General features: G+C 43.9%; 1 protein-coding gene across 1 annotated transcript; it reads left to right on the top strand.

Annotated features, from left to right (window-relative positions):
- The first annotated feature begins 9,141 nt into the window (after positions 1-9,141).
- Positions 9,142-60,275, top strand: LOC142074954 (terminal uridylyltransferase 7-like). The gene is given in 20 exon segments (XM_075135966.1): positions 9,142-9,315; positions 11,266-11,304; positions 12,338-12,389; positions 29,605-29,674; positions 30,470-30,596; positions 31,340-31,459; positions 41,012-41,192; positions 41,532-41,762; positions 41,765-42,260; positions 42,262-42,631; positions 42,762-42,912; positions 44,058-44,161; positions 51,790-51,967; positions 52,660-52,707; positions 52,810-52,901; positions 53,375-53,487; positions 57,596-57,647; positions 57,649-57,925; positions 59,860-59,936; positions 60,114-60,275. Coding segments are annotated over 20 exon segments (3,114 nt in total).
- Positions 60,276-67,859: the final 7,584 nt, after the last annotated feature.

Genomic DNA, 67,859 nt, shown 5'->3' with positions numbered 1-67,859 from the left:
TAGCTCAAACAACCTAGCAATCGGAAACCCTGATGTACATATAACTAGTGCATAAGCAAGAACATAGTTATTTATCTTCTCTTACAGCTAAATTAAATGCTGCATCTATCTGTCTCATAGGGCTGCTAGGAGTCCAGATGTTTTAATTGTTTTGAGGTTTTTTTAGAAGGAAAGGTCGATAAAGCACAAAGCCATGTTATATTCCCATTACTGGCATACAAAGAAAGGAATGTTATTTTAAGAGAGTATTAACGTGGTAGCTCTGTTTTTACCTAATGCATTTTCATTAAAAAATGCTATTACCACACTGTAAGTTATATTTAAGCCATAATCTACATAAAGGTGCAAACATCCAAAACCACATAGACATGTAATAAAATGATCTTACTTACGTTGGCAGGAACTCGATATCTATGTTTATGTCTGAAGTTTTGAAACAAAAGGGGTTTTTTTGAAACAAAAGTTTTGAAGGTCAAAGGGGTCCGGGAAGGCTGGACGTTCTTCAAGAAGGAAGTCTTAAAGGCGCAGGAGCGGGCTGTCCCCATGTGTCCTAAGAAGAACGGGCGGGGAAGACGACCGGCCTGGCTGAACAGGGAGCTCTGGCTGGGACGCAGGAAAAAAAGGAGAGTTTTACCACCTTTGGAAGAAGGGGCAGGCAACTCGAGAAGAGTACAGGGATCTCGTTAGGTCGTGCAGAGAGGAAATTAGAAAGGCAAAAGCCCAGCTAGAAACTCAACCTGGCCACTGTCGTGAGAGACAACAAAAAATGTTTTTACAAATATATTAATGACAAAAGAGAGCCAAGGAGAATCCCATCCTTTATTGGATGCGGGGGGGAATGTTGCCACCAAGGATGAGGGTAAGGCTGAGGTACTTAACGCCTTCTTTGCCTCAGTCTTTAATAGTCAGAGCAGTTATCCTCAGGGTACTCAGCCCCTGAGCGGGAAGACAGGGACAGGGAGCAGGATAAATCCCCATAATCCGAGAGGAAGCAGTTAACGACCTGCTACGCCACCTGGACGCGCACAAGTCTATGGGGCCGGACGGGATCCACCCGAGGGTACTGAGGGAGCTGGCGGAGGAGCTTGCCAAGCCACTCTCCATCATTTACCAGCAGTCCTGGTTAACTGGGGAGGTCCCGGACGACTGGAGGCTTGCCAATGTGACGCCCATCTACAAGAAGGGCCAGAAGGAGGATCCGGGGAACTACAGGCCAGTCAGCCTGACCTCGGTGCCGGGGAAGATTATGGAGCGGTTCGTCTTGAGGGCGCTCACAATGCATGTGCGGGACAACCAGGGGATCAGGCCCAGCCAGCACGGGTTCATGGAAGGCAGGTCCTGCTTGACCAACCTGATCTCCTGCTGTGACCAGGTGACCCGCCTAGTGGATGAGGGAAAGGCTGTGGATGTGGTCTACCTGGACTTCAGTAAAGCCTTTGACACTGTCTCCCACAGCATTCTCCTAGAGAAGCTGGCGGCTCACGGCTTAGACAGGTACACTCTTTGCTGGGTAAAAAGCTGGCTGGACGGCCGAGCCCAGAGAGTTGTGGTGAACGGAGTTAAATCCAGTTGGCGGCCGGTCACGAGCGGTGTTCCCCAGGGCTCAGTTTTGGGGCCGGTCTTGTTCAATATCTTTATCAACGATCTGGATGAGGGGATCGAGTGCACCCTCAGTAAGTTTGCAGACGACACCAAGTTGGGCGGGAGTGTTGATCTGCTCGAGGGTAGGAAGGCTCTGCAGAGGGACCTGGACAGGCTGGATCGATGGGCTGAGGCCAACTGTATGAGGTTCAACAAGGCCAAGTGCCGGGTCCTGCACTTGGGTCACAACAACCCCATGCAACACTACAGGCTTGGGGAAGAGTGGCTGGAAAGCTGCCCAGAGGAAAAGGACCTGGGGGTGCTGGTTGACAGCCGGCTGAACATGAGCCGACAGTGGGCCCAGGTGGCCAAGAAGGCCAACGGCATCCTGGCCTGTATCAGAAACAGTGTGGCCAGCAGGAGTAAGGAGGTGAGCGTGCCCCTGTACTCGGCACTGGTGAGGCCCCAGCCTCTAACATTCTGACATTACATTTGTGAACTATGAGAGCAGCCTATTTTATGCTTAACCTGCTTCGATAAATTTGTGTATTTGATTTTTTTTTTTTAAAAAACACTTAAAACTCATATGAAAAGGATTTAGACTAAGATTTAATATGGGGGGGGAAGATAATTTGCCTTCTCTTGGCAATTCATTAACAGCACCAATTTTGTTAGTTACCTCAATTATATAACTACACTTTTTAGCTATAGTCAGAAAAATTGCTCAATGTATCCTCTAGATCATATTTACAGATTAAAAAATAGGGGAGGACTATGTAGGTAAAGACAGTAGTACCTTCTTCAGTCTATAAACGCAGTCTCGCTTCAATCGTTCTTCAGCTTGCTGCAACCCTAGAAGTTCCTTTGTAGATAGCACAGATTCATTTGCAACAGGACCAACCACTTCATCCTGATCATACTCATCTTTTCTAGTTCTTCTTGATCTCCTTGGTTTTCCATGCTTCTTCATTTCTTATAAAGAGTTAGTTATGAGAGCAAACATGTCAAGTAACTTCAGAGTACCACACAGTGTTTTGTTTGTTTGTTTTTTTTCCTTAGTTTCCATTCTGCTTATGTGCTAACCAAAGAAGATACAAATCACCTACCCTGTATGGTTTCCTTGCCTGTTCTGTGCAAGTCTGATAATAGCAAGAGTGTATATTTGTCATAACCTACAGTATCTTTGTTTTGACTCTCACTAACTACTAAGAAACAACAGTTTGTCTAATTAAAAAAAACAAAAAGTCATCAACCTTATTTAGATAGCTTTGTTAAAACTGACAAAAAAATAAAACTAAATGCAATATATTTCACTGCATACCCGAGGCATACCTGTATATCATTAGAATGAAAAGAAATTAAACATGTCCAAAGATTTCAGGATGCTTGGTGAGGCTTAGAGAAAGAAGTAGAAAAATCAGCTGACCCACAGACTACTAATATCACAGAATTACTGGTTATAGGCAAATTTGAATGATTTGGTTTTTATTTGTAAGAGCTAAGAGCACTAAGATATAGCACTGCAGCAGGTTGGCTGATATACAACGAATTATTACTGGCAGTAACAACTGCCTGTTAATGTGTACTTGCCTTTCAGTTAAAGCAGCACATGGATCAGTATTGCCTTCACATTCTTAAATAGACAACTGGAAAAAAAAAATAGCAGCCCCTTTTGGCTACACATGTCAATAATTAACTAACTTGCTAAGTATCCACACACTTTGGTTAATAAATCTACATATCTTGCATAATAAACATGCTTGGAAAGCTTGTTATGTTTACAGCAAAAGTTCTGGAACAAACTTCTATTTTAAATATGCTTTGTCATCATTTTTGAAAAAAGGAATTGTTACTGGTCCAAAGAATACATGTAAAAATGATCTCGGGAATGAATATATGCAGGACAGATTTTTCATGCACAGGATAAGTGAAAGGTAAAATGTAATCTAAAGTATCTATACAGGATGTCCAGATGTATGGAATTTCTCAAGTTCTGAGTGCTTCTGAGAAAGTTTATGCAACTTTCTTAAACTCTGAAACCCTTATCATAGCATAAGGTTTTCATTTGTAATAATTTAAAAAATAAAGATAAAGCAGAACCCCCTACCAAATACGTTTACAAAGATTTTTTTTTTTCCCCTGCAACTGCAATTTTTGTCTTTAATAATTGGCAAAAGGGAAACAACCTGGTTGTAAGTTTTCAACCACTTCTTTTATTCAGTTCACTGCACAGCATGCACGTGCTAGTGTTGTCAACAGGAACAGAGTAAGAATGGTAATACAATTCCTTTCAGCAGCAGTACGAGTTTATGCTGGAATAAACAGAACCCAAAAGCAGAAAGAAGTTGAACTAAACCTTTTAACTTTACATGTCCCTTCCATTTTCCATAATGACTTTCCTGTTAAAATTCCATAGACCTACAGCAGCTGTTTGGTTAGACTTTTACTAATCAGTGTAGACAGAACTTGGAGAAAGACGTGTATTTAATACATTTCTTTGCAGGAAAGTCTGTGACACATACCTACTTATCACTTATTTCTGTGAGCACTAAGTAACTTAAAAAAATTATGAAGTAAATAAATACTTTCATATTATTTGGCAGTTACAGTAGTGGCAATATAATTATAGGCTAATGACTAAATAAAGTATTAAAGGCAAGTTAAACGTCACGCAGAAGAATCAGCACCTCGGATTTGTTAGACTCCCTCATTATGAGTTGCAATCAGATCAGTAAAAAGGTAAAAGAAAGAGACAAGTGCATAAAAGATTTCAAGTAAAAGGGAATTCCAAAAGAAACATTTTTAGTATTTGTTTGTTACTTGCCATAGAATTAGAGCTTTTGAAGGGAACTCAAGAGGTGAGCTATTCCATGCCTCTGCTTCCCAGCAGGATGAAGTGAACTTTGTCAATCCTGAGTGACGTTTGCCTAACCTGTTCTTAAAGGCCTTCAGGTACAGACTCCATGAGCTCCCCAGACAACCTTCCCAGTACTTCACTTGTTCATGGAGTCTGTTACCATTAGAAACTTTCCTTTTATTCCTCACCTGAATCTTTCTTGCTGAACTTTAGGCCCATTGCTTTGTGTCCCATCCATTAGAAGCATCCAAAAACAATTATTACATTATCTTCTCAATACCTTTTAGATAGCTGAAGACTGTTATCACACCCCCCCCTTTCCTTCTGTAGAAAGATTGGGGATTGTTAAATTTTATGTAGTTTCTGCTTTCTATGTGTCCTTCTTGCTCTTTCCTCCTCTGAGGTTGAGCTTAAGTGTACAACTTACTTCTAACAATGAGAGACACCAGGCACCTGCTCACAGTTTATCTTTTTAGTGACAGCTGATACCAAGGGAAAGGACAGTTAACTCTTGGTCTACTTGCACTTCTTTCCAGTACTCAAGTTCAATGAAGAGCTGATGATATTGATGACTTCATCTTCCTCCGTCTCCTTCCCCACCCCCCAGTTCTCCTCTGCATTTCACTATTTAGGGTTTGTACTCTCATTATTAGTATCAATTGCCCCTTGGGAAGTTCAACATGCACAGAAAATTAGTGGGAGTTTTCTATTTATTTATTTATTACTGCTATATTACTGCCTCTTACTAGTATTAAGTCCTCACAATACTCACGATGCGTTGGTTTTAATCTTCATTAAGATATAGTTAGGGACCTGATTATTAACTCCATAATCTCATTCTGTACCGACTTAACTGAAACACCCCTTATGAGCCTTGACAGATTCAGTCAAATTGTACCTAGAAAACTGCAGACAGGGACATTACACAGATGTTGCAATCTACTTGTTCCTACCACTTATAAACCAATTTACCAAGTCAACACAATTTATAAAACAAGTTCTGTATCATATGCTGCAACAATTTGTTTAAAGTGCTGGAGTATAGTACAGTCAATAGTTTGCAAAGTGATACAGAACAAAAGTAATTTACTGCTTTAACAATGAATCTTGAAATTATAGTTTTCGGTAATATACACAGAAAGCTACTTCACTGAATAGCTAAGTAAAAAATAAACAAGCATGTTGATTACCAGAGCTTCCTTTCTGCATGTCTGACATGTCTTCACTTAAGTTTTTCTGAAGCTGTCTTCTTACATTTCTGTTCCCTGCACCTTCAACCTCATGAAGAGAGTCCTTTCTTGTCCTATTAAGCATGGGAATCCAGACTGCAGATCTATACTCTCTCCAGCTGTCAGAACAACCACGGGTAGCTGTCAGAATAACCAGGGGTATTTAACCCCTATGGTTACGTGATTTGGCACGAACACTAGGTGGAGCGATCACTCGCAATCAAGGGTCAAAGTTAAATGATACCCCAAAAGACCAAATTAAGAAGTGGATCTGATGACCATCGTGGTTGTTCTGAGGTTGTTCATGAGGTTGAAGGTGCAGGGAACAGAAATGTAAGAAGACAGCTTCAGAAAAACTTAAGTGAAGACATGTCAGACATGCAGAAAGGAAGCTCTGGTAATCAACATGCTTGTTTATTTTTTACTTAGCTATTCAGTGAAGTAGCTTTCTGTGTATATTACCGAAAACTATAATTTCAAGATTCATTGTTAAAGCAGTAAATTACTTTTGTTCTGTATCACTTTGCAAACTATTGACTGTACTATACTCCAGCACTTTAAACAAATTGTTGCAGCATATGATACAGAACTTGTTTTATAAATTGTGTTGACTTGGTAAATTGGTTTATAAGTGGTAGGAACAAGTAGATTGCAACATCTGTGTAATGTCCCTGTCTGCAGTTTTCTAGGTATAATTTGACTGAATCTGTCAAGGCTCATAAGGGGTGTTTCAGTTAAGTCGGTACAGAATGAGATTATGGAGTTAATAATCAGGTCCCTAACTATATCTTAATGAAGATTAAAACCAACGCATCGTGAGTATTGTGAGGACTTAATACTAGTAAGAGGCAGTAATATAGCAGTAATAAATAAATAAATAGAAAACTCCCACTAATTTTCTGTGCATGTTGAACTTCCCAAGGGGCAATTGATACTAATAATGAGAGTACAAACCCTAAATAGTGAAATGCAGAGGAGAACTGGGGGGTGGGGAAGGAGACGGAGGAAGATGAAGTCATCAATATCATCAGCTCTTCATTGAACTTGAGTACTGGAAAGAAGTGCAAGTAGACCAAGAGTTAACTGTCCTTTCCCTTGGTATCAGCTGTCACTAAAAAGATAAACTGTGAGCAGGTGCCTGGTGTCTCTCATTGTTAGAAGTAAGTTGTACACTTAAGCTCAACCTCAGAGGAGGAAAGAGCAAGAAGGACACATAGAAAGCAGAAACTACATAAAATTTAACAATCCCCAATCTTTCTACAGAAGGAAAGGGGGGGGTGTGATAACAGTCTTCAGCTATCTAAAAGGTATTGAGAAGATAATGTAATAATTGTTTTTGGATGCTTCTAATGGATGGGACACAAAGCAATGGGCCTAAAGTTCAGCAAGAAAGATTCAGGTGAGGAATAAAAGGAAAGTTTCTAATGGTAACAGACTCCATGAACAAGTGAAGTACTGGGAAGGTTGTCTGGGGAGCTCATGGAGTCTGTACCTGAAGGCCTTTAAGAACAGGTTAGGCAAACGTCACTCAGGATTGACAAAGTTCACTTCATCCTGCTGGGAAGCAGAGGCATGGAATAGCTCACCTCTTGAGTTCCCTTCAAAAGCTCTAATTCTATGGCAAGTAACAAACAAATACTAAAAATGTTTCTTTTGGAATTCCCTTTTACTTGAAATCTTTTATGCACTTGTCTCTTTCTTTTACCTTTTTACTGATCTGATTGCAACTCATAATGAGGGAGTCTAACAAATCCGAGGTGCTGATTCTTCTGCGTGACGTTTAACTTGCCTTTAATACTTTATTTAGTCATTAGCCTATAATTATATTGCCACTACTGTAACTGCCAAATAATATGAAAGTATTTATTTACTTCATAATTTTTTTAAGTTACTTAGTGCTCACAGAAATAAGTGATAAGTAGGTATGTGTCACAGACTTTCCTGCAAAGAAATGTATTAAATACACGTCTTTCTCCAAGTTCTGTCTACACTGATTAGTAAAAGTCTAACCAAACAGCTGCTGTAGGTCTATGGAATTTTAACAGGAAAGTCATTATGGAAAATGGAAGGGACATGTAAAGTTAAAAGGTTTAGTTCAACTTCTTTCTGCTTTTGGGTTCTGTTTATTCCAGCATAAACTCGTACTGCTGCTGAAAGGAATTGTATTACCATTCTTACTCTGTTCCTGTTGACAACACTAGCACGTGCATGCTGTGCAGTGAACTGAATAAAAGAAGTGGTTGAAAACTTACAACCAGGTTGTTTCCCTTTTGCCAATTATTAAAGACAAAAATTGCAGTTGCAGGGGAAAAAAAAAAATCTTTGTAAACGTATTTGGTAGGGGGTTCTGCTTTATCTTTATTTTTTAAATTATTACAAATGAAAACCTTATGCTATGATAAGGGTTTCAGAGTTTAAGAAAGTTGCATAAACTTTCTCAGAAGCACTCAGAACTTGAGAAATTCCATACATCTGGACATCCTGTATAGATACTTTAGATTACATTTTACCTTTCACTTATCCTGTGCATGAAAAATCTGTCCTGCATATATTCATTCCCGAGATCATTTTTACATGTATTCTTTGGACCAGTAACAATTCCTTTTTTCAAAAATGATGACAAAGCATATTTAAAATAGAAGTTTGTTCCAGAACTTTTGCTGTAAACATAACAAGCTTTCCAAGCATGTTTATTATGCAAGATATGTAGATTTATTAACCAAAGTGTGTGGATACTTAGCAAGTTAGTTAATTATTGACATGTGTAGCCAAAAGGGGCTGCTATTTTTTTTTTCCAGTTGTCTATTTAAGAATGTGAAGGCAATACTGATCCATGTGCTGCTTTAACTGAAAGGCAAGTACACATTAACAGGCAGTTGTTACTGCCAGTAATAATTCGTTGTATATCAGCCAACCTGCTGCAGTGCTATATCTTAGTGCTCTTAGCTCTTACAAATAAAAACCAAATCATTCAAATTTGCCTATAACCAGTAATTCTGTGATATTAGTAGTCTGTGGGTCAGCTGATTTTTCTACTTCTTTCTCTAAGCCTCACCAAGCATCCTGAAATCTTTGGACATGTTTAATTTCTTTTCATTCTAATGATATACAGGTATGCCTCGGGTATGCAGTGAAATATATTGCATTTAGTTTTATTTTTTTGTCAGTTTTAACAAAGCTATCTAAATAAGGTTGATGACTTTTTGTTTTTTTTAATTAGACAAACTGTTGTTTCTTAGTAGTTAGTGAGAGTCAAAACAAAGATACTGTAGGTTATGACAAATATACACTCTTGCTATTATCAGACTTGCACAGAACAGGCAAGGAAACCATACAGGGTAGGTGATTTGTATCTTCTTTGGTTAGCACATAAGCAGAATGGAAACTAAGGAAAAAAAACAAACAAACAAAACACTGTGTGGTACTCTGAAGTTACTTGACATGTTTGCTCTCATAACTAACTCTTTATAAGAAATGAAGAAGCATGGAAAACCAAGGAGATCAAGAAGAACTAGAAAAGATGAGTATGATCAGGATGAAGTGGTTGGTCCTGTTGCAAATGAATCTGTGCTATCTACAAAGGAACTTCTAGGGTTGCAGCAAGCTGAAGAACGATTGAAGCGAGACTGCGTTTATAGACTGAAGAAGGTACTACTGTCTTTACCTACATAGTCCTCCCCTATTTTTTAATCTGTAAATATGATCTAGAGGATACATTGAGCAATTTTTCTGACTATAGCTAAAAAGTGTAGTTATATAATTGAGGTAACTAACAAAATTGGTGCTGTTAATGAATTGCCAAGAGAAGGCAAATTATCTTCCCCCCCCATATTAAATCTTAGTCTAAATCCTTTTCATATGAGTTTTAAGTGTTTTTTAAAAAAAAAAAATCAAATACACAAATTTATCGAAGCAGGTTAAGCATAAAATAGGCTGCTCTCATAGTTCACAAATGTAATGTCAGAATGTTAGAGGCTGGGGCCTCACCAGTGCCGAGTACAGGGGCACGCTCACCTCCTTACTCCTGCTGGCCACACTGTTTCTGATACAGGCCAGGATGCCGTTGGCCTTCTTGGCCACCTGGGCCCACTGTCGGCTCATGTTCAGCCGGCTGTCAACCAGCACCCCCAGGTCCTTTTCCTCTGGGCAGCTTTCCAGCCACTCTTCCCCAAGCCTGTAGTGTTGCATGGGGTTGTTGTGACCCAAGTGCAGGACCCGGCACTTGGCCTTGTTGAACCTCATACAGTTGGCCTCAGCCCATCGATCCAGCCTGTCCAGGTCCCTCTGCAGAGCCTTCCTACCCTCGAGCAGATCAACACTCCCGCCCAACTTGGTGTCGTCTGCAAACTTACTGAGGGTGCACTCGATCCCCTCATCCAGATCGTTGATAAAGATATTGAACAAGACCGGCCCCAAAACTGAGCCCTGGGGAACACCGCTCGTGACCGGCCGCCAACTGGATTTAACTCCGTTCACCACAACTCTCTGGGCTCGGCCGTCCAGCCAGCTTTTTACCCAGCAAAGAGTGTACCTGTCTAAGCCGTGAGCCGCCAGCTTCTCTAGGAGAATGCTGTGGGAGACAGTGTCAAAGGCTTTACTGAAGTCCAGGTAGACCACATCCACAGCCTTTCCCTCATCCACTAGGCGGGTCACCTGGTCACAGCAGGAGATCAGGTTGGTCAAGCAGGACCTGCCTTCCATGAACCCGTGCTGGCTGGGCCTGATCCCCTGGTTGTCCCGCACATGCATTGTGAGCGCCCTCAAGACGAACCGCTCCATAATCTTCCCCGGCACCGAGGTCAGGCTGACTGGCCTGTAGTTCCCCGGATCCTCCTTCTGGCCCTTCTTGTAGATGGGCGTCACATTGGCAAGCCTCCAGTCGTCCGGGACCTCCCCAGTTAACCAGGACTGCTGGTAAATGATGGAGAGTGGCTTGGCAAGCTCCTCCGCCAGCTCCCTCAGTACCCTCGGGTGGATCCCGTCCGGCCCCATAGACTTGTGCGCGTCCAGGTGGCGTAGCAGGTCGTTAACTGCTTCCTCTCGGATTATGGGGGATTTATCCTGCTCCCTGTCCCTGTCTTCCCGCTCAGGGGGCTGAGTACCCTGAGGATAACTGCTCTGACTATTAAAGACTGAGGCAAAGAAGGCGTTAAGTACCTCAGCCTTACCCTCATCCTTGGTGGCAACATTCCCCCCCGCATCCAATAAAGGATGGAGATTCTCCTTGGCTCTCTTTTTGTCATTAATATATTTGTAAAAACATTTTTTGTTGTCTCTCACGACAGTGGCCAGGTTGAGTTCTAGCTGGGCTTTTGCCTTTCTAATTTCCTCTCTGCACGACCTAACGAGATCCCTGTACTCTTCTCGAGTTGCCTGCCCCTTCTTCCAAAGGTGGTAAACTCTCCTTTTTTTCCTGCGTCCCAGCCAGAGCTCCCTGTTCAGCCAGGCCGGTCGTCTTCCCCGCCCGTTCTTCTTAGGACACATGGGGACAGCCCGCTCCTGCGCCTTTAAGACTTCCTTCTTGAAGAACGTCCAGCCTTCCCGGACCCCTTTGACCTTCAAAACTTTTGTTTCAAAAAAAACCCCTTTTGTTTCAAAACTTCAGACATAAACATAGATATCGAGTTTCCTGCCAACGTAAGTAAGATCATTTTATTACATGTCTATGTGGTTTTGGATGTTTGCACCTTTATGTAGATTATGGCTTAAATATAACTTACAGTGTGGTAATAGCATTTTTTAATGAAAATGCATTAGGTAAAACAGAGCTACCACGTTAATACTCTCTTAAAATAACATTCCTTTCTTTGTATGCCAGTAATGGGAATATAACATGGCTTTGTGCTTTATCGACCTTTCCTTCTAAAAAAAACCTCAAAACAATTAAAACATCTGGACTCCTAGCAGCCCTATGAGACAGATAGATGCAGCATTTAATTTAGCTGTAAGAGAAGATAAATAACTATGTTCTTGCTTATGCACTAGTTATATGTACATCAGGGTTTCCGATTGCTAGGTTGTTTGAGCTATGAAACAATCTTATGTCATTTATCTGTAAAGTAATTTAAAGTCTTGATTTGCCATGCTTGAACACTGAAAAGAATTTAAAGATTGTGAAAAGGTTTTGATTCTGTGCTTAAACTTATTCCTGCTGTAGTTGATTTGACAGTCTCATAGCTAAAATTTAGCATATCCTTAGGGAAACAAGGATGGGAATGGATCCTTTTTTTCCCTTATTACAAGTTCATAAAATATATGTAATAAAAAATGCTGTGATTCCAAACTTGGACATGAGGTAGAGCCGCTGTGTCAGAAGGCAATCCAGGCAATCATATTTGAACACTGAAACAGTATTTCTTTAGATGTTTTTTTCCATAACCAAGTCTTTGACAGAGAGAAAAATAGCTTTATTTACAATGACTACAGGATTTTTTTTTTTGTCTTGAAAATAAGCAGAGTTTGTGTTCCTTGTGATATAATCTAGCACTAAACAAGGATGAAAAGTTTTTGGGTTTTGTTGTTTTTTTTTTTCTCCTCTCAGTTGCTGTTATTTTGTTTCTTTCTTGTTGTATACTCTGGGGGGATAAGAGAAGTGGTTTTAAAATTTTTGAGTTGTGGGAAAACACCATTTTGACAGCAGTGAAAACAGCTTTATTACTTATATTCACAGATGGCTCAACCAGATGTTCTCTTACTTGTGCAAGAAAATCTGCAGAACAGCGGTAAGAAAAAATTGTTTCCTTGTTGTTTGCTTTATCTTAATTCCATTAAACTGTTATTGTTTAATAATGTTGAATTTCATTTCTGTTGAACAGGTGAATCATATGCTATTTTTTTAGAATGATGCAGAGTGAAAAATATTGTAGGAAATAATACATTGACAGAACTTACTTTTGTTTCTGTGTTTGGTTTTATGACTACTGAAGTCCCATTATTTTTGTTGCCATGAGAAATTTCTAGTGGGGTGTTTTCTTCTACATTATAAGCAAAGATGCAATTAAAATTAAAGTAGACTGTGCTGCCCTTCTTTCCCCAGACTGCTCTATTAAACCTTATTGTATAGTATAGAAAGTAGCCCAGGCTCTTCTAACTTGTGAGCAAAAACTTAGGGACTTTTTTTACATTGTGGTCTCTTTTCTTAAAATTATGTTGTTTTGCACCAGGTGGTGCTAGTTCGTTATGATCCCAGTAAGGAAGGCATTCAGACTCTGTAAGGTATCATTTAAAATGCTATTTATTAGGGCTAACACTATAGAGGAGGAGAGGATAGTATAGATAATCTTATGTCCCTTCAGATGCTGTTACAGCATTGAACAGGTTTCCGACGAGAGTGCAGCACGCCATGCAGATCCCGCCCATGGAAGGGTTATCCCATTTTGGTCATTTGAGCTATTATAGAGTTTTCTTACAAGGAAACAAATCTTTTTATCATTTCTACTGTCAAACAAAAAGGATGTTCACACGAGAACTTCTTGCTGCGCTTCTAGATGAAGGCAAGGCCACACAGGTGGTGTAATTGCTAGTACCGAGTGGGAACTGCCTGCAGGCTCCTCTCTTACAATCAACAGGCTAAGTTTATCCTGTGGCCGAGGGATATGTGCGGCACAATGCAGGCCTGAAAGCCAAGCTGTACGTGCAGCACAGCACAGGCTTGGGCCTACTCAGGTTAACTGTTATATGGATCACTAACTCCTCGATATCTTCTGGTCAGGATCACTAACGTGCACGTGCCTGTTAGTGCACTGATGCCATGCACAAATGATTGCATGCAGACACATGTATTTTCAGGTAATGAATGCAACTCTGTGTACTAGTAAAGACAAGTAAAGTTTAAGATCTTAAAAATTGCACTCAAACCAAACAGAGCATATGCAAGCAAAATAAAAGTGAAATAAAAAAAAAAATGGGGAAGATGCTCTGTCCTTTTAAATGTGAATTTCAAAAAGTAATTTTTTTGCCTGTTTTTCTTTGCTTTGCTTTATTTCAATAGCAGGGGAAGTAGACTGTATAGTTCTAAACATATATATTAAGCACGTATATATTTACTGAACTAGGTTTTCTGCCTTTTTTTTGTCATCCCCACCCCCCTCCCTTTCTTGATGTATGTGCATCTTCTTGTCTGGTCAAAATGACCAGTACAGTCTTTGAGAAGGGGGTTGTTTACTGCTGAACCAGAGTGGAGAAATGAAGGCCCAGATCCCAAAAGAACTTAGGATCCCTAATGTGTTTTAAAAGCAAGCAACGGTTTCTTTAACATCTTGTGCAAAGCTTTTTCCTATGAGTCAGGAGATACGACTGCGGGAACAGTGGTTTTCCATTTGTGGACACCTAGCAAAAAAAAAAAAAAGCTGTTTCCTCTGCTTCTCCTGAGCTTCTAGCACCCGGTAGAACCAATGCAGCCACACAGACGGAGCTCCTGTCAGAGCATGTGACTACACAGGCTTCAGACTGCGGGGTGTGTGCGAGGATATTCCTGGCGATGGAGGGTGATAGCAATCACGCATGTGGGAGGTGTGACCAGGTAGATGAACTGCTCTGCCTAGTGGCTGAGCTTCAGGAGGAGGTGGGCAGACTGAGGAGCATCTGAGAGTCTGAGAAGGAGATAGATCAATGGAGCTGTGCTCTGCCACCTCTGGGACAGACAAGCCAACTCAGCGTGGCCAATATGGAGGTAGGTCCAGGTTCTGTTTTGTGCCAGGAGGAAGGCAGCGTTACAAGGGATAGGGAGGAGTGGAAGCAGGTTACTGCATGGAGCTGCAAGAGGAACCCCTCCTTACCCTCTCAGCTACCTTTACAGAATAGGTATGAGGCTCTGCGTATGGTAGACGAAGCGCATAATGAGATAGATGAGGAGGAACCTATGCAAGTACTCTCACCAAGGTCAGATCAACCAAACTTGCTGCATCCCTGGGGCCCGAATCAGGGATGTCACCAGATGACTGATGAGCTTAGTACAGCCTTTGGACTATTACCCACTCCTGCTCTTTTATGTGGGTACTAATGATGTTGCAACAAGAAGTCCAAGGTCGATCAAAAGAGATTTCAGGGCCCTGGGAAGAATGCTAAAAGATTCAGGAGCACAGGTAGTGTTTTCCTCAATCCTCCCAGTAATGGGGAGAGGCTTTGGAAGAAACAGGTGTGCTCAAGACATCAATACCTGGCTCCAGGACTGGTGCCTCCACCAGAACTTTGGTTTTTATAACCATGGAAGAGTCTTTGAGACACAAGGTATGCTGGGGCCTGACAGGATCCATCTGTCCCGATGGGGGAAACACTTCTTTGCTCATAAGCTGGCAGGACTGATTGAGAGGGCTTTAAACTAGAATCGATGGGGGAAGGGGATACCAACAGGAGAGCTGAAGGTAAGCCAAGGGTTGGCATGGCATTGCCTGGGTGTGGCAATGCTAATGGGAACTTTTATGCTGCTCCAGGGAGCACTGAGGGCTTAGGAGCACATCTGAAATGCTTGTACACCAACACATGCAGTATGAGAAACAAACAGGATGAACTGGAAGCGTTGATCAGTCCCCAGAGCTATGATGTCGTTGGTATTAGTGAGACTTGGTGGAATGAGTCCCACGACTGGAGTGCTGGGGTGGAGGGCTACAGGCTGTTCGGGAGGGATAGGCAGGGCAGGCGAGGTGGAGGAGTTGCACTGTATGTAAGGGAGAGGTGTGACTGTACAGCCCTTACAGTTAGGGATGATGTGGCTGAGAGCCTCTGGGTGAGGATTAGGGGGATGGAAAACAAAGCAGCTGTCATAGTGAGTGTCTACTACCGATCGCCCAGCCAGGATGTAGGCACTGATTGAGTGATGCTATAGGCAATTAGGAGAAATCTCTGGATCGGTAGCCCTTGCCCTTATGGGAGATTTCAACTTCCCAGGCATCAACTGGGAATACCATACTGCTGTGACAAGCAAGTCTGGGAAACTCCTGAAGTTTGTGGAAGATAACTTCTTGTCACAAGTACTCAGTGAGCCAACTAGGAAAGATGCCCTCCTAGACTTGTTGTTTGTGACTAGAGAAGGACTCGTGGGAGATGTGATGGTAGGTGGCTGTCTTGGCCACAGTGATCACGAAATGGTCGAGTTTAAAATTTTCGGGGTAATGAGAAAAAAGGTCAGCAGGGTTGCTACCCTGGATTTCAAGAGAGCAAACTTTAAGCTACTCAGGGAGCTAGTTAGCAGTGTCCCCTGGGAAACTGGTTTTGAGGGCTTAGGGGGTCCATGAGAGCTGGTCAGATTTTAAGAACCACCTTTTAAAAGCACAGGAGCAGGCCATCCCATGGTGCCACAAGTCAAGCAAGCGGGGCAGAAGACCAGCTCGTCTGAACAGGGAACCCCTCTTGGAACTCGGGAGGAAAAAGAAATGGTAGGATCTCTGGAAGCGAGGTCAGGCTTCGCAGGAAGATTACAGAGCCCTGGTTCGCATATGCAGGGAGAAGACATGAGAGGCCAAAGCTCAACTAGAGTTGAAACTGGCCAGTGTTGTGTCAGACAACAACAACAAAAAAAAGGCTTTTTTAAGTATGTTAATAGCAAGAGGAGGTCTAAAGAAAACATTGGACGGATACTTGTTGAAGATGGTCACCTGACAAATAGGGATGAAGAAAAAGCAGAGGCATTCAATGCTTTTTTTTGCCTCAGTCTTTAATGATACTGATCGACCTTGGGCTGCCCGGTCCTCTGAGTTGGAGGACCACGACTGCGGGAACAGTGCCTTTCCATTTGTGGACACTGAAAATGTAAGGGACCAGCTGTATCAGCTGAATGTTTACAAGTCCATGGGGCCTGAAGGGATTCATCCCAGAGTACTGAAGGAGCTAGTGGATGTTACAGCAGGACCCCTCTCGATCATCTTCCAAAGGCCTTGGGAGCCTGGGGAGGTCCCCGCTGACTGGAAGCTAGCCAACGTTATTCCAATTTACAAGAAGGGCGTGAGGGAAGACCCAGGAAACTACAGACCTGTTAGTCTAACCTCAGTTCCTGGGAAGATTATGGAGAAGGTCATACTGGGTGCTATTGAAAGGCATTTAAAGGACAATGCAATCATCAGGCACAGTCAGTGTGGGTTCACAAAGGGAAAGTCCTGTCTAAATAATCCGATATCCTTCTAAAATAAGGTCACCCGCCTAGTGGATGAAGGGAAGGTGGTGGATGTAGTTTTTCTGGGTTTCAGTAAGGCTTTTGATACCGTCCCTCACAGCATCCTTCTGGACAAGTTGTCCAACTGTGAAACGAGCAGGTACACGGTGCGCTGGGTGAAGAACTGGCTGAACGGCAGGGCTCAGAGGGTTGTAGTGAATGGGGCTCCATCTGGCTGGCGGCCAGTCACCAGCGGTGTTCCTCAGGGCTCAATCCTAGGGCCAGTTCTGTTCGATATATTTATCAACGATCTGGATGCAGGAGTTGAATGCACCCTTAGCAAGTTTGCTGAGGATACTAAACTGGGAGGTGCTGTTGACTCTCTTGAGGGACAAGATGCCTTGCAGAGGGATCTAGATAGATTGGAGCATTGGGCAATCATCAATGGCATGAAATTTAACAAGACCAAATGCCGGATTCTGCACCTGGGACGCAGTAACGGCAGGCACAAGTATAAATTGGGAGAGGAGTGGCTGGAGAGCAGCCCTGCAGAAAGGGATCCGGGGGTGCTGGTTGACAGCAGGCTCAATAGGAGTCAGCAGTGTGCCCTGGCAGCCAAGAGGGCAAACTGCATTCTGGGGTGCATTAAACACAGCATAACCAGCTGGTCAAAAGAGGTGATTATCCCTCTGTATTTAGCGTTGGTGCAGCCTCACCTTGAGTATTGTGTGCAGTTCGGGGCCCCACAATTTAAGAAGGATGTGAAGGTCCTTGAATGCGTCCAGAGGAGGGCAACAAAGCTGGTGAAAGGGCTGGAAGGCATGTCCTATGAGGAGCGGCTAAGGACTCTGGGTCTGTCTAGTTTGGAGAGGAGGAGTCTGAGGGGTGACCTCATTGCTCTCTACAGCTTCCTGAGGAGGGGAAGTGGAGAGGGAGGTGCTGATCTCTTCTCCCTGGGTTCCAGTGACAGGACGCGTGGGAATGGCTCAAAGCTGTGTCAGGGGAGGTTCAGACTTGACGTTGGGAAGCATTTCTTTACCGAGAGGGTGGTCAAACACTGGAACAGGCTTCCTGGAGAGGTGGTTGATGCCCCATGCCTGTCAGTGTTTAAGAGGCATTTGGACAATGCCCTTAATGATATGCTTTAACTTTTGGTCAGCCCTGAATTGGTCAGGCAGTTGGACTAGATGATCCTTGTAGGTCCCTTCCAACTGAACTATTCTGTTCTATTCTTTTCTATTTCATTAGCTTCTCAAACCTTTTTTTAACAGCTTGTAAGATATAAGTTGTCGTGGTTTAACCCCAGCCAGCGACTAAGCACCACACAGCCGCTCGCTCGCTCCCCCCCCGGTGGGATGGGGAAGACAATCGGAAGGGTAAAAGTGAGAAAACTCGTGGGTTGAGATAAAGACAGTTTAATAGGTAAAGCAAAAGCCGCGCACGCAAGCAAAGCAAAACAAGGAATTCATTCACTGCTTCCCATCGGCAGGCAGGTGCTCAGCCATCTCCAGGAAAGCAGGGCTCCATCACGCGTAACGGTTACTTGGGAAGACAAACGCCATCACTCCAAACATCCCCCCCTTCCTCCTTCTTCGCCCAGCCTTATATGCTGAGCATGACGTCATATGGTATGGAATACCCCGTTGGCCAGTTGGGTTAGCTGTCCTGGCTATGCTCCCTCCCAGCTTCTTGTGCACCTGGCAGAGCATGGGAAGCTGAAAAGTCCTTGACTAGGGAAAACACTACTTAGCAACAACTAAAGCATCAGTGTGTTATCAACATTCTTCTCATACTAAATCCAAAACACAGCACTATACCAGCTGCTAGGAAGAAAATTAACTCTATCCCAGCCGAAACCAGGACATAAGTGATGTGTATAGCAAGAGTATATTGTTATTTGTCCAAAACTCAGGGCATATATATCAAGAAATCAAAGAAGGTAATAGCCTCTTCTTGTTGCCCAGTAGTCCTCATGGGACTGTGCTGCCCCACCCCCCCACCTTCTAAATTGTGAATGACTCTACCACATTGCTCTTCTGTGATGGCTGTGGAAATTCTACTGAGAAAACCTTTGCTTAACAAAAAATGAGAAAGCAGTAATGAAAAGTGAAAAGGCCTCTAGATGCATCAGCTGCAACATGTACACCAGGCTGGATGCCTCTTTTAGGACATTAAGGGAGGGAGGCATTGTTCTACAGAACTTGAGAATGCAAACATCGTTGCCATCAGCAACTGCAGGGACAAGGTAATTGATGCTTTTTTCTCTTATCTTAACATGGGAACATTTTTGCCTGCTGTTGCTGAATGGTTGTGGGCACTTGCCTCCACAGAGCTTGCATGGAACAGTAGTAAAAGGTACTGAAAATATAATATGGTTCTGGACATTAACAGGCAAAAATTTGGAAAGAAGGTAGGGATGCCTGTTTACTATACTGCTGTTTCTGAAAGTAGAGCCAAATATTGTTGGGAAACTAGTCTGCCTGCAGAGTTTTGTGCAGGGCCTCTTGCGTTTGCAGGGCAGCATTCTGGGCAAAGAACAGAATCTCTCCGTTCATTTTAGGTTTCAAGTAGGAGAATGTATTTTAAGGCCATATTTCTTCATATTGATCTTTGCTGTGATGATATATTATGCCCTTCAATATGTCATGCCAATAAATTTTATGATAAATTTTTTATCCTGAGAAGGCTAAAAGTAAGTAGTAGGTAAAATGTGAAGGGCTCTAGGTACATGACTGTCTCTTTAACAGAGAACACCTGTGAAAGTGTGAACACAGCTCATTTTCAGCATGTTTTCAAGAAGTGATGAAACTACATATTTGCTGTCTATCTTGAGAGACCCTAGGCCATAGAACAGCCAACATCTGGGAAGTCGTAATGTAAGGCCTAACTCTGCCATCCACAAAATGAAATTCAGCTCCAAAATGATAATGAATTTTAGAATAGAATCATAGAATCATAGAATCATTAAGGTTGGAAAAGACCTCTAAGATCATCGAGTCCAACCGTCAACTCAACACCACCATGCCCACTACACCATGTCCCTAAGCGCCTCATCTACACGTCTTTTAAATACTTCCAGGGATGGTGACTCAACCACTTCCCTGGGCAGCCTGTTCCAAGGCCTGACCACTCTTTCAGTAAAGAAATTTCTCCTAATGTCCAGTCTAAACCTCCCTTGGCGCAACTTGAGGCCATTTCCTCTCGTTCTATCGCTAGTTACTTGGCAGAAGAGACCAACACCCACCTCGCTACAACCTCCTTCCAGGTAGTTGTAGAGCGCGATGAGGTCTCCCCCCTCAGCCTCCTCTTCTCCAGGCTAAACAACCCCAGTTCCCTCAGCCGCTCCTCATAAGGCTTGTGCTCCAGGCCCTTCACCAGCTTCGTTGCCCTTCTCGAGCATACAGGAGAGCTGTGAACTACAGGCTGTCTTCAGTCATCTGAAATTGGGGCAGGGGGGTTGACTCAGCAAGGACTGGGTAAAATCTAAAATAAGAAATTAGGAAAAACCTCATAAGGGTTTTTATATTAACCAGGTCTAGAAATCTCCTCCAACTCCATGTCAAGTAGAGCTTGATCCAGGAGACAAGTGTCCTTATAGAGTGGGAATAATAAAGAACGTTTTCTGTATATTTAAGTATCTCAACTTCTATATCTGCAATACTGATAGGCTTCAGGGGGAGTTTGTGGGTGCTCAGCTTTCAGACTTTTGCCTTGTGTGTTGAATTAAAAGCAGTGGAAGAGTTTTGTATATAGAAACATCATGTCACTTATATTAGAATAACTTAGAGCTAAAGATGCCTTAGTATAACTTACAGCTGGGACACAATAGCTCTATCTTGTGCAGCTGATGTGAAAAGCTTTGTTATTGAACAGCATCCTGACAGCAAACAAGGAAAAAGAAGAGAATTAGTTTGCCCCCAAATGGTGCAAACATCAAAATAAATGCAGTGCAAATAATAAGGAAATCTGGGAAATCTGACAATATTACGCTGGTCAAATTGGCTAGTAAGAACAGAGTTAATCTTTGGGATGCTCTTCAGTGCCCAGAATTAGTTTAGACCTATGAAGCCCTGAAATATTCATTGTTTCTGCTAAAGCTGCCTTATGGAACAATTACATAGAGTCCCTGTAGGATGTGAGAAGACTTTGTCACGGTAACCCGGGATAGTTCATTTCCCCCTATCTGCACATACCCTTGCACAGGTGCCAGATCTTGGAATTCGGACAACAGGACCTGCATTACATCAGCAAGTTTGCTAATGAGCAAAAGAAGACATTGCATATGTACGATATGTTAATTGGTGCGAGTTTTATTATCCACCCCTGCAGTGCTTTCCCTTGAGCTTCACTCCCGAGCAGGGCTCCGCTGCATCGGGTCCCCATTTTGATAGGGAGGGGGGGAAGAGAGAGGGGGGAAGGGGGGGAAGAGAGAGAGGGGGGAAGAGCGGGAGGGGGAGAGAGTGGGGGGGAAGATAGGGAGGGGGGGAAGGCGGGGAGAGAGGGGGGAAGAGAGAGGGGGAAGGGGGGAGAGAGGGGGGGAAGGGGGGGAGAGAGGGGGAAGAGAGATGGTGGGGGGGAAGAGAGTGGGGAAGGGAGGGGGGAGGCGGGAAAGAAAGGGGGGATGAGATTGGGGGAAGGGGGGGAAGAAAGGGGGAAGGGGGGAAGAGAGAGAGAGGGGGGAAGGGGGAAGAGAGATGGGGAGGGGGGATGAGAGTGGGGAAGGGAGGGGGAGGCAGGAAAGAGAGGGGGGAAGAGATTGGGGGAAGGGGGAAGAGAGAGGGGGAAGGAGGGAGAGAGGGGGAAGGGGGCAGAGAGGGGGAGGGGGGAGAGAGGGGGACGGGGAGGGGGGGGAGGGGGAGAGAGGGGGGGAGGGGGAGAGAGGGAGAAGGGGGGAGAGAGCGGGGGAGGGAGAAGAGAGAGGGGGAAGTGGGGGGGGAGAGAGATGGGGGTCGGCAGCGGCAGCAGGGCGGCGGGGGGGTGGATAGAGAGAGCGCGAGAGCGGGTGGCTGGCTGGCAGAGAGATTGAGGGGAGGGGGTGGAATGAGAGGGAGGGGCAGAGGGTAGGAGAGAGATGGAGGAAGATAAGGAGTGATGGAGGGACAGAGAGGGAGATTGAGAGAGAGAGATGGGGAGAGATAGGGAGAGGAGAGAAACAAAGCGAGAGAAAGAGATGGAGGTGGAGAGACTGAGGAAGAGGGAGCAAGTTGGAGAGGGAGAGACAGACAGAGATGGAGAGGGAGAGACAGACAGAGATGGAGGGAGAGAGGGGACCATAGGGAGGGAGACAGAGATGGGGAGGATGTGGACACAGAGAGAGAGAGAGGGGTGGTGGCGGAGAGCGCACCGCGGGTGGGGGGGAGATGGGGTAAAAGGGGAAAGAGATGGATGGAGAGAGGGAGGTGAAGTGAGAGAGAAATGGCAGTGGAGAGTGAGAGATGTAGGGGGTGAGAGGAAGAGGGGGGAAGGGAGAGATGGAGAGAAAGAGAGAGGCACAAAGGAGATATGAAGTAAGACACAGATGGAGGAAAAGAGAGGTGAAGGGAAAGAGAGAGATGGGGTGAGAGAGGGACAGAGGAAGAGAAAGATGGAGATGGAGCAAGAGAGATGGAGCAGTGTCATGGTTTAACCCTGGCCAGCAGCTAAGCCACATACACACACAGCCACTCGCTCACTCCCCCCACAGTGGCATGGGGGAGAGAATTGGAAGGGTAAAAGTGAGACAACCTGTGGTTTGAGATAAAGACAGTTTAATAGGGAAAGCAAAATAAGGAATTCATTCCCTACTTCCCATCAGCAGGCAGGTGTTCAGCCATCTCCAGGAAAGCAGGGCTCCATCATGTGTAACGGTTGCTTGGGAAGACTAATGCCATAACTCCGAACGTTTCCCCCCCTTCCTCCCTGCAGCTTTTATTGCTGAGCATGATGTCATATGGTATGGAATATCCCTTTGGTCAGTTGGGGTCAGCTGTCCCAGCTGTGTCCCCTCCCAGCTTCTTGTGCACCCCCAGCCTACTTGCTGGCAGAGCATTGTGAGAAGCAGAAAAGGCCTTGACACTGTGTAAGCCCTTATCAGCAATAACTAAAACATTGGTGTGTTATCAACACTGTTTCCAGCACAAATCCAAAACCTAGCACCATCAAGCTACTGTGAAGAAAATTAACTCTATCCCAGGGTCAAGCCATCACAGAATGAGAGAGAGAGAGAACTGTGAACTGAAATGAGCATGAGAGACAGATGGAGTGAGAGCTAGATGGTGTCAGAGAGATATGAAGTGAAAGAGGGAGAGATGTGGAGTGAAAGAGAATGATAGTGAGTGTGAGACAGAGCTAGAGATATGCAAACTGAAAGAGTGAGAGATCTGGAGTGAGAAAGAGAGGTGCAAATGCAAAGAGAATGAGAGAGGTGGAGCAGAGACAGAGAGAGCTTGAGTGAGCTTGAGAGAGAGACAGACAGAGTGGGCGTGAAAGAGAGATGGAATGAGATAGGAATTGAATGAACAAGAGAGACAAAGTAAAGGACAGAGCGGGATGGAGTGAGAGAGAGATGTAGTAAAACAGGGAGACAGTGAGAGAGAGACAGAGGGGGAGGGAGGGGGGATGTAGTAAGAGAGAGGGGGTGGAATGAAAGAGTGAGGGATGGAGTGAAGAGAGAGACACGGAGTGAAAGATGGAGTGAAAGATATGGACTGAAACAGAGATGTGAGTGTGAGAGTAAAAGAGAGGCAAATTTGAGTGAAAGAGTGGGAGAGAGAGTTTGAAAGAGAGAAAAAGATGGATGGGGGGAGAGAGACGGAATGGAACAGAGAGATGTAGCGAAAGAGAGTGGCAGACAATGTTCTACACTGGAGGTGGAGGGGGAGAGGTGAGAGAAAGAGACAGTGCAGGGTTCTTTCTGGATCTCAATAAGAAAGGCCCAACAACACCTGGCTTAATACAATAGAATCATAGAATAGTTTGGGTTGGAAGGGACCTTTAAAGGTCATCTAGTCCAAGCCCCCTGCTGTGGGCAGGGACATCTTCAACTAGATCAGGTTGCTCAGGTCTCCCGTTTCCTTCCGGAAAGGGCCCACATTTTCCCTAGTCTTCCTTTTATCCCCGACATACCTGTAGAAGCTTTTCTTGTTGCCCTTGATGTCCCTGGCTGTTGGAGAATGGATGAGGGAACGCGGTCATGGCTCCATGGAGGAGCCTTGTGATTCAATCTTGACATAAGTTAGCCAGACTAGGCCGCGGTGGTAAATTCCGAGTCATGCTGACAAGGGAGAAAAGAAGGTCGTACTGACCTTGCACTGTGCAGATAAACAACTTTGAGGAAGCACTGTACTTTGAGGAAGCACTGTATAAGAAAAACAGGATGGAACCCGGACCACGTAGCAGTAACCGCAAGTAGGAGGAATATGATAATGTAATTCTTAGAGCTAAGCCAATGATTTATAGACAAGTATGCATAAGGTAGAACTCAATGTATAAATATGTGTAGAGTTTTGCAATAAAGTGAAAGCTTGCCCTATCACTCACATTGAGTCGACTGCTTGCTTTCCCTCGCTCGTCGCAAGTGGCGCCCGAACAGGGACCCCCCATCCTTGTTTTTCACCGGACAGCGAGATCGGAGAGGCACTGGTAGCAGCGACCAGGGAGCAGAAGATCGGCGGACGCTGTCGCGGCGCGCCCGATCCGTGCTTGAACCCAGGACGATTAGAAGGGGTTCGCCGTCCGAAAGAAGGCTACCCGTGGGAAAAGGCTGCAAACGACCGGATAATTAAGAAGGTCAACATAGCGCGCAATGGAAACAGAGGTAGCGCTCGATATCTTAAAACGCTTTTTAGAAAAGCGGGGAGTAAGCCAATTGAAAGACCTGGCTGGGTTAATTGCGTTAGGGAAAGCGAAAGGGTTTTTTAAAGACCCTGAAAGTATGTTTGAAGTAGACGAGTGGCGTTCTTATGGAGATTGTTTGTGGGATCTAGTAATCGATGATGATAAATCAGCCAAAAAATTAATGAAATCTTGGAGAGATGTTATTAATTGCATAAAAAGATATAAAACTGAAAAGCGAATAGCTACAGCTGCCTCTGATCGGCTTGAGCAGTCCGATCCTGCCGCTGGACGTCTCACAGCGGGGGGTGACTATTTTTCACCTCCGCCTTCGGGAATTCCTGTTCCCGTCGTTCGCTGACCCTCTCATCCCCTTCCTGATCCACCGACAGAAAGGGCTTGTCCCTCCGCACCGCCGGGGGAGAGGGAGGAGGAGAGGGAGGGTCCAAGTGAAGATGAGAGGGTAGACGTAGCGGACAGGAGACTGCTCAAGCTGAAAGTCTTCTAAAGCCCACCCCCCCCCCACCTCCCCCCCCAAACCGTCCCAAGCTTATCAACAGCCGCGTTTAGTGCGGGTTGGTTGGGACAAAATAACACGAGAAGCTGTTGAACAAAAAGATTTTGATTTATTAGATCAAATTAGCCCTCAAGCCTTCCCGGTAATCTACCAGGTAGATAACGTGGGGGCTATGACTGGGGTGCATGAGGCCCTAGATTGGAAAATATTAAATCAATTGCGAAACACAGTTAATGAGTCGGGAGTGCATAGCGAGCCTGCAAGGCAAATGCTAAACTATATCTGGGGTAGCGGGATGCTATGTCCAGAAGATATTAAGAACATAATGAGGCTTATTTTGAAGCAATCACAACAATTACTTTGGCAAGCCCACTGGCAAAGACTTTGTGAAATATCTGCGCACTCACCCCGAGCCCCAAATGATCGTTTAGCTGGAGTATCTGTAGAACAACTAATGGGTATAGGTCCTTTTGCCTCTGTAGAAATGCAGATGCAAACTGGCCCAGACGTGTTGTTGGAATCTATGAAATTAGCATGAGAAGCCTTGCAGAAAGTTAAAACTACACCAGCTCCTCCCTCATATATGTCAATTAAACAAGGAAGAGAGGAGCCTTTTGCATCTTTTGTAGATAGAGTCACAGACGCTATTAACCGCGCAGATATGGCGGATTTTATGAAAGGACCTTTGCTGAGACAGTGTATATTAGAGAATTGTAATACTTATACGAAGGGCATCCTTGTCACCTTACCCTTAGACGCCACCATAGAAGTCATGTTAGAGCGAACGAGTAGAGTTCCTGTAGGAGCTCAAGCCATGTTAGTTGAAACAATCAAAGAACTAGGGGAAAATTTAGTCAAGGCGCAGGGACAGGCGTTTGCAGCTCTTGCCCCACTGAAGCCTCCGGATGCCCACCAAAGCAGGACGGCTGGCCCAGCTGGCCAATAGGCTATTCCATACCATATGACGTCATGCTCAGCATATAAGGCTGGGTGAAGAAGAAGGAGGAGGGGGACGTTCGGAGTGATGGCGTCTGTCTTCCCAAGTAACCGTTACGCGTGATGGAGCCCTGCTTTCCTGGAGATGGCTGAACACCTGCCTGCCCATGGGAAGTGGTGAATGAATTCCTTGTTTTGCTTTGCTTGTGTGCGCGGCTTTTGCTTTCCCTATTAAACTGTCTTTAATCTCAACCCACGAGTTTTCTCACTCTTACCCTTCCGATTCTCTCCCCGTCCCGCTGGGGGTGGGGGGAGTGAGTGAGCGGCTGCGTGGTATTTGGCTGCCTGCCAGGTTAAACCACGACAGTCCTTTTTGGCGCCCAACGTGGGGCTCGAAGGGTTCAAGATAACGACACGTTTGATTGGAATGTGCTAGATTGAATTTATAGCTGTTACTGCTGTTTAGCTATTAATTCGCAGGCTCTTGTGCTTGCCATGGGGCTTGCTTGCCTTAATGTGTATTAGAGTCTTGTGCTCGTTAGTGGCTGCTTTTTTGCTCTCGCTGCTTGCTGTACTGCTGCACTGCTTATCGTCCTACTGTGCTGTGCCTGGGAACATTCTGATAACAGCAATGGGGATGCGCCTGGGCCGGCAGATGGCCAGGGCATCGCTGCTGCTTCTGTGCTGCTGTGCTGGACAGGCTGGAACTGCAGCGTGAACTCGAATCGAAGGGACTGTGACCTGCGACTGAGTCCATGCGGGACAGGACACCCCGAGGCGTCTGTGACTGTGGATAAGCCCATGCCCAAGCAGCAGGAACCACCTGAACCAACGGAGGACAAACTTTACAAGAAGCAGCGCAAGTGCAGCAGTGACCCGACCTGAGCCGGCTTTGGTGCCCAGTAACTCCACGCAACACACCACCTCTGCTGACCTGAGTGACCACCATAACAGATGGAGCCCAAAGTCATGGACTAAATGAACGCAGTGGACACTTTGTGTACATTTATGGATATTTTATGGACATTTTACAGGGGTGGTCCATAGACTAAGGAAATGATATCTGTGTATTATATCAAAAGATGGGAAGGGGGATGGTGGGTAATGAGAATGTATTGGATAGTGTGGGACCTGAGCATGATGTAAATGGTATGGAATAAGGGGTGGATACTGTCCTGGTTTTGGCTGGGATGGAGTTGATTTTCTTCCTATTAACTGGTATAGTGCTGTGTTTTTGGATGTAGCGTGAGAATAATGTTGATGACACACTGATGTTTTGGTTGTTGCTAGGTAATGTTTACGCTAGTCAAGGACTTTTCATCTTCCCATGCCCTGCCAGATGTGCAGGGGGCTGGGAGGGAGCATGGCCTGGTATCCCAAAGAACGCCTTTGGAGGGCCTTGTTATGTAGGTAAATTAACTCTGCTCACAGTTAGCCGACAAAGTTGGCTCAATATAACTACAGTAGCGACAAATCGACACGAAAGGTCTATACATCAATTGCAGGCAGATTGTAACGACAATGTAGATTTATGGTCGACCACAGCCAATGTATTTGCTTCCCTAGTGCCTAACATAGGCACTGCGCAAGCGCTGGCTCAACTCAAGAAGTTAGCATGTTGGTCGGTGAAACAAGCTAACGTGACCACCAAAGTCTTGACAGAAATGGCTCAAGACATGGACAGCTTGCGCCATGCCATTTTACAAAATCGAGCAGCCATTGATTTTCTATTATTAGCTCAAGGACATGGCTGTGAAGATGTAGATGGTATGTGTTGTTTTAATCTCACAAATCACAGTTACTCTATTCAGAAGCAACTGCAGTGGCTGCGCGACCACACAAGAAGGGTTACCGAGAGCGACAGTCCTTTTGACGATTGGTTCAAGTCCATGTTTGGAGGATTGTCTCCTTGGCTCTTGTCATTGATTAAAGAAGGATTGCGCTGGCTTGGCGTTTTATTAACAATTATAGTTATAGTAAAAATAGCATATTACTGTATTTTACATAATGTTGCAAAAATGAACCACAATGTATTGGTGGTCCAAAAAGAAAAAGGGGGAATTGTTGGAGAATGGATGAGGGAACGCGGTCATGGCTCCATGGAGGAGCCTTGTGATTCAATCTTGACATAAGTTAGCCAGACTAGGCCGCGGTGGTAAATTCCGAGTCATGCTGACAAGGGAGAAAAGAAGGTCGTACTGACCTTGCACTGTGCAGATAAACAACTTTGAGGAAGCACTGTACTTTGAGGAAGCACTGTATAAGAATTGAGGAAGCACTGTACTTTGAGAAAGCACTGTATAAGAAAAACAGGATGGAACCCGGACCACGTAGCAGTAACCGCAAGTAGGAGGAATATGATAATGTAATTCTTAGAGCTAAGCCAATGATTTATAGACAAGTATGCATAAGGTAGAACTCAATGTATAAATATGTGTAGAGTTTTGCAATAAAGTGAAAGCTTGCCCTATCACTCACATTGAGTCGACTGCTTGCTTTCCCTCGCTCGTTGCACCTGGCCAGATTTAATTCTATCTCTGTAATGACTTTTCTCCCTCCTGATTATAAAATTGAAATGAGTTAGCAGTAAGTGTAGTAACTTTGAAGTCAGCTAACTTGTACAGTCATACTACAACAACAGTGTGTGTGGATGGGTAGTAGGTGGGAAAGAGTCCTCTGCTAAGGATCTCCCTCCGGCACAATGCAGTACAGAGATCTCCAACCTAACTTTAGGAGGGGCTCCCACTATGGTAACGCTATGCTTTCAGTAAAGCCAGAGCTTGCACTCGCTGAGTGTTGTGCCTTGTCCCTGAGGGATCTGCACCTGTGTCCCCTGGGATCTGGCCCAGTGAAACATCAAATATTAAGTCCAGTATGGATCGCAATACAGTTCATTTGGAAAAAGGAACGCAGTGGCATATGAACTTTTTTAGTGTTAAGATAAAAATGAAGCTGAATTGAATTTGGAAGCCTATATAAAGCATGAGAGGAAAAAATAAAAGGTGAAGTATAGAAACAAGGCATTATATCATGTCAGTAAGCCTGCTCTAATACTAACATTAAGCATTTCTAGATTACCAGGGAAAATAAACTTAGATACTTTCTTCTGTTCAGTACTGATGTAATGCTCTGCTTTTTTTTATCTTTCACTCTAGTGTTGTTTTACAAATGTCATTGGTCTGTCTGTATGCCTGAAATACTGAAGTTGTTTTAGAGTTTAATCTGTCTGCAGTAAAAACCAACACTTGAAAAAAAAAATCTGCTTAATTGTATTAAACCTACTGTCTATATGAATTTGGAAAAGTTTGTTTTTTTCTTAAGTATTTTTTTAAACACTGCTTGACAGAGTATAGATCACATTCTTCCCATCACATTTTAAAAACTTGCTTTATAAGAGTGACAGGATTGATCGGTCAGATCTGATGTACTGCATTCTTGGCTGAGTTAATTAAATTATTGATTTTGAGATAATTAAGAAATTGAGATTCAGAATCTAGCTGTACTCCTCTAGTTGCATAAACTTCCAGTTCAGCATTTATTTTATCATTACCATGCTTAACGTGGCTTTTTCTTTCCCCTCCCCTAGGATCTTTTATTGAAGTTGATGCAGATTTCCATGCTAGAATACCAGTGGTGGTGTGCAGAGAAAAGCAAAGGTCTCAGTTGTCACTTTGTTGTATGCTATTAGAACACACAATGTAAATTATATATACCAATAACTGAAAAATTATATTTCTGTACGAAATTATTACAGTTCCATGGATCTTGAAAAGCAAATTAACACTCATGGGCAAGTCATTTCTAGCCTAGAATAAGAGGGTAAAGTTTGTTCTGTCCTCAACTACCTGTTTCCCAATCCTCTAAACAGTTATGGCTTCTAGCATGTACCCTTACCCCTCCAGTTGGGATGATTGCTTAAGAAGAAATTTCCTTTCTTTCTTCTAGATAATATAGATACTATATTAAATTACGAATTTCTTTAAGGGCAAGAGCAGCTTGCTTAGCTTCAGTAATATGTTGAGAATGGGAGAAAGGCATTTTATTTTGCCCATTTAATTGATACCCCTTAAGGTTCATGAAATGTTCTATAAATGGCTACTGATGCAGAAATTTTACCAGTATTTGCTGCTACCTTGACCTTTCACTGTTTGAAAATTTTTCTTGTGCTCTAGAAACCGCATAGAAACTGTTTTATGATGGTGTGGTATGGGAAGATGTTCTTGATTCATGAAGGAAATTAATACTGTAAGATTTAGTTCAGTGAAATAATGTCATTAGAATTAGTAATTAGAAACAAGTACTTAAATTTTAATTGTATTTGGTGTCTTTGAGAGGCTGTTAAATCTTTCTTTACAGCCTCCAGCTGTAATGTTTTGTGAGATGTCATCTGACCTATCACTTTTCCTACAACACCTCCAAGATCTTTTACTTTGTTTCTTTTCGGTTTTTAGTGGCCTTATTTGTAAAGTAAGTGCAGGGAATGAGAATGCTTGTCTGACAACATACCATTTGGCTACACTTGGAAAACTAGAACCCATTGTTGTACCTTTAGTGATTGCCTTCAGGTACTGGGCAAAGGTAAGAGTTCTTTGTATTCCCTCATCTGTGAACATTAATGTTATGCTAGTGAGACTGTATGTATGGATTAGAAAACAGCTGTTGAAACTCTTTTTATGGAAATAGTTGGAAAAGGGATATTTAAAATATCTGTAAATTGTAAATTTTATAAATTATATAATTAGCATTTGTACATTATAGTGTTACGTAAAATTTCAAAAGTGGAATTTTCAGCTTCAGCCAATGACACAGACTGTAAATGTCCTGTTCTTCTACATTACCAAGCAAGTCAGAGGAATGTATATAAGATGGAATCACCGGTTTACCATAAACTTAATCCATCATGAAAAAATTGAAAGAAAAAACTGTTTGTTTCTATATGTAGATAAAAACATTTTCTTGTAAATTAAAATAACTTGTTCCAAAACTTTGTGTGCATGCAATTAAAGTACGACTTAAGAAAAACATGAGTTTGAACTTCTGTTATATCTATGTATAATTTTTTGCAAATGTACAGTATGCTCTCTGTTTTGCCATTCTGCATACTATGACTCTGCAGTATATTTGTATAGTAGGACTCACACTGAAAAGATTATAGTAGTAATATGACTCCAGTAAATATAAAGGCCTTCAGAACCAAGTCCATCTCATAAGAGGAGGTCAAAGATGTCTGAGTTTAATGTGACGCACTTATGAATAAAAATTATAAGAATATTTTTCAGTGTCACTTGAAGCTTTAATGACTGCACAATTTATTTTTACAGTTGTGCTGTGTTGATCATCCTGAAGAAGGAGGCTGGTCACCTTATGTATTTGCTTTAATGGTTATTTTCTTTCTGCAACAGAGGAAAGAGCCATTTCTACCTGTTTATTTGGGATCATGGGTATGTGTGTTAATACACTGAATATTATGAATGAGAGGATGATCCTTTTCTTCACTTGTGGTGTTGTAACGTGTCAGCTTCTTGCTCTACTGAGCACAAACCATAAGCCAGTCACTTCTGCTCAAATTCAGAAAGAATTCAACCAGGCTACACCTAACCTTTGTATGCTTGGCTCTAAGGATTCAATTCACAATTGTAATCACTGGATTAAGTGCTTCTGTTGAACTTTAGTGAATAGGGAGAGTTGGGCATTGAAGAATGTGATTCATAACACCACCACCTACTTCCTCATTTCTTCAGCCTTTCTTCCAAACTCTTGACAACTCTGAATTCATGTAGCTACCTCCCAAAACAATGTCTTGGACTTTGACATCTAATTCTTCATTTCTAGTGAAGAAGATTGGCTCACTGTTTAGAAATAGTAGTGATGGTACTCAGATTCTTATGTATAAGCCTAATGGTCAAAGCATGTGCCTAGTAAGTAGGAAATGTCTTTTATGCCCTCCTCAGCATGAAGGGATTCAGACCCATCTCTTAATGCTTTCCAAGAGAGTAGCCTAAGCACCCAGCTCTGAGGGTACTATCAACCCTTCTAGGTGAAATTATGCCGCTGTGTAGGCAAGAATGCAACACTCCTCAGGCCAGATAAAGATACCTAGTGGAAGGATTATTATAGGAGCTCTCTTGAGCTCCTGAGCTCTTTCTGTTCCTGATGCTGCTTATGTATTTTATTCGAAGACTAATGCGAAATGTCTAAGCAGTTCCTAGAACAGAGACCAAAAGTCAGTAATCTCCTTTTCCAATAAAAGTACCTTCAGGGTGAGAACTATAACTGTTTTTTTGGAAATAAAGCATGACTGCTACTGCCATTTCATTCCCCTGTCAATTTTAATGAAAGTAGTAGAGGTCACAGTCTTGTGTAGAGCTTGACCTTTTAAATTTGTTAAAGCCTTACAAAAAGTACACCTATCAGATCTAGTTAGCTGAGAACTTAAGCAAGGGAACACTTAGTCTGAGGACCATTGTGGGTACATGGCTTGACTTGGCAAAGGTGAGGTTAGTTGTCACTACATGTAGACCACAGTTAGGGAGGACACTGGTGCGATATCTGCCTTGAGGGATCAGACGAGGGGTTTAGAGGATGTTGTTTTTTTTTTTTTTTATTTAAAGCCTGAATTGCATTTTACTACTTTATATATCAGGAGATCTATTATGGACACAGATCCAGAATCTAATTCTTCAGGACACCATTCAGCTGTTCTATTTATGGTGCCCATTTTTGTTCTTAGAATCATAGAAGGGCTTCGGTTGGAAGGGACCTTTAAAGGTCATCTAGTCCAACCCCCCTGCTGTGGGTAGGTACATCTTTCACTAGATCAGGTTGTTCAAAGCCCCGTCCAACCTGACCTTGAACACTGCCAATGATGGGGCATCCACAACTTCTCTGGGCAACCTGTTTATGTGTCTCACCACCCTCATTGTAAAAAATTTCTTCCTTATGTCCAATCTAAACCTACCCTCTTTCAATTTAAAACCATTGCCCCTTGTCCTGTCACTACAGGCCTCTTTCCACCTTTCTTATAAGCCCCCTTTAAGTACTGAAAGGCTGCAATAAGGTCTCCCTGGAGCCTTCCCTTCTCCAGGCTGAACAACCCCAACTCTCTCAGCCTTTCTTCACAGGAGAGGTGTTCCAGCCCTCTGATCATTTTTGTGGCCCTCCTCTGGACCTGCTCCAACAGGTCCATGTCTTTCTCATCCTGTGGACCCCAGAGCTGGATGCAGTACCCCAGGTGGGGTCTCACGAGAGCAGAGTAGAGGGGGAGAATCACCTTCCTTGACCTGCTGGCCACGCTTCTTTTTATGTAGCCCAGGGTACGACTGGCTTTCTGGGCTGCAAGCGCACATTGCCGGCTCATGTCCAATTTTTCATCCACCAGTATATCCCCAAGTCATTCTCTGCAGGGCTGCTCTCAATCCATTCATCCCCCAGCCTGTATTGATACTGGGGATTGCCCTGACCCAGGAGCAGGACCTTGCACTTGGCCTTGTTGAACTTCATGAGGTTCACATGGGCCCACTCCTCAAGCCTGTCAAGGTCCCTCTGGATGGCATCCCTTCCCTCCAGCGATTCAACCGCACCACTCAGCTTGGTGTCATCTGCAAACTCGCTGAGGGTGCACTCGGTCCCACTGTGTCTGTCATTGATGAAGAGTGTTGTGCCTTGTCCCTGAGGGATCTGCACCTGCTTTTCGCTCGTTACAGTCCCCATAATTCATTAATTTATGTACTTGTTATATGCTTTTATTATACTCCCCTGCAGGTGTTGCTGTTTCCAATTAAAGATGTAACTCCTACCCCTGGCTGTTAATAACCGTTTTGCCTTCAGGCATATCTTATTTGGTAACTGAAAAAGGCAGGTTAATGGTCTCTGTACTATGGTATATTGTTAGAAGTGAATTTTTGAAGCAAACTCAGAGTGATGCTAATCTCGGGAACAGTGATTACTTCTGCGGTCAGTAATTGGGTATTTTGGAATTTACCATAGTAGCAGGCCTAAGCCTGTCTTCAGCCCCCTTTGAAATTCAGACCCTGAGGTCAGCAAAATATTTGGTTCATTTGAACAGAAAAATCAGAAAATTAAGGGTTTACTTTTCCTCTAGTGTCTAACTTCCAATTCACCAAACTGATTTTGAGATGTTGTTCTCTCTTTTAGGTAACGCAACAAAGTCAGTCCCCTTCTGATTTCATTTCCATAGAGCTCCTTGTCACTTTGTGCTCTCTGCCCAAAGCTCAAAAATCTTTGATTTCTCACAAATCTCAGAGAGCTCATGGGAGCAAGGCATGGAAACGCTTTTGTATTTGTGCTAAAACACTTTCTGCTTTTACAGTTTGACCATTACAGCACCACATGACCTATTCTAATCTTTCTTTTTTTTTTTTTTTCTTCAGTTTTCATTCAGTTTGGGAGTCAAAAGTTCTTCCTTTGCTCTCTAAGTGTAGCTTTGACTCTGTGTACTTGTTTTGGCTGGGATGGAGTTAATTTTCTTCATAGCAGCTGGTATGGTGCTATGTTTTGGATTTGTGACCAAAACGGTGTTGATAGCACACCTATGTTTTAGCTATAGCTGAGCAGTGCTTACACAGTGTCATGGCCTTTTCTGCTTCTCATGCTGCCCCCTGAGCGAGTAGGCTGGGGATGCACAAGAAGTTGGGAGGGGACACAGCCGGGACAGCTGACCCGAATGAAATGACCAAAGGTATATTCCATACCATATGACAATAAAAGCTGGGGGAAAAAAAGGAGGAAGGGGGGACGTTCGTAGTTATGGCATTTGTCTTCCCAAGTAACCGTTATGTGTGCTGAGGCCCTGCTTTCATGGAAAGTGGCTAGACATCTGCCTGCCAATGGGAAGTAGTGAATGAATTCCTTATATTGCTTTGCTTGCACATGCAGCTTTGCTTCACCTATTAAACTGTCTTTATCTCAACTCACAAGTTTTCTCGCTCTTGCCCTTCTGATTCTCTCCCCCTTCCCACTGGGTGGGAGTGAGCAAGTAGCTGTGTGGTGCTTAGCTGCTTATCAGGGCTAACCCAAAACACTCTGTCTCAAGGGCTTCATTTGAACCATCCAAAGGCCTTGGTCTTGAGATCTTTATTACGAAGTAAGTTGGTCACAATCACTGATTAGTACTCATCCTGTTTCTCTAAACAGTGTTTGAAATTAGAGTTCCTTGTCCGTATTCACTGCTCTATGCTCTTTGACATGAGTTACCAAGTAAACCTTCAGTAGCTTAGGGTTGGTATCACATACAGTTACTTGTAAGGAAATAGTAAACCAAGGACCCCATTGGAGATAGCTGAAGTGATTAATTCAGTTCAATATTTTGGAAATTATGTCATCAGAACAGTAGAAAAAAAACAGGATAGTGGAGACTCCGGTGTATCCTTCACCAATGAAGACACTAAATGTAGTTCAGCCTGCCTTGAACAACACAATCTAAGTGAGTGTGGAGGTGTGTTCAGTTTATGTAGCAAGGTTTTGGTAGTGGGGAGGGGTTCAGGGGTGGCTTCCGTGAGAAGACAGTTCCAGCTGGCTCCAAGATGGACCCGCCAGTGGCCAAAGCTGAGCCAATCGGCGACGTTGGTAGCGCCTCTGTGATAACATTTAAGAAAGGGTAAAAAACCACTGTGCAACAGCAGCTGGGAGAGAGGAGTGAGAATATGTGTCAACCCACCACAGGAGGGCTGACCTTGGCTGGCTGCCAGAACCCCACTCAGTTGCGCTCTTACTCCCCATCCTCAACAGGACAGGGGAGAAAATAAGATGAAAAAGCTTGTGGGTCGAGATAAAGACAGGGCGATCACTTAGCAATTACCGTGACAGGCAAAACAGACTTGTTTCTGGGCCCCAGACATCCTTGGGCTGTGTGTGGGGAGGGACCAGGTGGCAGCAAGGATGACCAGCTGCTGGAGGACACCAAGACACTGGGGGTCTGCGGCTTCACCAAGCCCCCGCCACCGTTCATAATAACCCCGCAGGAAGCTCAAGCAGTGGTGACCACCTGACAGAAAGCTATGTCCTCTGCATCCCCTGTGGTATTAGCACCCACTGGGACTGATGCAGCTACCGAGACAGAGCTCCCAAGGGAACATGCAGCCATCCAGGTCTCTGGCTGCAGGGTGTGCCCGAGGTTTCTACTGGTGTCTGAGGGCAGTAGTGAGAACTCCTGTGGGAGGTGCACCCAGGTAGAAGAACTGCTCAGCTTGGTGGCTGAGCTTTGGGAGGAAGTGTACAGATTGAGAAGCATCCAGGAGTCTGAGAAGGACTGGTGGAACCATACTTTGCCTTCACTGGAACAGAAATGTCAACTAGGCATAACACATGACAAGGGGGGATCCTGCACCCTCTCTCCACCAGGCAGAAGGCAGTGACTTGAGAGAGAGAGGTGAATGGACATAAGTCTCTCTTTGGGGCAGCAGGAGAAGCTCCTCCTTGTCTACCTTGCCTTCCCAGGTGCCCTTACACAACAGATATGAGGGTCTGGAATTGGAAGGACAGGGACATGATGAGGTGGATGACAATCCATCTATGCTAGAGGAGTCACCAAGGTCAGGTCAGCCTATCCCCCGCATCATGACCACCTCCATGAAGAAAAAAACGACAGGTTATTGTCATAGGTGACTCCCTTCTGAGGGGAACAGAGGGCTCAATCTGCTGACCAGACCCACCATTTAAGGAAGTTTGCTGCCTCCCTGGGGCTCGGGTTAAAGACATTACCAGGAAACTTCCTAGCCCTGACAGAGCCTCCACAAAGGCAACCCGGTAAACATACTGACAAAGGAGGATATCTCCTTAGCTGGAGTCCCAAGACATCCCTGATAAGCTCACCTCCTTGATGGGGAGTAGTTGGCAGGACAAAGAAACTGTGATAATGAACTAACCTTCCAGGAAAACAGGAGTCGGCAACAACTATTCCAGGAACTGATGTCCTACGCCCACTTATGTATCTACACCAAAAAGGTATAAAAAGTAACTCGCTACCTACCCAAAATGAGCTTCTCTGCAAGAGCGCCTCTGCACGAGATCTCCCGGACAGACCGGACCCTTGCTGGAGAAACCTGGCTGACTCTCAACTCCGTGATGCAGATTATCTTTGAAGTGAGACTTTTTCCATCATCCTACTCCTGGGAGCAGTTTGGTGAGTGTTGTACCGGTAACACTTCACACAATATATTTATAGGCATCCACACAGGTAAAGGTTCATGAGTATATACTTGTTTCATTAGTTAGAATTCTGTAATATCTTGTAATATACATATATTTGCTTTACTCTTGTAATATATATACTTGCTTTCCTAGTGGCAATTTTGTAGTGACTTGTAGTATATATTTATATATATATATTTGTTTTTACTAATAGTAGTTTTGTAGTAATTTGTGTTAAAGAAATTCTCAGAAACCTGGACCTCCATGTCCTTGTGTATTTCAGAATCCTGAGAACCCCACGATCACAATCTTTACACATCCGTGGGTCGGGTAAACCTCATAGGTCGTGACCATGACCACTACAGTCCCTCAAATTATTATCCGTTATTGCTTTTTCATGTGGGTACCAATGAAGTCGTGATGAGAAGTCCAAGGGCAATCAAAAGAGACTTCAGGGCCTTGGGAAGATTGGTAAAGGGATCAGGAGTGCAGGTAGTATTCTCCTCTATCCTCCCAGTTGTAAGGAATGACATCGAAAGAAACGGGCGGACCCAGCTTATCAATACCTGGCTCCGAGGCTGGTGTCACCCACAGAATTTGGGGTTTTTCAATCATGGGATGGTCTATGCGACACCAGGCCTGCTGGGGCCTGATGGGATTCATCTTTCTCAATAGGGGAAAAGTATTTTTGATCACGAGTTCGCGGGGGCTGATTGAAAGAGCTTTAAACTACGTTCAAAGGGAGAAAGGGATAAAATCAGGCTTACTAGTGATAAGCTATGGGATGGCATGACAATGTTTGAGGGACGGTGTGCTAGTGAGGGCTTTTACTCTGCTCCACGATGTACTGAGTACACTGGAGCACATCTGACATGTTTGCACACTACTGCACGCAGTATGAGGAATAAACAAGAGGAACTAGAAGCTTTGGCTCAGTCCCAGAGCTATGACATCATTGGCATAAGTGAGACTTGGTGGGAAGAGTCCTGTGACTGGAGTGCTGTGATGGATGGTTATAGGCTCTTCAGGAGAGAGAGGCAGGGAAGGCGAGGCGGACGGGTAGTGCTGTATGTAAAGGAGGGGTTGGACTGTACAGTGCTTGCAGTTGGGGATGACATGATTGAGAGCCTCTGGGTAAGGATTAGGGGGAAAGCTAATAAAGTGGATGTTGTTGTGGGAGTCTACTATAGATCACCCAGCCAGGATGATAACACCGATGTATTATTCTATAAGGAATTAAGGGAAATCTCTAGATCAGTTGCCCTTGTCCTTATGGGCTACTTCAACTTCTCAGATGTTAACTGGGACTATCATACAGCAGACATGAACAGGTCCAGGAAATTCCTGAAGCATGTTGAAGATAACTTTTTTATACATGTGCTAAGGGAGCCAACTAGGAAAGGTACCCTCTTAGATCTGTTGTTTGTAAATAGAGATGGTCTTGTGGGTGAAGTGATGATTGGTGGCTGTCTTGGCCACAGCAATCATGAAATGGTTGAGTTTAAAATCTTTGGTGATATGAGAAAAACTGTCAGCAGAGCTACTACCCTGGATTTTGGGAGGGCAGACTTTAGGCTGCTCAAGGAACGAGTTAGTAAGGTCCCATGGGAATCTGCTTTTGAGGGTATTGGAGCCCATAAATGCTGGTCACTTTTTAAGAGCCATCTCTTAAGAGCGCAGGAGCAGGTGATTCCAATGTGTCGGAAGTCAAGCAAGCAGGGCAGAAGGCCGGCTTGGCTGAACAGGGATCTCCTCCTGGAACTTGGGCAGAAAAAGAAAGTGTATGGACTTTGGAAGCAAGGTCAGGCTACCCAGGAGGACTACAGAGGTGCTGTTCACCACTGTAGGGAGAAAATTTGTATGGCCAAAGCTCAATTGGAGTGGAAGCTGGATAGTACTGTGGTGGATAACAAATAAGTCTTTTTTTAAGTATGTTAACAGCAAAAGGAGGACTAAAGAAAACCTTGGTCCGTTACTTGATGAGGTTGGTCACCTCACCAATAGGGATGAAGATAAAGCAGAGACATTTAATGCCTTCTTCGCCTCTGTCTTTAATACCAGTGTTGGGCCCTGGGACCCCCGGAGCCCTGGGTAGGAGGACTGCGACTGGGGGAGTGGTAAGCTCCCAGTTGACTTTGAACTTGTACGGGATTTGCTGCTGCAACTGAATGCACATAAGTCTATAGGGCCCGATGGGATTCATCCCGGGGTACTGAAAGAGTTGCCCGATGTTATTGCGAGACCTCTCTCAGTTATTTATCAATGGTCTTGGGAAACTGAAGAGGTCCCAGTCGACTGGAAGCTAGCAAATGTTATTCCAATATTAAAGAAGGGACAGAAAGAAGACCCTGGTAATTATAGGCCTGTCAGTCTCACTTTGGTGCCTGGTAAAATTACGGAGAAGATTATTCTGGGAGTTATTGAAAAACACTTGAAAGACAATGCAGTCATTGGTCAAAGCCAACATGGGTTCATGAAGGTAAAGTCATGCCTTACTAACTTAATATCCTTTTATGACAAGCTTACCCGCCTAGTAGATGAAGGAAAGGCAGTGGATGTGGTTTTTTTTTATTTTAGCAAAGCTTTTGATACTGTCTCTCACAGTATCCTTCTGGACAAAATGTCCAGCATACAGCTAGACATGTGCACAATATGATGGGTGAACAGCTTGGTGTCACCTGCAAACTCGCTGAGGGTGCACTCGGTCCCACTGTCTCTGTCATTGATGAAGATATTAAATAATATTGGTCCCAGTATGGACCCTTGAGGGGCACCACTCATTACTGGTTTCCACTTGTATATTGAGCCACTGACTGTAACTCTTTTGGACGCAGCCATCCAGCCAATTCCTTGTCCGTGCATCAAACCCATATATCCATTTTAGAGGTAAGAATGTTGTGGGGGACCATATCAAAGGCCTTGCAGAAGTCCAGGTAGATGATATCTGTAGCTCTTCCCTTGTCCACTGATGCAGTCCCTCCGACATAGAAGGCCACTAGATTAGTCAGGCACGATTTGCCCTTGGTGAAGCCATGTCGGCTGTCTCTAATCACCTCCCTGCCTTCCATATGTTTCAACATATCTTCCAGGAGGATCTGTTCCATGATCTTACCGTGCATGGAGGTGAGGCTGACTGGCTGGTAGTTCCCAGGGTCCTACTTTTTACCCTTTTTAAAAATGGGTTCTTACACTTGTTAGATTAAGTGTGCTCGTTCTTGTTTCCATAACCAATTACATGGACGTTTCAATTAACTGCTTGCTTCACTTTGTGATTGACTCATCCCCAGAGCCTCTCCACTCTCTGCACTGAATGAGGCAAAGGTTCTATAGTATATGGTTTATATAATTAAAAACTCTATTTTAATGCATTGGTAATGTGCTAAGACAAAGACACTATATCTCAAATTTAGGCTTTGCTAACAAATAAGGTATATCCATTCTCTCAATCTAGATATTCTGTGATATTTTCTTGGAAATATACTAATTACGACAAAAAACACTTAATAGGCATTGTTATTAATCACTGATATTATTCTTCAACCATTACTACAGTCTGACATTTTTAACTTTTATAATCCTTGCTCATACCATTTCTTTAAATTTTGTTTATTGCAGTTTTTCTTATTTGGGTAAAGTATTAATCTTCCATGTTGAGACATGAGCATTGGAATATGGAGGCAACTATAAATTTTGTAATATTACATTACAGATGGACTACAATGAAATCAAATTATATGACATTATTAACAAGTGCATATTCTAGATTAGCAGCTTTATTTATTTTTATAGCTAAATACCTATATATGCATTAAATGTTATTTAAGCTTTTATTTTGTAATTGACAGGCTCCCTTAGTATTTGATTCAGAACACCAGTGTTCAGCACCTGTTGGACAGCTCTGGGTAGAACTACTTCATTTCTATGCCTTGGAGTTTAATTTGGCTGATTTGGTTATTAGCATGCGACTCAAAGAAACGATGTCTCATGAATCAGAGGACTGGCCTAAAAAGCGCATTGCTGTGGAAGGTATGTTTATCATAAAAATTTAAAGAGCTATTACCTTTAACTTTCTAGGGTATTGTCTTGGCTACTGACATCACTTATTTTTTTAATATTGGACAGTGATTCACAACAGTAGAGTAGAATATGTTTTGAAAAAATCAATATTTTTCTTGGGTATTTTCTAGTGTTATCAAATGTTATTAAGTACATTTTAAAAAAATGTTTTCAGCACAATTCGCAGATGTTATGTCCCTACACATAGTAATTGATGGTAGTATATTTAAATTTTGTAAGGATATAAGTATATTATTTTTTTAAAAAAGTTAACTCCTATACTGCTGGCTCACTTCTTCTTTCTACTAGACCCATATGCAGTCAAAAGGAATGTGGCAAGAACTCTGAACAGCCAGCTAGTGTATGAATGTATTCTTCATCCTCTGAGAGTAACTTATAAGTATTTTGCCTTGCCTCACAAAAAACCTGCAAAATTGAGCAAAAAAACCCCTCCAAACACCAATGAGGAGAAATCCCAAATGTTGGACTGTGGAAAAGATGCTGTAAAGCATGAAAATTCTGAGTTGCAAAACGTGGATGGTAAAACAGAGCAGTAGATTGCATAATAATCAAGAGTACAAGTATCCCTCGAGCTTATAGAATTGATCCTTCAAAACTGTGTGGTGTCTCAGAAAGCTTGACAGAAGAACTGGCTGATGATACAAGTCATTTGGGAACTGCCCATGAAGATACAGACTGTGTAATTGAAGAAGTTATTTCTGGAGATAATGAGGTTTTTAAACCAAGTCTTGAAGAGAAGGAAAATGAAAAGGAAGAAGAGGAAGAACGTGAACAAAAAAGAAAACGGAATAATATCTTGATGACTGCTGATCAGGGAATAGATGAAGACAGTGAAACTGGAGATCTCCATGTTACAGTGAATGAGCATGATATAGAGACATGTAGTACTTCAGACTTAAAAGGTTTTCAAAACCCTGCACTTACAGGGAGTGATGAGTTTGACTTAGAGTACAGTGATATAATGGATGATAAGATTAGCATTGAGGAGAGCACTGAAGGTACTGATAAACTGGTTGAATCCCCAAACATTCATACCATCAATACAGAATCGGATATCTGAAATGATTAGCTCGAATGATGAAATGGAAGAACCAAGTCTTCTAAATCAGACAGAATGTGGTGGTATCATAAGAGCTGAAGGTGAGCTAGATAACGCATGCACTGGATCTGGAGATGAGGATGCACTGTCTGAGAAAGTTTTGTCCATCCCCATTAAATATGAAAACAAACATATCAAAGAAAATGTGGATGGACCTCTGAGGATCAATTTGAGCCAAGAGGATCTTACTGAGACAAGAAGCCTTTTTGAAGAGAACACAGCAATAGAACAGTGTTTAGAATCTGAACAATTTTATGAATTCAGTAAACCAGCTTTTACTAAGGGCAAGGTAAGCAAACTTTATCAGAAAATAAGCAATATGTTTATGTTTTATTATTAGTTCTATGAAAATATTGCTCAAATTCATTAAAAGATTTTTTTTTTTTTTTTAAAACTAATCTTGCTTTCTGTTCATACAGTCTCCTACAGTAGTATGTAGCTTGTGCAGATGGGAAGGTCACTTAAAGAGTGATTGTCCAGAAGACTTCAGGAAAATTGAGCTAGAGCCGTTGCCAGCGCTGACACCCAAATTTTCATTTATTTTAGATCAAATTTGTGTCCAGTGTTACCGTAAGTTTTTTGTTTGTTTTTGTTTTTTTTTTCCCTTTGAATATTGTTGTGGGGAAGAAAAGAATTGCTGGACCTCCCAGGACAGTTTCTCCACAGCCGAGACAAGGGAGGAGGAGAGAGTTTCTTCATATTCCCGGAGTCTGCCAACCACGTCATCCACCGTTGGTGCTTCTTCCTCTTTCCAGCACAGTACTGCCAACGAACTGGCATACGACACTGGTGCACTCCGTACCAACTTCCTCCACATGGGTCGCGTGCACTGGACTTCATCTGGATCTTTGGGCGCTTGCTCGTCGTCCAGGTCACTATAAACCACCTCCAGCACACCTAGTTCTCTCAGGTATTGGATACCTCTCTCCATAGTGGTCCATTTGCCTGGGCGATATATAACATCTTCCTTGAAGGGATACCTTTCCTTCACGCCTGACAGGAATCGCCTCCAGAGGCTGGGGGCCTGTGCCCCTTGTCCAAATGCTTTGTCAATGCCCCCTTCCCTAGCAAGGGATTCCAGCTGCTTGGCTTCCTTCCCCTCTAATTCCAGGCTACTGGCCCCGTTATCCCAGCTTCGGAGCAGCCAGGTGACAATATGCTCACCTGGATGATGGCTGAAATCTTTCCGCATATCTCGCAACTCACTCAGGGACAGAGATCGGGTGGTTTCCGCCTCATCTACGAGTTCTTCCTCTTCCTCCTGCCCTCCTCGTGATGGCCCTGCTTTTCCATCATCCCTTTCTAAACGACCTGAGTTCCGCTTCCAAGATTTCTTCTTCTGTACAGGGGTGACGGATACCGGCAAGGGTTGGACCTCTGGTTCAGCTGTAGTACCTGTCGTGGGGGTTGGAGTAGCCACAGTGCCCGTCGCAGGGGTTGGAGTAGCCACAGTGCCCGTCGCGGGTGTTGGAGTAGCCGCAGTGCCCGTTGCACTTCAGTCTATTGGGGGGTATATGTATATTTGTTTATATTATATTTAGTAGATTCATAGTGTCTGACAAATGCCTAAAATCAATATTAAAATATAACTGAAATAAGATCTTAGCTGATACAAAAATTATATTTTGTAACATTTTTACTGCAGTTTTGGATGGTTTGTAGCGCACTTGATTGTGTTATGAGTATTGCAGTCATTCAGTAAGATTTCATTCTAGGTCTAAGAAATGTCTTGCCTATAACAACTGCTAAAGTCCCAATTGTCAAATTCCTCCATATCAGAAGTGGTCTTGAAGTAGACATCAGTTTATATAACACTCTGGTAAGGTTATCTCCTTTTTTTTTAACAGGAAAATGTGGGGCGGCTTCATGAGGCTAAAATGCTTGTTTTGTTGAGGTTCGATAATCAACCAATTATCTATTTCAATTTTAGATTTCTGAGTACAAGCTTTTTATTTGACTTTCGTAGAATGGTTTGGGTTGGAAGGGACCTTTAAAGAGCATCTAGTCCAACCCCCCTGCCGTGGGTAGGTACATCTTCCACTAGATCAGGTTGCTCAAAGCCCCGTCCAACCTGACCTTGAACACTTCCAGTGATGGGGCATCCACAACTTCTCTGGGCAACCTGTTTATGTGTCCCACCACCCTCATTGTAAAGAATTTCTTACTTATATCCAATCTAAACCTACCCTCTTTCAGTTTGGCACTTGCCCTGCTGGCGGCACTTCCCCCTCCTGGTGTGCCCGCCTTCTGGCGGCACTTCCCCTGCCTGCTGGCGCGCCTCCCTGCCGGCGGCACTTCCCCTGCCGGAGGCACTTCTCTTGTCGGCGCCTCTGCCTGCCAGCAGCCAGTAGCACTGCGGCTACTCAAACCTGGGGTGCCTGTTGCCGGGGTATTCCATACCATGTGACGTCATGCTCAGTATATGAATGGTAGGCGTGTTCCAGGAAGTAGCAATCGCTACTTGGTTATCGGTCAGCGCAGGTGGTGAGCAATTGCATTGTACATCACTCATTTTGTATATTGTAGTATTAGTATTATTATTATTATTATTATTATTATTATTATTATTGTTTTCCCTTCCTTTTCTGTTACATTAAACTGTCTTTATCTCAACCCACAAGTTTTCTCACTCTTCCCCTTCCGATTCTCCCTGTCCCACTGTGGCGGGGGGGAGTGAGTGAGCGGCTGTGTGGTATTTGGCTGCCTGCCAGGTTAAACCACGACAGGCCTTTTTGGCGCCCAACGTGGGGCTCGAAGGGTTGAGATAATGACACATCTGACCCGAACGGGTTAAAACAAATTTGTTATAAGCATTCATTATATCAGTTTAGTAGTCGCTGGCCACAATGTTGGTTTATTTGCTCTCAGATTTGTCGGATCTGTTCTGGGAGTTTTGGTATGTAGCACCTTACTGGCTGTCTATACTGCTGATTATCAGTATTTATGTGGGGTTTATCATCTCTGGGAAATGGATTAAGGTCATCGCCTTCCTACACTGTGTAACACTGGCTTATGTTATGATAAAATTATTGGTCAGGAGATTGTACTCAGCACTGCCGTCATTCCTGTTCTCGTGGAGCTATCTGTTGGAAACTATTAATAATTACACTTTTTACCTCTTCTCCTTGGAGAGCCAATTTACAGGGGAGACATCTTCCTTCACCTTCCCCTTCTCCTCCAGGCTGATTACAATAGCTCTTGAGGATTTTGAATATCCTTGGGATGTTCAAACCAGCATGTTCCTATTGCTATGTCTCCTGAATGTGTTTCAGGCCTTGTTTAAGGTTAAACAACTATTTAAGAACACCACCCAGAGATCTGCCCTGAGGCTGGATAGTTATGAGTGGCAGGGTGTGTGGGATAGTATGGGCAAGTGCCTAGGACAGCGGTCACCTCCAACGTTTTGGAGTTTCACCCCTGAACAAGCGCAGAATCCTGAAAAACTAGTAAAATATTTGGAAAACGTATGCTGTCACCCTGGCAATTCCAGAGAGACCCAGGATACTGCAACGTGCTGGGGCCTGGCCCATGCCTACCGAGCCCTGTTCAACACTATTCAGAACCCTCAAGGGGAAGAGAAGGTGTCCAGTTCTGATGACAAAACGACAGGCACTGCAGCTACTCCAACCACCGGGACAGACACTGTGGCTACTCCAACCCCTGCGACGAGCACTGTGGCTACTCCAACCCCTGAGACGAGCACTGCGGCTGAACCAGAGGACCAATCCTTGCTGGTATCCGTCGCCCCTGTACAGAAGAAGAAATCTTGGAAGCGGAACACAGGTCGTTTAGAAAGCGATGATGGAAAAGCAGGGCCATCACGAGGAGGGCAGGAGGAAGAGACAGAAGCCATAAATGAGATGGTAACCACCCGATCCCTACCTCTGAGTGAGCTGCGAGATATGCGGAAAGATTTCAGCCGTCGTCCAGGCGAGCATATTGTTACCTGGCTGCTCCAATGCTGGGATAACAGGGCCAGTAGCCTGGAATTAGAGGGTAGGGAAGCCAAACAGCTGGGATCCCTTTCTAGGGAAGGGGGCATTGACAAAGCAATTGGACAAGGAGCACAAGTCCTCAGCCTCTGGAGGCGACTCCTGTCAGGTGTGAAGGAAAGGTATCCCTTCAAGGAAGATGTTATATATCGCCCAGGCAAATGGACCACCATGGAGAGAGGTATCCAGTACCTGAGGGAATTAGCCATGCTGGAAGTGATTTATGATGACCTGAACAACGAGCAGTTATCCAAAGACCCAGATGAAGTCAAATGCACCCGACCCATGTGGCAGAAATTTGTACGGAGAGCACCAACGTCACATGCAAACTCATTGGCAATAATGACCTGGAAAGACGGAGAGGAACAAACGGTGGATGAACTGGCTGGCCAACTCCGGCAATACGAAGAAAGTCTCTCTTCCTCCCTACGGGCCTGTGTCTCTGCTGTGGAGAAACTGTCCTGGGAGTTCCAGCAACTCAGAGAGGCTATGTCCTACTCCCCACCTGTACGGGCCAGTATCTCAGCCATTAGGAGTAAGCGTCCCTCTGCTCAAGAGAGGAGACATCGTGGGTACACACCCCGGGGCACCCTGTGGTTTTACCTGCGTGACCACGGAGAGGACATGAGGAAGTGGGATGGAAAACCTACCTCAACCCTAGAGGCACGGGTACGTGAGTTGCAAGGAAAAACAATGACACAAGGGGGTTCTTCCAGAAAAACTGCTGCTCCCGTCTCCAGTGAGCAGTTCCCCAGAAAGAGCAGAAGGGCTGATTCCACTTCCGATCTTAATAAAGGGACTTCTGATTCGTACTTACAAGAAGTGGGTAGTGAATACGATGACCAGAACTAGAGGGGCCCTGCCTCCGGCCAGGTGGAGGAAAGGGACAACCGGGTTTACTGGACTGTGTGGATTCAATGGCCTGGCACATCAGACCCACAGGAGTATAAGGCTCTAGTAGATATCGGTGCACAGTGTACCCTGATGCCATCAAGCTATAAAGGGGCAGAACCCATTTGTATTTCTGGAGTGACAGGGGGATCCCAAGAGCTAACTGTATTGGAGGCCGAAGTGAGCCTAACCGGGAATGAGTGGCAGAAGCACCCCATTGTGACTGGCCCAGAGGCTCCGTGCATCCTTGGCATAGACTACCTCAGGAGAGGGTATTTCAAGGACCCAAAAGGGTACCGGTGGGCTTTTGGTATAGCTGCCCTGGACACGAAGGAAATTAAACAGCTGTCCACCTTGCCTGGTCTCTCGGAGGACCCTTCTGTTGTGGGGTTGCTGAGGGATGAAGAACAGCAGGTACCAATCACTACCACAACAGTGCACCGGCGACAATATCGCACCAACCGAGACTCCCTGCTTCCCATCCATAAGCTGATTCGTCGACTGGAGAGCCAAGGAGTGATCAGCAAGACTCGCTCACCCTTTAACAGTCCCATATGGCCAGTGCGAAAGTCTAATGGTGAGTGGAGACTAACAGTAGACTATCGTGGCCTGAACGAAGTCACGCCGCCACTGAGTGCTGCCGTGCCAGACATGCTAGAACTCCAATACGAGCTGGAGTCAAAGGCAGGCAAGTGGTATGCCACAAGTGATATCGCTAATGCGTTCTTCTCCATCCCTTTGGCAGAAGAATGCAGGCCACAGGTTGCCTTCACTTGGAGGGGCGTCCAGTACACCTGGAACCGACTGCCCCAGGGGCGGAAACACAGCCCTACCATTTGCCATGGACTGATCCACACCGCACTGGAACAGGGTGAGGCTCCGGAACACCTGCAATTCATCGTGTGGGGCAGCACAGCAGAAGTTGTTTTTGAGAAAGGGGAGAGAATAGTCCAAATCCTTCTGAAGGCCGGTTTTGCCATAAAACAAAGTAAGGTCAAGGGACCTGCACAGGAGATCCAGTTTTTAGGAATAAAATGGCAAGATGGACATCACCATATCCCAACAGACGTGATCAACAAAATAACAGCCATGTCCCCACCAACTAGCAAAAAGGAAACACAAGCTTTCTTAGGCATTGTGGGCTTTTGGAGAATGCATATTCCAAATTAGAGTCAGATCGTAAGCCCCCTCTATCAAGTGACTCGGAAGAAGAATGATTTCAAATGGGGCCCTGAGCAACGACAAGCCTTTGAACAAATTAAACAGGAGATAGTTCATGCAGTAGCCTTTGGGCCAGTCCGGGCAGGACAAGATGTGAAGAATGTGCTCTACACCGCAGCCGGGGAGAATGGCCCTACCTGGAGCCTCTGACAGAAAGCACCAGGGGAGACTCGAGGTCGACCCCTGGGGTTTTGGAGTCGGGGACACAGAGGATCCGAGGCCCACGACACTCCAACTGAGAAAGAGATATTGGCAGCATATGAAGGGGTTCAAGCTGCTTCGGAAGTGGTTGGTACTGAACCACAGCTCCTCCTGGCACCCCGACTGCCGGTGCTGGGCTGGATGTTCAAAGGGAGGGTCCCCTCTACACATCATGCAACCGATGCTACGTGGAGTAAGTGGGTCGCGCTGATCACACAACGGGCCCGACTAGGAAACCCCAGTCGCCCAGGAATCTTGGAAGTGATCACGAACTGGCCAGAAGGCAAAGATTTTGGAATATCCCCAGAGGAGGAGGTGACGCGTGCTGAAGAGGCCCCACTGTATAACAAACTACTAGAAAATGAGAAGCAATATGCCCTGTTCACTGATGGGTCCTGTTGCCTTGTGGGAAAGCATCGGAGGTGGAAAGCTGCTGTATGGAGTCCTATACGCCAAGTCGCAGAAACTGCTGAAGGAGAAGGTGAATCGAGCCAGTTTGCAGAGGTGAAAGCCATCCAGCTGGCCTTGGACGTTGCTGAATGAGAAAAACGGCCAGTACTTTATCTCTATACTGACTCATGGATGGTGGCAAATGCCCTGTGGGGGTGGTTGCAGCAGTGGAAGCAGAACAACTGGCAGCGCAGAGGTAAACCCATCTGGGCTGCCGCGTTGTGGCAAGATATTGCTGCCTGGGTAGAGAACCTGACTGTAAAAGTACGTCACGTAGATGCTCACGTACCCAAGAGTCTGGCCACTGAAGAACATCAAAACAATCAGCAGGTGGACCAGGCTGCTAAGATTGAAGTGGCTCAGGTGGATCTGGACTGGCAACATAAGGGTGAATTATTTATAGCTCGGTGGGCCCATGATGCCTCAGGCCATCAAGGAAGAGATGCAACATATATATGGGCTCGTGATCGAGGGGTGGACTTAACCATGGACACTGTTGCACAGGTTGTCCATGAATGTGAAACATGCGCTGCAATCAAGCAAGCCAAGCGAGTAAAGCCTCTCTGGTATGGAGGACGACGGTTGAAATATAAATATGGGGAGGCCTGGCAGATTGATTATATCACACTCCCACAATCCCACCAAGGCAAGCGTTATGTGCTCACCATGGTGGAAGCAACCACCGGGTGGTAGGAAACATATCCTGTGCCCCATGCCACCACCCAGAACACCATCCTGGGCCTTGAAAAGCAAGTCCTATGGCGACATGGCACCCCAGAAAGAATTGAGTCAGACAACGGGACTCATTTCCGAAACACCCTCATAGACACCTGGGCCAAAGAGCATGGCATTGAGTGGGTATATCACATCCCCTACCATGCACCAGCCTCTGGGAAAATCGAACGATACAATGGACTGCTAAAGACTACCCTGAGAGCAATGGGTGGTGGGACATTCAAGCATTGGGATACACATTTAGCAAAAGCCACCTGGTTAGTCAACACCAGGGGATCTTTCACTCGAGCTGGCCCTGTCCAATCAAAACTTTTACGTACTGTATATAGGGATAGAGTCCCTGTCGTGCACATAAGAAATATGCTGGGGAAGACAGTCTGGGTTACTCCTGCCTCTGGCAAGGGAAAACCCATCCGTGGGATTGCTTTTGCTGAAGGACCTGGGTGCACTTGGTGGGTAATGCGAAAGGATGGGGAGTTCCGGTGTGTACCTCAAGGGGATTTGATTTTGGGTGAAAATAGCCAATGAACTGGATTGTATGGTGTTAATTACTATATAATACTCTATGTCATCACTTCTATGCTTGCTGTATGTCATATCAATGGTACTGCAGGAAGAATCACCCAGATTAATGAAGAATGAACTCCGATCATACTGAGCAAAGTGCAACGATGATAGAACCGGACAAGCGCAGCGACAATGGAACCAGAACTGGCCTCAGCATGCAACAGTGCAACACCACACACCATGTCTCCTGTCCTAAAAGACTGTTATGACAGATGGAGCCCTAAGTCTTGGCCTAAATGAACTCAATGGACATTTTAGAGGGATGGCCCATAGACTAAGGGAATGATATCTCTGTGTGTGTATATATCAAAAGGCAGGAAAAGTGGTGATGATTAATTGGAATGTATTGGAAAATGTGAGACCTGGGTATGGTGTAGATGGTATAGAATAAGGGGTGGATACTGTCCTGGTTCTGGCTTGGACAGAGTTAACTTTCTTCCCAGTAGCTTGGGGGGTATGCTGTGTTTGGGGTTTGGTATGAGAGGAGTGTTGATGGCCCATTGATGCTTTGGTCCTTGCTGGGTGGTGCTTTCACCGGAGACTTTTCATTTCTCTTTTTGGCCTCCCATGCCCTGCCACGTGCGGGGGAAGCTGGGGGCAGGGGGAGCCTAGCCGGGGTGGTTGACCCAGCTGGCCAATGGGGTATTCTATACCATGTGACATCATGCTCAGTATAAAAACCAGGGGTGGGGTGGGGCTCGCCCCCAGTTCGTGACAGACGGTTGGTGGTCGGTGAGCAGTTGCATTGTGCATTGCCTGCTTTGTATATTCTGCTATTGTTGTTGTTATCATTTTTATTATTACTGTTCTACTTCGTTTTATTTCCATTATTAAACTGTTTTTATCTCAGCCCGCAAGTTTTCCTACTTGTGCCCTCCTGATTTTCTCCCCCATTCCACTGGAGGGGGGGTGGGTGAGCGAGCGGCTGTGTGGGGTTTAGCTGCTGGCTGGGGTGAAACTACGGCAAATTATTTTAAGGTATTAATGATGATTAATTGTTATTTATGTCACATTACTGAGTGGAGAAACCTCCTACAAATATCCGTTGCATATGTAGTCATAGTTTGTTTAATCCAGTTGAATAATATTGTATTAAATGGGCAAATACAGTAAAAGTGAATTAATAAGTTCTTTTTGATAATAGGCAAAAGCTGATTTTAGAAGTATTATTAATTCCCCACGTTTGTTTTTAATCTCATTATTTAAAAAAACACTGACCATTTTCAAGTCAATATTGCATTATTAATGCTAATTATGAAGGGGAGAGAGGTATTCTGGAGTAACTCAATCATGCTTCTTTATAAATATTATGTAGTTTGAATTTTCAAGTTATGAAAATTATTATGCTTTATATAAGTATTGGAAAAATAAATATTTCTATCATTTTAAGTCAGTTGTTTGGCCAGATTGTGGCAAAAACACTGAATCTGTTGGGCAGCTGTGTCTGGGACTTCTCCATTTCTATGCAGAAGAATTTGATTTTAAAGAACATATCATCCGCATTAGGAGAAAAAATCTGCTTACAACTTTCAAGAAGCAGTGGACTTCCAAATACATTGTAATTGAAGGTAAAATCACATAAAGCATATGGATATGTGAAATTGCTTTAGTGCCCACATGAAAAATTTGTTTTTTCCACGTGGCTTAATTTTATTTTTCTATTACTATATTAGAAATTGTTATTTGCACATTTTGAAATCTTTGGTAGTTTTGGGTTTGGGACTTTTTTTCCATCTGAAAAGAAGTTGCAAAGCAAACTTCATACTTTGTGTAATAACAGTAACTGACTTAGAAATAGATTTAACCAAATGCTTTGGAGAAGAAACTAGCTATAATGCAATTGAGGTTTTGCTCACTAATATTAACTTTATTTGAGACCATATTTATATGACTGTTATACCATGTGTATGTATTACAGACCATGGTATTACTTAATAGTGTATCAAGAAAATGCACTGACACATTTTAGAAATGTTCCCTAAGCCATGATTTTTTTGGCCCATCTGATTTTTATGGAAAAGATTTTTACTCTCCTGCCCTCACACACAACTTATTCTTTTATAATATTTCAGTCAATTCAGAGATGAACTGCTGTTATCCTTTGTCCTTGGAGTGAAATTTTTTCAATAAATTTGCGAAGAATTTAATTTCAGTATATTAATTCTGCATCAGGAATAGCTGCCATCAATTGTTCATATATATATATACATTGATGATCTTGCCCTGGACTTGAGTCATGTCTATAATGCTTTTTATACAGACCCTTTTGATTTGAACCACAATCTTGGAGCTGGGTTGTCAAGAAAAAGTAAGTTTTCTGTTCACAAATTTGGGCCTAAAGTGATGATCTTGTCTTAGATGTTATTTTGATAGTTTGATGTTTGGATGATGTTTTCTTTTTTTTCCCCAGTGACAAATTTTATAATGAAAGCTTTTATCAATGGGAGAAGGTTATTTGGTACCCCTATAAAAATATTTCCTAAAGAATATTCGTAAAAAATGGTAAGTTGCTTTAAGGGATGTGGGAGTTCTAGGAGCAGTATGTACGTGCACGTGCTCTTATGGTGTATAAGGCATCGCTTGTGGGAATATGGTTGCGCTCTCTTTATGCTCTTCTCTTTTAAGTTTCAATCATACTCTAACAAATCTTTAGTATGAGAGTTATTACTGAGTTTGCATGTAAAATGTGACATGCAGAATACTAATCAAGTCAGGGCTTCATTGTACAGGCTTATCATATATTTTAGTACCTATCAAAATAGCTTACCATTTTTTTAAAACTGCAGTTTAAAAAAATAGCTTGCAGAACTTGTGGTTAGTAGGCTGCCCTTAAAGAAGAGGTAGCAGTGGCCAGTTATCTCATCAGGTCTTTCATGAGTTCAGCTACACACACAAGATTTATTCTTTTATTGTTTATCTGTCTTGATTCCAAAGTGTGTTGATTTGCTTTTTTAAATGCATGATTTCTTTTTGAGGAGTACTTTGATCCAGAGGTACTTACAGAAGGAGAATTGGCACTGAATGATAGATGCTGCAGAACTTGTGGTAAAATTGGCCATTTCATGAAAGATTGTCCCATGAGAAGAAAGTGAGTATAGTTTTAGGATCTATGTGGAACATTTCCTTAGCTTTGTTTGAAAGGAAGATTAGAATAATAATGCTAAAGCAAAAATTGCACATGCTACAGATTATTTCTTTACTGTTAAAATGAAAATGTATCAATAAAAGTTTTGGCAGTGGAGGGGCAAGCGGTGGTGTTTTTAAATTTTTGGTCTGTGTTGAGTCACCACTAAACTTTTGCCAGTATCATCTCTAGTGGTTTTTTTCACAGAATCTTTTCATAGAAGACTACAAAACACATTTCACCCAGTATCCTCTTCGTTTAGCTTGAGGAGATAATGCTGATTCTGCGCTTTATATAGGAAAGCAGTAGTTGAAGAGAATCTAAATGCTAAGTTGAATGACTGTGTGCTGTGAAGAGCGCTCATGAAAGCATTTTGCATATTTTCATTTAATAGCTTCTATTTCTAGAATTTTGGTGCTCCCAGCAAGATACATTTTTGTCATGTTCACAGAATCATGCCATTCATGTCAAAAAGCAAGACAAGTGCATCGCAGCATGACTGTTTTTCAAGCACACATAGATCAGAACAGTGTCCTGTTTACATCCAAGAGAAGGCTTCCTGATTCTCAGTAACCAGATGTCCAAAATTTGGTAAATACCTTCCTGTAGCAAATGAATGCTAAACTGATTTTCTGCTCTTTATATGATAAAATGTCTAATCTTAAAACTGATTGATTTTTTTTTCCAAGTAAAGGCACTAAAGCACTTTAAAGACTTAATGTTTCTAAAATAGTGAAAATCAGCAAATAAAACTTCAAAAGAACAAAATCATGAAAGTCTTTGTGCTCGTTTGTAAGGTGAATGGGAAATCTGACCTTTGTTTGGAATCTATATATCTTAATTGTAATTAAAAATCTCCTACGCTTTTATATAAGTAGCTAAAAAGCTGGTGTACAAAGACTAGTTAAAGTAGCCTTTTTGATAAAACTGTAGAGAATTGTGAGCTAATATTGCTAAGATTGTTAGTTTAGGAATCTATTCAACTTCACCAAATGTAAGTATACTAGCTGATGATAGGTTGAAAATCAAGAATGCTGATGGTGCTGTGAAAATCCACTCAATGTCTAAACTGCTGTTTCCAATGCACTTTAATCCTGCATTCTGGAGTGAAACCCCAGTTCATTTCACATGTGCAGCTATGCTGTATACAACATTAGAGCAAAAGTCAATGGGATTTCAATTCTAAGAATGTAAATGCCTTATGAGTTCAGACCACTGACCCATCTAGCTGAATCCTTCGTCCAGCAGTGGCAATAGGAGATGCTGTTTATGGAGAGCATGCTAGTTGGCTGTTTTCTGCAGTCTCTTCTCTTGTATTCCCCCAACATCTTCATTTGCTGTATAAGAGATGTTAGAACACATACCTGCCTTGGTTCTTGTAATATTCATTTGTGGACTGCAGTTGTACATTTTTTTTTTTCCTGAACCTGTTTTTCCTGTTTTCCTTAATCTTCTGTGGCAACCAGTTCCAGAAGTATGCTAACTGCTGTGTAAAATAGTATTTTTTAAAATCTGTTTTAAACCAAACTCATTTTAGTTTCATCAAACATTCCACAGGCATAGTATTGTCGGATTTAGTTAGTAATGATACTGCTTTGAGGTTTTTAAGTCATGATTGTGTTTACCCTCTGGCTCCTCTCCGAGTTGAAGAGTCTCAAACCTTTTTATTATCTCCTCCTAAGACAGTTGCTGCCTAAGACATTTTAGCTGCCTTTGTACCTTCTTGTGGTGGGTTAACCTTGGCTGGCTTCCAGCTGCCCACCAAGCCGCTCTCTCACTCCCCCTCCTCATAAGGACGGGGGAGAAAATAAGATGGAAAAAGCTCATGGGTCAAGATAAAGACAGCAAGATTGCTTACCAGTTACTGTCACGGGCAAAAAAGACTCAACTTAGGGAAGATTAATTTGATTTATTGCCAATTAAAAATAGAGTAGGATGGTGTTGTGGGTTAACCCCGGTAGGCAGCTCAGCACCACACAGCTACTCACTCACTCCCCCCCACCCCCAGTGGGATGAGGGAAGAGAAAATGAAGAGTAAAAGCAAGAAAACTCATGGGTTGAGATAAAGACAGTTTAATAAGCAAAGGAGAAGTGGAAGAAGAAAGAGAAAATAAAACAAGTGATGCAAAGGCAGTCACTCACCACCTCCCACGGGTAGACTGATGCCCAGCAAGTTCCCAAGTAAAAAGATGGCTTACCTACCTAAACCATCCTCCTCCTCTCCATTTTATTGCTGAGCATGACATTATATGGCATGGAATATCTCTTTGGTTAGTTTCGGTCATCTGCCTGGTTGTGTCCCCTCCCAACCATGTGTGCACACACCCCCGCCCAAGCTATTCACTGGGGCGGGGAGAGTGAGAAACAGAGAAGGCCTTGATGCTGTGCAAACACTGTTCAGCAATAGCTAAAACAATGGTGTGTTATCATCAGCATTGTTTTGGTCACAAATCTAAAACGCAGCACCATACGAGCTGCTATGAAGAAAATTAACTCCATCCCAACCAGATCCAGAACAGATGGTGAGAAACAAAGACAAAACTAAAAATACCTTCCCCCAAGCCCCCATCTTTCCAGATTCAACTTCACTCCTTCATTCCTGACTCTTCTGTCTCCTCCCCCCACCCCAAGCAGTTCAGGGAGGATGGGGAATGGGGATTGTGGTCAGTTCATAACAGTTCCTCTCTGCCACTCCTTCCTCCTCACACTTTTCCCCTGCTCCAGCGTGGTGTCCCTCCCACGGCATACAGTCTTTCACAAACTGTTCCAGCATGGGTCCTTTCCATGGGGTACAGTCCTTCAGGAACAGACTGCTCCAGCGAGGATCCCCCATGGGCCGCAGTTCCTGTCAGGAGCCTGCCCCTGCCTGGGCTCTCCATGGGCTGCAACTTCCTTCAGGGCACATCCACCTGCTCCCGTGTGGGGTCCTCCATGGACTGCAGTGTGGATATGTGCACCAGTGTGGTCCTCCATGGGCTGCAGGGGGACAACCTGCGTCACCATGGTCTTCACCACGGGCTGCAGGGGAATCTCTGCTCCAGCACCTGGAGCACTTCCTCCCCCTCCTTCTCCACTGACTTTGGTGTCTGCAGAGTTGCTTCTCTCACATTTTCTCACTCTCTCTCAGCTGCTGCTGTGCAGCGTATTTTACCCTTTCTTAAATATGTTATCAGAGAGGCGCTACCAACGTTGCTGATTGGCTCAGCTTTGGCCAGTGGTGGGGCTGCTTTGGAGCTGTCTGGAACTGGCTCTGTCCGGCACAGGGCAGCCCCTGGTCTCTTCTCTTTCTTAGATTTAATTGCTAGCTCCCAGTTCAACATCATATGGACATGGTTTAGATTATTTTTCACTGGATACATTACCTTACATTTATCTCCATTGAAGCTCATCCACCACCTTTTTGCCCGTTCATTCAGTTTTGTGATGTATTTTCAAGTTGCTCGCCATTAAGTGCTGCATCTGACTGACCGAAATAGCTTAGTATCATCTTCAGATGTGGAGGTTTCACTGATCTCTCCTCCAAGTCATGGATGAAGTTAAATAAAACCAGTTCAGCAGTGATACCTGGGTCTCCACTGCTAGATCTTTAAGTGATGTAAAATGTTAGAAGCATTTCCCATTAAAAAAGTTTTTTAGAAATACTGTGAGTATAACACAGTTTCAGACTAGTGGAAAGAAGCTAGATTTCTGATGGTAGTGTACAAGTAAGAGAAAAAGAAATATAGCCTCAGTTTTTATGATTTGTTAGCATTTTGTTTGGTGTTTCTTCTCTTCCACTTTTCTTTTGCAGCTCCAGCATATCTAGATCTGCATTATGATTATATTTGTTTAGATGTAATTATTAGATTTTAGTGCTGTATTGTAATCTAATTGTTAAGTTACATTATTAAATGTATGTTACATTAGTGTAACACTGTTTGTTAAGAGAGTCAAAGGAATAGATACATTAATTCACATTATTTAAACCTCTGAAGAAATACACTAGGATTATATTGTCTATACACAGCACTTTTTTTCCCCCTCCATGCATAGATGTAAAGCCTATGAACTCTGCATCATTTTTCTCCTGTAGACTGAGGTGGCAACATGATTTTGAAGGTATCAAAAAACAAAGTTACACAGAAAAAAAAAGAGAAAAGAAGCAAAGAGGACAAAGAAACTTGGAATAAAACAACAGAAAAAGAGAGCTCAATCAAGGAGGGAAAGTTGCAACTATGTACACCTCAGAAGAGCAAACTAGCAGCAAGGGGAATAGTGGAAACTGGAAGAGAAAAGAATCCCAGGCAATCAGCAGAGAAGTGGAAACTCCTGGAAGACAGGGGCTTAAGAGAAAAACATTGCTTTATCTGTGGAAGAGAAGGTCACATTAAAAAAAAATGCCCACAGTATAAAGGAGCTGTAGGTATGAAACTCTGATATAGTTGAGTAGTTTAAACAGAGCTGTCCTGGTTTCGGCTGGGATGGAGTTGATTTTCTTCTTATGTTTTTTGCTATTTTTAACAGGGTTGATTTAAGGATAAGGTTTTTGCTATGAATGGCATGACATAAATGCTAATTTATTTTTTAAAATGTAGTCACATATGGTCAGTTTTCCCTTCATCTTCACCTACCTTTCAGAATATTGGTGTATCCTGGGAGATTTGGCGTGGTTTCTTGTAGCAGGTAAGATGCTTGTATAGAAAGGAAAGAAAGTAAAGCTTGTAAAGAAAGAAACTTTCTAATATGTTGAAAATTCTTCCATTGTCATCATTATATAATAGTTTGCTAACGTTTCAAATTACAGATTCTTTTTCAGTGCATCACAGTAGCAATAAAAGCTAGCCTATAGCTTTTCACATCACGTGAAACAGACTTTTTCATAAATACTCTAAAGTCACTATGACTGTATAAATTGCTCAGATAAAATATTGTGAATGAAATAAAAAACATTCCTCCCAACTCAGCAGTCAGAGGGATACTCTGTACAGCAGTCTTATCTTATTTTTCTCTTAGCCAATTTGCAACTTTGGCTTAAACATCCAAAAACTGGAAAAAATGCCCCAAAACCCAGGTCCCGACTGACAGACTTAAAAGAAATAGTGAATAAGCAGTAGCTAAGTCATCCTTCAGATAAGATCTCTCATCATCTGCTTTGTAAATGAAAATCACTATAAGATAGAAATGAAAATTTATAAAATGAAATTTTAGTTAGTTTCCAAAGGAACACAGTATTATAGTTTCCTTTTAGGTAACCCTAGAAACACTTAAATTCATGCTAGAAAAGTTTGCTTTACAGATTATTCATTATTTGACCTCTTAAAGTAACAAATAGGAATCCTTTGCATAAACATAATCTGAAAACAGCTCTCCTCTACTAGGAAAAATGTTCTGTCCTGCTTAAATAAGGAGACTCTTCTTAAGTATCAGATGTATTTGGTGTAAGAGGGCGTAAGATTATGCTACCAAGATACTAGAAGTGGGAGGAAAATGATGCAAATGTATTTAGAACCTTCAAAATATTTAAAAGTATTCTTATTTTGATAAACCAGTCCAGAAGTATTGGATGGGCAAAAGAGATGTTTAAAAATTCAAGCCACATTGCATTCAGCTTCTGTCCTTTTGAAGGTATATGTCAAGTCTAAATTGAACTTCTGAGTTTCTGTATCTTTGACTTAGCAAGAAATGCTCAAAGAGACTACCATTCCATTTGCCATGATAACAGTTGGCTAAGATGAGGGAATAGGTCTGACTGTTCTGAAGTCACTGATATTTCTGTATTTTATCCCATTCAGTATCTGGGAACTGTGCTGAGACTGTACAGTATATGTGTCTAAAAATCATGAATTCTGGAATGGGAGGTTTTGGCTCATTGTATTTTGGGAAAAAAAATCTTTGAATTTGATGAAGAAAATGTGTTGGGTTGGGTTTTTTCCTTAGTGTCCAAAGTGTTCTTTCTAGATGAGTAGAGCACTATAAAGAACTGGACCTAAGACATCTAATTTTGTTCCTTGCTGTGCTACAAACATTTTGTTGGACTATGGACAGAGGGAGACAGGGACCTTCAGAGAATGACTGAAAATACAGAGATAAGTCCCTGTCTCCCTCTGTTGAATCTGGAAAAAGATACTGAGTTTAACTGATTGTAGGTTCCTAACTTAGATGCTTAATTATAGGTGAGATACATCTCACCTCATTGTGCCTATTTTCCACATTATAAAATTGAGGAAAATAAGTGTCCTACCTTCTAGATGCTATGAAGGTAGATTGCAAATATTTTGGTATTTTTATATCTTATGATACCTGAGAGGGAAACTAGTTTCAAATTAGCAAGTCTTTGTTATATCTTGACATTTTTAGGTGATTCAAAACCAGAACTGTTGTGTGGATCCCCTTCTTTACCCAGTGCTGCCAAACATGCTGGTAAATTAAATCAGGTAAACACCAAATGTCCCTTTTCCTGGGTCTTGTTTTTTTTCTTTAAATATTCTAAAGCCCATATAAATAACTAACAATAGCTTTAATTAAGCTTTCAAGGAGACACTTTTATTTTTGATTGTGGAATGCCATAATTTAATTTTGTTTATCCATCACTGTGTATATGTTGTTTATAGGGAATGCTTATACATGAAGAAAAAAAGAAACAAAAAGGAAAAGTGGTTCTGAGTCTCCAATCAGGTTTGTATCTCTTAATTTCAATTCAGAAAATCTGTGTAGAAGCATGTATTTTTAACTTACTTTCCCCATGTCGTGGTTTAAACCCGGTAGGTAGCTAAGCCTTTCACAGCCACTCACTCATTCCCCCCACCCAGTGAGATGGGGAAGACAATCGGAAGGGTAAAAGTGAGAAAATTCATAGGTTGAGATAAAGACAGTTTAATAGGTAAAGCAAAAGCTGTGCGTGCACAAACAAAGCAAAATAAGGAATTCATTCACTACTTCCCATCGGCAGGCAGATGGTTAGTCGTCTCCAGGAAAGCAGGGCTCCATCACGCGTAAGGGTTACTTGGGAAGACAAACGCCATCACTCCAAACATCCTCCCCTTCCTCCTTCTTCGCCCAGCCTTATATGCTGAGCATGACGTCATATGGTATGGAATACCCCGTTGGCCAGTTGGGGTCAGCTGTCCTGGCTATGCTCCCTCCCAACTTCTTGTGCACCCCCAGCCTACTCACTGATGGGGTGGTGTGAGAAGCACAAAAAGGCCTTGACTCTGTGTAAGCACTGCTCAGCAGTAACTAAAACATCAGTGTGTTATCAACACTGTTTTCATCACAAATCCAAAACATAGTCCCGTACTAGCTACTATGAAGAAAATTAACTCTGTCCCAGCCAAAACCAGTACAATCTCTACCCCTTATTCCATACCAGGTCCCACGCTATTCAATAGATCCTCATTAACCACACCCCAGCCCTTCCCATCCTTTGATATATACACAGATATCATTCCCTTAGTCTATGGACCACACCTGTAAAATGTCCATAAAATGTCCACTGCATTCATTTAGTCCATGACTTTGGGCTCCATCTGTTACAGTGGTCACTCAGGACAGGAGAGGTGGTGTGTTGCATGGAGTTATTTGGCACCAAAGCCAGCTCAGGTCGGGTCACTGCTGCACTTGCACTGCCTCTTGTGAGACTCGTCCTCCATTGGTTCGGGTGGTTCCTGCTGTAGTACTTCCTATAACAAGCAACTCAAATCATGGGTTACAATAATTTAAAAGTATATCCATTACAATCTCCACCCCTGGTCCCTTTGGACCAGGCCATAGGGTTCAACATTGCAATGAACTCCTCCTCTTGCTTATAGCCTGGCTAGCAGCAAGGGGTTCATGCTGTAATACATTTGACATATGTCAGCCACACCAGTGGTGATATACTGCATCATGTAACACTGGCATCATACAACTCAAATCACGGGTTATTTTCACCCAGGATTAAAAGCCCTTGAGGTACACATCGGACTTCCCCATCCTTCCACATTACCCACCAAGTGCACTGTCATGGTTTAAATCGGCAGGCAGCCAAACACCACACAGCTGCTCGCTCGCACCCCCCACCCCCCGCAGTGGGACGGAGAGAGAATCGGAAGGGTAAGAGTGAGAAAAACTCGTGGGTTGAGATTAAGAAAGTTTAATAGAATAGAAAAGGAAGGGAATATAATAATAATAACAATAATAATATTGATAATAATAATAATAATAATGATAGAATATACAAAATGAGTGATGCACAATGCAATTGCTCACCACCTGTGCTGACTGATAACCAAGTAGCAATCGCTACTTCCTGGAACACGCCTACCATTCATATACTGAGCATGACGTCACATGGTATGGAATACCCTGTTGGCCAGCTGGGCCAGCTGTCCCAGCTATGCTCCCTCCCAGCCTCTCGTGCGCTTGGCACAGCATGGAAGCTGAATGTCCTTGACTAGCAGGGTACTTAGCAACAACTGAAAACATCAGTGTGTTATCAACATTCTTCTCATACTGAATCCAAAACACAGCACTAGGAAGAAATTTAACTCCAGCCAAAACGAGGACAGTATCCACCCCTTATTCCATACCATCTATGTCATGCCTAGGTCTCACATTTTCCAATACATTCCAATTAATCACCACCACCTTTCTTGTCTTTTGATATATACACAGATATCATTCCCTTAGTCTATGGGCCATCCCTCTAAAATGTCCATTCAGTTAATTTAGTCCATGACTTTGGACGCCATCTGTCATAACAGTCTTTCAGGGCAGGAGAGATGGTGTGTGGTGTTGGACTGTTGCATCCTGAAGCCAGTTCTCGTTCCATGACTGCTGCGCTGCATCGTTGCACTTTGCTCGGTTTCATCAGAGTTAATTCTTCATTAATCTGGGTGATTCTTACTGCAATACCATTGATAGCAACCATAGAAATTATGATATACAATATCATATAACATTTAACATCATGCAATTCAGTTCATTGGCTATTTTCACCCAAAATCAAATCCCCTTGAGGTACACACCGGACTTCCCCATCCTTTTGCATTACTCGCCAAGCGCACCCAGGTCCTTGAGCAAAAGCAATCCCACGGATGGGTTTTCCCTTGCCCGAGGCAGGAGTAACACAGACTGTCTTCCCCAGCATATTTCTTATGTGCACGACAGGGACTCTATCCCTATATACAGTACGTAAAAGATTTGATCGGGCAGGGCCAGCTCGACTGAAAGATCCCCTGGTGTTGACTAACCAGGTGGCTTTTGCTAAATGTGTGTCCCAATGCTTGAATGTCCCACCACCCATTGCTCTCAGGGTAGTCTTTAGCAGTCCATTGTATCGTTCGATTTTCCCAGAGGCTGGTGCATGGTAGGGGATGTGATATACCCACTCAATGCCATGCTCTTTGGCCCAGGTGTCTATGAGGGTGTTTCGGAAATGAGTCCCGTTGTCTGACTCGATTCTTTCTGGGGTGCCATGTCGCCATAGGACTTGCTTTTCAAGGCCCAGGATGGTGTTCCGGGCAGTGGCATGGGGCACAGGGTAGGTTTCCAACCACCCGGTGGTTGCTTCCACCATGGTGAGCCCATAGCGCTTGCCTTGGCTGGTTTGTGGGAGTGTGATATAATCAATCTGTCAAGCCTCCCCATATTTATATTTCAACCATCGTCCTCCATACCAGAGAGGCTTTACTCGCTTGGCTTGCTTGATTGCAGTGCATGTTTCACATTCATGGATAACCTGTGCAATAGCGTCCATGGTCAAGTCCACCCCTCGATCATGAGCCCATCTATATGTTGCATCTCTTCCTTGATGGCCTGAGGTGTCATGGGCCCACCAAGCTATAAATAATTCACCCTTATGTTGCCAGTCCAGATCCACCTGAGCCACTTCAATCTTAGCAGCCTGGTCCACCTGCTGGTTGTTTTGATGTTCTTCAGTGGCCAGACTCTTGGGTACGTGAGCATCTACGTGACGTACTTTTACAGTCAGGTTCTCTACCCGAGCAGCAATATCTTGCCACAATGCGGTAGCCCAGATGGGTTTACCTCTGCGCTGCCAGTTGTTCTGCTTCCATTGCTGCAACCACCCCCACAGGGCATTTGCCACCATCCATGAGTCAGTATAGAGATAAAGTACTGGCCGTTTTTCTCATTCAGCAATATCCAAGGCCAGCTGGATGGCTTTCACCTCTGCAAACTGGCTCAATTCACCTTCTCCTTCAGCAGTTTCTGCGACTTGGCGTATAGGACTCCATACAGCAGCTTTCCACCTCCGATGCTTTCCCACAAGACGACAGGACCCATCAGTGAACAGGGCATATTGCTTCTCATTTTCTGGTAGTTTGTTATACAGTGGGGCCTCTTCAGCACGCGTCACCTCCTCCTCTGGGGATATTCCAAAATCTTTGCCTTCTGGCCAGTTCGTGATCACTTCCAAGATTCCTGGGCGACTGGGGTTTCCTAGTTGGGCCCATTGTGTGATCAGCGCGACCCACTTACTCCACGTAGCATCGGTTGCATGATGTGTAGAGGGGATCCTCCCTTTGAACATCCAGCCCAGCACTGGCAGTCGGGGTGCCAGGAGGAGCTGTTCTTCAGTACCAACCACTTCCGAAGCAGCTCGAACCCCTTCATCTGCTGCCAATATCTCTTTCTCAGTTGGAGTGTAGCGGGCCTCGGATCCTCTGTATCCCCGACTCCAGAACCCTGAGGGTCGACCTCGAGTCTCCCCTGGTGCTTTCTGCCAGAGGCTCCAGGTAGGGCCATTCTCCCCGGCTGCGGTGTAGAGCACATTCTTAACATGTTGTCCTGCCCAGACTGGCCCAAGGGCTACTGCATGAACTATCTCCCGTTTAATTTGTTCAAAGGCTTGTTGTTGTTCAGGGCCCCATTTGAAATCGTTCTTCTTCCGGGTCACTTGATAGAGGGGGCTTACAATCAGGCTGTAATCAGGAATATGCATTCTCCAAAAGCCCACAACGCCTAAGAAAGCTTGTGTTTCCCTTTTGCTAGTTGGTGGGGACATGGCTGTTATTTTGTTGATCACATCCATTGGGATCTGACAACATACATCTTGCCATTTTATTCCTAAAAACTGGATCTCCTGTGCAGGTCCCTTGACCTTATTTTGTTTTATGGCAAAACCGGCCTTCAGAAGGATTTGGACTATTTTCTTCCCTTTCTCAAAAACAACTTCTGCTGTGCTGCCCCACACGATGATGTCATCAATGTACTGCAGGTGTTCTGGAGCCTCACCCTGTTCCAGTGCGGTCTGGATCAGTCCATGGCAAATGGTAGGGCTGTGTTTCCACCCCTGGGGCAGTCAATTCCAGGTGTACTGGACACCCCTCCAAGTGAAAGCAAACTGTGGCCTGCACTCCGCCGCCAAAGGGATGGAAAAGAACGCATTAGCGATATCACTTGTGGCGTACCACTTGGCTGCCTTTGACTCCAGTTCGTATTGGAGTTCCAGCATGTCCGGCACGGCAGCACTCAGTGGCGGCGTGACTTTGTTCAGGCCATGATAGTCTACTGTTAGTCTCCACTCTCCCTTAGACTTTCGCACTGGCCATATGGGACTGTTAAAGGGTGAGCGAGTCTTGCTGATCACTCCTTGGCTCTCCAGTCAACAAATCAGCTTATGGATGGGAAGCAAGGAGTCTTGGTTGGTGCGATATTGCCGCCGGTGCACTGTCCTGGTAGCAATTGGTATCTGCTGTCCTTCAGCCTGCAGCAACCCCATGACAGAAGGATCCTCTGAGAGACCAGGCAAGCTAGACAGCTGCTTAATCTTCTCTGTACTCAAGGCAGCTATACCAAACGCCCACCGGTACCCTTTTGGGTCCTTGAAATACCCTCTCTTGAGGTAGTCTATGCTAAGAACGCATGGAGCCTCCGGGCCAGTCAATAGGATGTTTTTTCCACTCATTCCCTATTATGCTTACCTCAGCCTCCAACACAGACAGCTATTGGGATCCTCCTGTCACTCCAGAGACGGAGGTAGATTCTACCCCTTTGTAATCTGATGGTGTGGTGGGTTGATCTTGGCTGGCTGCCAGGTGCCCACCAAGCTGCTCTATCACTCCTCTTCTCAGGAGGACAGGGAGGGGAGAAAATAAGATGAAAAAGAACTCGTGGGTCAAGATAAAGGCAGTTTAATAAAGAAAAAGCAAAGACCGTGTGTGGAAGCAAAGGAAAACAAGAAGATTTATTCTCTACTTTCCATCAGCAGGCGATGTCCATCCTCTTCCTGGGAAGTAGGGCCTCAGTACACATAGCGATTGCTCTGGAAGACAAACGCCTTAATAACGAATGCCTCCTCCTCCTTTCTCTTAGCTTTTTTTGCTGACTATGTTGTCATACGGTATGGAATATCCCTTTAGTCAGTTTGGGTCAGCTGTCCTGGCTATGTCCCCTCCCCAGATCTTGCCCACCTCCAGCCTACTGGCCTTTGGGGGTGAGGGGGGGAATGTTGGAGAGACAGCCTTGATGCTGTGTGAGCACTGCTCAGCAGTAGCCAAAACACTGGCGTGTTATCAACACCTTTCTAGCTACAAATACAGAGCACAGCGCTATGAGGGCTGCTATGGGGAAAGTTAACTCCATCCCAGCCAGACCCAATACACTCTCCACCCCTTATTCCATACCATTTGCATCATGCTCAGGTCCCACATAATTTAATGCATTTATATATCTTCTAACCATCCCATTGTACTTAATTTTCATTACTGAAATCCCTTATTACCAGCACTTGCAACTTATACTACATACTTAAACCATCTTTATACCCAACATACAGATTTATACATTCTCATTAACTGCTATGCCCTGTCCTTTAACAGATCGATATTATTCTCCCATTCCATGAGCTTCCTCCACTCCTCCAAATGTTCATAAGAACAGGCTATGAATTGGGCCCCATCTGTCATGATGGGTGCTCAGGACAAGAGAAAGAGTGTGTTTGATTGTTGGGCACCAACACCGGCTTGGTTTGGGTCATCATTGCACTCGCCCGGTTCCTTGTGAAGATCACTCTTCGTTGGTTCAGGTCGTTTCTGCTATATTACTTCCTACAACATACAACTCACATCACAGATTATTTTTCCCCCAAGGTTAAATCTCCTTGAGGCACACACTGGGTCTCCCCATCTTTCCGCATTACCCACCAAGTACAGCCAGGTCCTTGAGCAAAGACAACCCCACAAATGGTTTTGCCTTTTCCCAAGGGAGGAGCAACCCACACCGACTTCCCCAGCCATTTCCCTATGAGCACTACGGGGACCTTATCTCCTCCCACAGGATGTAGGGGTTTTGTTTGGGCAGGACTGGGACAGTTAGCAGATCCTCTGGTGTTAACCAGCCAAGTGGCTTCTGCTAAATTTATATCTCAGTGCTTCCATACCCCAGTTCCCAACACTCTCAGCAAAGACTTTAACAGTCCATTATATCATTCAGTCTTTCCAGAGGCTTGTGGGTGATAGGAGATGTGATACACCCAGTCAAAGCCATGTTTCTTTGCCCAGGAGTTTATGAGGTTATTTCAGAAATGAGGCCCCTTTGTCTGACTCAATTCTTTCTGGGGTACCATGTCACCACAAAATTTGCCTTTCAAGGCCTGTCACTTGTACAGGAGGGCAGCAGAGACAAAGCCTGTGTGCGCTGTGACCAGGTGGATGATCTGCTCAGCCTGGTGGCAGAGCTGAAAGAGGAAGTGGAGAGGTTAAGGAGTATCAGGGAGTGTGAGAGGGAGATAGATTGGTGGAGCCACACCCTACCGTCCCTGAGGCAAGGGCAGCAGATGGAGGCTCCACAAGAAGCAGAGGATCCCCTGCCCTCTTGCCACCAGGCAGAAGGAGGGGACCCAGGAGACGGGGGGGAATGGACACAGCTCCCTGCTTGGGGCGCCAGGCGAATCCCCATCCGGTCTCCCTCACCTCAACCTTCCCAGTTGCCCTTACACAACAGATACGGGGCTCTGGAACTTGAGGGCCAGACAAACAAGGATGTAGATGAAGGCCCATCCAGGGGGTTGCCCAGGGCGAGTCAGTCAGCCCCATGCATTACGACTGCCTCTGCTAAGAAAAAAAGGAGGGTCATTGTTGTAGGTGATTCCCTTCTGAGGGGGACGGAGGGCCCAATATGCCGGCCAGACCCATCCCACAGGGAAGTCTGCTGCCTCCCTGGGGCCCAGGTTAAGGACGTTACTAGGAAACTCCCTGGACTGGTACGGACCTCCGATTACTACCCGCTATTGGTTATACAGGCTGGCAGCGAGGAGGTTGCAGAGAGAAGTCCAGAAGGGATCAAAAGGGACTTCAGGGCACTGGGGCAACTGGTGGAAGGATCAGGAGCACAGGTAGTGTTTTCCTCAATCCCTT

This window comes from Calonectris borealis, chromosome W, assembly GCF_964195595.1.
Source record: "Calonectris borealis chromosome W, bCalBor7.hap1.2, whole genome shotgun sequence".
Lineage (NCBI taxonomy): Eukaryota > Metazoa > Chordata > Aves > Procellariiformes > Procellariidae > Calonectris > Calonectris borealis.
Note: the sequence above shows the minus strand (reverse complement) of the source record. Positions and strands in the feature narration are given on the sequence as shown.